The sequence below is a fragment of the Sciurus carolinensis genome, chromosome X (genome assembly GCF_902686445.1).
Source record: "Sciurus carolinensis chromosome X, mSciCar1.2, whole genome shotgun sequence".
NCBI classification, from domain to species: Eukaryota; Metazoa; Chordata; class Mammalia; order Rodentia; family Sciuridae; genus Sciurus; species Sciurus carolinensis.
Window position 1 is genome coordinate 41,570,968 of NC_062232.1, and position 72,089 is coordinate 41,643,056.

The 72,089-nt window shown below is 36.7% G+C and overlaps 1 protein-coding gene across 3 annotated transcripts; it reads right to left on the bottom strand.

Annotated features, from left to right (window-relative positions):
• Window positions 1-645: 645 nt before the first annotated feature.
• On the bottom strand, window positions 646-31,201 carry Rragb (Ras related GTP binding B). 3 transcript variants are annotated; one of them, XM_047535686.1, is made up of 11 exons: window positions 31,014-31,200; window positions 29,673-29,706; window positions 27,143-27,242; window positions 22,926-23,009; window positions 21,015-21,081; window positions 19,751-19,973; window positions 11,059-11,154; window positions 8,776-8,898; window positions 6,090-6,181; window positions 4,960-5,075; window positions 646-2,041 (listed from the first exon to the last, which is right to left on the bottom strand). In XM_047535686.1, the coding sequence occupies exons 2-11, from the start codon at window positions 29,682-29,684 to the stop codon at window positions 1,944-1,946; spliced, it is 1,011 nt and encodes a 336-aa protein (XP_047391642.1). In that variant the 5' UTR covers window positions 29,685-29,706; window positions 31,014-31,200; the 3' UTR covers window positions 646-1,943. The 3 variants fall into 3 exon arrangements, with proteins under 3 accessions (XP_047391642.1, XP_047391639.1, XP_047391640.1); XM_047535683.1 differs by having other exon boundaries at window positions 647-2,041; window positions 30,545-31,201; XM_047535684.1 differs by lacking the exon at window positions 22,926-23,009 and having other exon boundaries at window positions 648-2,041; window positions 30,545-31,199.
• Between the last annotated feature and the right edge of the window lie 40,888 nt (window positions 31,202-72,089).

A 72,089-nucleotide genomic window follows, 5' to 3' on the forward strand; every position in this document is an offset into this window, starting at 1 on the left:
GCATTTCTTTAGTGGTAGTAATGTCTTTAAGGACTGCAACTTCCTTAGCCTCAGTTTTACTCCCACCTATCAAGTCTAAGTTTTTAAATATTTTCTGTTCTGCTTTCTGCTCCTGAATATCACAATAAATTTGCCTAAAAGCTACCAGTAATATCCATGCCACCACCTAAATGCTAAGCTGTCTAGATATTTCTTCCACCAGATTAATAAGTCCATCACTTTTAAAATCAGTCTCACAAGTCTCAGAATATGGGCAAAATGCAGACAACTTCTCGGTCAGAACATAACATGAATGGCCTCTAGTCCAATTACCAACTACCAACTACCAATAGTGTTCTCCTTTTCCTCTAAACCCTCTTGAGCCCTGTCTTCACTGTCCACATACTATTGGCATTCTGATCATCTAAGTTCCCACCAGAATTAAGCTCTGCTTACAACAATCTAAAGCATTCCCAGCTTGCACTACTAAACATCTCAAAATTTCTCCCACCAATTCCAAAAAGTGCAAAAATCTTGTGAAACACATGGTCAGGTTAGTCACAGCACCAACCCCACTTCTCGGTACCAATTTCTGTATTAGTCAGCTTTTTTATGGTTGTGACTAATACCTGACCAGCACAATTATAGAGTAGGAAAAGTTTATTTGGGGGCTCCTAGTTTCAGAGGTCTCAGTCCACAGACAGCAGGTTCAATTTCTTGGGGCTGAAGGTAAGGCAGGATACCATGGTGAGAGTGTTGTGGAGGAAAGCAGCTCACATGATGATCAGAAAGCAGAGAGACTCTATTCACAAGATACAAATATATACCCCAAAGTCACACCCCCAATACCCAGTCATACGCCAGCTTTCAGATACTGCTCAATTAATTCCATCAGGTTATTAATTCACTGATTGGGTTAAGACTCTCATAACTCAATCATTTCTTCTCTGATCTTCTTCCATTGTCTCACATGCGAGCTTTTGGGGGACAACTCATCAAACTCCCAGCTTATAAAAGGTTTTCATAGAGTTCTACTAGAATAATGAAGTTACATCCCAAGAAGTGCTATGGAATATATAAAATTAACTGTTGCTGGACCTTGAAGAAAGATTTCATCTCATAAATCCTCATACATTTCCCATCCACTTATTATTTATTCCTTCTTGAGTTGTATCCTGCAACAGACCTTCAATCCAGATGCTTTGGACATGGATTATTAGCAGCTTCCCCAACTGCTGTCAGTCCACGTAGCCATGGCAAATTTTCTTTCCAAATTGCTTTCACATAATTCTCGTGCTCAATTGTTCACAATGCTTTCCTAGTTCTGACTGCATTTAGATACTGTATGTCTAAACTCTTCTGTCTAGCTTTAAGGCTATAATTTGGCTCCATTCTTCCATCCAACATTGTCTCCTTCACTAGGATAATTGTGCAATTCTGTCACTCTTTCTTAGGGCAGAGATGAAGAAACAAGGGGAAAAAAAACAGACACTGAAATCCCTAACAGCAAAAGTTTATTTACAGTTGAAGTTAAGGAATATTTTAATGCATGCTGAGAAAACAGTAATATTCAAACTTATAGGTTACTATCTACTGAGGAATACAAGAGGATGCTGGGAAAGGCTTTGGCATACACAACTACTGAAACCAAGTTATCAGAACACTTAAACACTATTAGAACCAGATTATCACAACATTTAAACACTATTAGAACCAGATTATCAGAACACTTACATATATCACCTACTTTTATGTTACACCAACTTTAAGGACAGTTCACCTAACTCCTCACTGGCTATTTGAGTAAATAGCATTCAAAGTTAAACATTAAGACTAGGGACTAGAGAAGAAACACAGAAGTGGTAAGCATCAGAACATTTCAGGGCCTACACATATAAATACGACATTAAGATTAATTAATAAACAGTGTTTTAATTTTTGTGTGAAATAGTATTAAGCAATGTTTAGCGCATGAGAAGACACTGCTTTGGTCCGTCCACTCTTTCCAGCTTTTCAAAATGTTTCCTGGCATTGCGGATGTTGATCAGAGTAGCTGCAGAAGCTGAGGGTAGGAGTGGGGAAATACACAGCAGAATAAATATGGGGAGCCAAAGGAATGTTTAACTAGTAAAACAAATACACAAAAGAGAGCCAAATCCTTCAGTGTATGTCACAGAGAACATATACGAAAAGGCACTTCCAAGCTATCAAAGTTTAATCTTTCTGAAGGACATCTGCTCATATTCTAAACACAAAATTTAGGTTTGGGACTAACAGAATAAAATCCATTACCTTATGTTATGCTTTAATATTAGCCTAGTATAGGAAAAGTCAGTAAATGATAGAAAATTTAAACTTCTAGAAATAGTGCAAAAAGTTTTATCTCAATGTTTGTAGTACATATGGCTATTATACTTCCCTTAATGCACATAACAGAAAGATGGGAATGTGTGGCACACAGGATTATGCAATGACATAAAACTGGCATTTAAAAGTTCAGAGGTTATATAGACCATCCTTTGAAAAATCTTTAACACAACCCTAAAGACTTTAAAGAGAAACTGAAGAAGACCTTAGAATATGGAAGGACTTCCCATGTTCTTGGATAGGCAGAATTGATATCGTCAAAATGGCCATACTACCAAAAGCACTATACAGATTCAATCCAACTACCATTAAAATTTCAATGACATTCTTCAAGGAAATAGAAAAAGCAGTCATGAAATTCTTTTGGAAAAATAAGAGGCCCAGAATAGCCATGGCAATCCTTAGTGAGAAAAACTAAGTAGGAGGCATCACAATACCAGACCTAAAATTATACTAAACAACTATAATAACAAAACTAACAAGGTATTGGTACCAAAATGGGCATGAAGACCAATGGAACAGAATAGAAGATGCAGGAACAACCCCCACCCCCAAATTCAATTACCTCATACTAGATAGAGGTACCAAAACCTACATTGGAGAAAAAATAGCCTCTTCAACAAATGGTGCTAGGAAAACTGGAAATCCATATGTAGTAAAATGAAATTTAACCCCTCTCTCTTACCCTATACAAAACTCAACTCAAAGTATATCAAAGACCTAGGTATTAGACCAGAAACCCTGCACATACTAGAAGAAAATATAGGCCCAACAGTCCAACATATATGCTTAGGATCTGACTTCCTTAACAAGACTTCTAAAGCACAAGAAGTAAAGTCAATAATCTATAAATGGGAGCTGGGGTTGTGGCTCAGTAGTAGAGTTCTTACCTGGCATGTGTGAGGCACTGAGTTCGATTCTTGACACCATATGTAAATAAATAAAAAAAGGTCGATTGACAACTAAAAAATGTTTTTTAAAAATCCATAAATGGGATGGCATCAAACTAAAAAGCTTCTTTTTAGCAAAGGAAATAATTGAGAGCCTACAGAATAGGAGAAAATCTTTTCCACCTGCACCTCAGACAGAATATTCATTTCCAGGATATAAAAGAACTCAAAAAACTTAATATCAAAAAAAATCCCAAAAAACAAAAGAACAAAAAACAAAACCCCAATCAGTAAATGGGCAAAGGAATTGAACAGACACTTTACAGAAGAAATATGAATGGTCAACAAATATATGAAAAAATGTGCAACATCTCCAGCAATTAGAGAAATGTAAATTAAAACTCCAGTGAGATTTCATCTTACTCCAGTCAGAATGGCAATTATTCAGAATACAAGTAAAAATAACTGTTGGTGAGGATGTGGAGAAAATGGCTCATTTATACATTGCTGATAAGACTGCAAATTGGTGCAACCACTCTGCAAAGCAGTATGGAGATTCCTCACAAAACTTGGAATGACCCAATTATCCTACTCCTTGGTATATACCCAAAGTACTTAAAAACCAGCATACTATAGTGATGTAGCCACATCAATATTTATAGCAGTTCAATTCACAATAGCTAAGCTATGGAGCCAACCTAGGTGCCCTTCAACAGATAAATGAATAAAGAAAATGTGGAATACTACTCAGTCATAAAGAAGAATGATTTTATGACATTTGCCTGAAAATGGATGAATGTGGAGACCTTCATGCTAAATTAAATTAGCCAGTTCCAAAAAGCCAAAGGTCAAATGTTTTCTCTGATATATGGAAGCCACCCACAATAAGGGGGAGAGGAGAAGGAAAGAATAGAAGTTCAGTAGATTAGACAATGGAGAATGAAGGGAAGGGAGAGGGGATAGGGAAAGGAAATGAATGAATCTGACATAACTTCCCCATGTACATGAATGCCACCATCATGTACATCCCTAAGAATGGGATCCTAACTAGAATAAGATATATTCCATGCTTGTATAATTATATCAAAATGGATTCTGCTGTCATGTATAACTAAAAAGATCCAATAAGCATAAATCATGGTTGGCTTCTCTTTTCTTTAAAATTCCTAGTTTTAGTCACTTGCTTTCTGAAGTTCCCATGAAGAAAAACACCAGACCCTAGAGGTAAAATTATTTTTCAGCTTCAAAATGTGTCTACTAAACAAAAACCCCTATTCACCACTGTTACTAATTTTTTTATTATAGTAAAATTTACATATAATTTACCATGCTAACCTTTTTTTTGGGCGGGGGGAGTACCAAGGATTAAACTCAGGGGCACTAGATCACTGAGCCACATCTCCAGCCCAGCCCTATTTTGTATTTTATTTAGAGACAGGGTCTCACTGAGTTGCTTAGCACCTTGCCTTTGTTGAGTCTGGCTTTGAACTTGTGATCCTGCCTCAGCCTCCCAAGTTGCTAGGATTAACAGGCATGTACCACTGTGCCCAGCCATGTTAACCATTTTCAAGTGTATGATTGAGTATGATTAAGTATTTTCATATTGTTGTATAACCATCCCCAATGTAAAATAGTTTTTAAATATCTAGTAAAGTACTACCTCTAGGGCAGGTGCTTAAAGAATATGTGGCTTTGAATATATGTCATGTAAATTTAAACTTACGAATGGATGGATCAGACATCACAACCATCACATAAGTGTTAGATGTAAAGATGTCAATGAAAGCAGCAAAGTTAGAGTTCCTGACTTCCATACTCTGGAAAGAGGCAGCCAACTTGCTATAGAAGAAAGGAATAAAGTGGTTAAAGAAAATAAAATAGTAACAATATAAGAAGCTCTTATCTTTTAAGTTAAACATTTTAATAATATTATTATACCTTAATTTATCATGTGAAAGTTTACAAGGGAAGTCTAAAATTGAATTTAACATGTTTTAGAGTGTGACTGGAATGGAAAGTAGGCTAGGATGTGATATTGACTAAGAAATGAAAATAGGCTTAGATCTAGATCTATGTTGTAAAATCATGTGAAAAATGACTTCTCTAATATTTAAGAAGCATCCTTCTTTGGATTTTCTCTATCTTGGTGATTAATACTTATATCTGTTTGATGTTACATTTATATTCAAGAAATTGCCCCATTTCTTTGAAAATGAACAAGGCAATTATATTTGTTTGTTATTTGCTATTTCTTCTTGAAAAATGTTAGCATAAACACTCCAGAAAGTCTCAAAGTATACTAAGGTGTAAAGCAGGTAAACTTATCCCTACTCTAGGCATCAAGGTTTTATCAGGTAAGAATTTGATTTTAAATCTTTGCTTAATTATGATGTTCAGCCATTCGTTCTCCCTCTATTTGTAATATTGAAGCTCAAGTTTTCTTTAATCAAAGCAGATACACACCATAATTAGACATTTCTAAACTCTCTTCTGTATCATTTCTGAATCAGTATCTCGCTACTTCAATTACTATAGTTTTATAAGTCAATTTTGGTATTTCGTAGGGCAAAGTCTCTTTCTTTTCAAAACTCTTTGATTATTCTGTTTATTTCTTTCCAAATAATACTAAACACGTTTCATATTTCTCAAATGCTTCTGTATTAGTTGAGTTTGCATGAAAGAACAATGATCTGTATTTCAGTCAACTGCAGGCTCCCCTTGGAGTTCAATTTTCTTTTTGATTTATACAATCATTATGAACATAGAAGTTCAGTCAACAACTATAGTTATTTGAACTTCTCAAAAATGATTTTTTTCCAGAAATTAATATATCATACCTATAAGATCTCTTACCTGCAGCTTAGCTTGAATTGCTTAATAATGTTGCTGATTTTCTCAAATCTATGGGCATCACGCTGCTCTTTACACTGATAATGAGAAATCACCTGTGAAAAGGAACATTGTTCTTTGAATCCAGGCAAAATACTCATATAACCCTCTGCTGTTACTCAAAGCAGATATTTGTTAGTTTCTTGATCACCTGGCTTACCATCTTCTCTCTGTCTCATATCTTTTTTAAGATTGTATGTGATTTCAAAATCCATCCAGATGACCTATTCAGTATTGTTTGGTTATAACATTATTAGATCATTTAAGTATTCTACATATTGTCTTTGACTTATGATCGTTCAATTTTTGACTTTATAATTGTGTGAAAGTGATAGGAATTCAGTACAAACCATATTTTAAATTTTCCCATGCTAGGGATATATGATACTGATAATCTCTTCTGATGCTGGGCAGCAGCAGTGAGCCATAACTCCCAGATAGCCACAAGATTATAAGTGTAAACAACAGATACATTTCAGTGTACTTGTGTTGCTAAGCTATAATGTTTGGTACATTAGGTCCATTAAATGCATTTTCAACTCACAGTGGGTTTATCAGGACACAAACCCATCCTGAGTCAAGGAGTAGCTGTATTTTGATTCACTGATGTTCATTCTCAATTTTTAATTTAATTTTTAATTCTCAACATTTAATCATTAGATGTTCACCTTATTTCAATATTTCACAGGATGATCTTTGATTTTAAAAACACAGGAAACAAGGAAAATAAATTAAAATCTCTAACCATTCTTTTTTTTTTGGGGGGGGGGGGGAGTACTAGGGACTGAACTCAGGGGCACTCAACCACTGAGCCACATCCCCAGCCCTATTTTGTATTTTATTTAGAGACAGGGTCTCACTGAGTTTCTTTAGCACCTCACTTTTGCTGAGGATGGCTTTGAACTCATGATCCTCCTGCCTCAGTCTCCTGAGCCACTGGGATTACAGGCAAGTGCCACTGCACCCAGCCCTATCCATTCTCGAAGTGTTATTAATGTATTTAACTTTAATGAAGTGTATAACCAAGTAGCTTTGGGAATTATATTTAAGAAGCCTAACTAGATGATTTCAACCCTTGAGAACTGACTATCCTTAAATGAATCTACTCAGGGTAAATACCCACACCAGTTAAAAACCTGAAAATACTTTCCTTAACACTTTCAGATTTTAGTAAAATCATATAAGTACCCTAAAGGTCAAATGCAATATTTCTAGTAGAAAGCAAAAATGAGTCAATTGCCAAAAGAAAATTCACAGGGAAATACCCTGAGATAACATGAAACCTTCAACTTATAATTTGCATAACAAAGAGAAGGACAGATCCACCTTGCTTGACTTATCCCCCTCAGTAAAAATTGTCAATCACATTAAAGCTTGGTCATCAAGAGAAACAAAAGCTACCTGTTATTGTCATTGAGTAATAGAGTTCATGTTAGGTTATCCTCTATGACCATGTGTAGATGTGGCAGGGGAATACAGCAGAAGCAGAGTCCTGTTGTGTCATGCATATTGAGACAGATGGAATAGTTTACTTGCTTGCTGTCACTCACACTAGCAGGAAAAAATGGGTTTGGAGTAGTAATTTCAAGAAAGTAATCCATGCCACTGGACTGAGGCAGAAATTCACTCTAGTTAGGACTCCTTACCTCAGTTACATCAGCTAGCAGGCAGGATGGCTCCACAGTGCTGCTACGACTATAAGTAATATTTCTACAAAGGAACAGAGGAATTGTACTTTATAATCTCTACCCTCTGTTGTTATAGTATCAAAGGGAACCAACATTTAATAGTTCACCAATTCTACATCAAAGCTTATGATATGTGCTTAACTTTACCATATCCCATTTTAATCTACATGATAAACCTATGATACAGATAAGTTTTATCCCCATTTTAAAAAAGGGGAAACAAGCTCAGAGAAACTAAGAAATGCATCTAAAATTACCAAGTAGTGGTAGAATTCAGAAACAAATTATTTACTGGGAGCTGCTCTTAGAGTTACATTTCCTAAGCTAGTTAACAATTACTTATTTATCCATTGTGTTGTAACATCTCAAATTATTTTCTATCACTGCTATTAAAAATTATTCATAAAGATAATACTAGCTTTTGCATCTTCTATTCAGGGCTGTACAAAACAGTGTGGTCTTATACAGTTTCTAAGTTCAATTTATACAAAAGTAAAAGTACCAACATGCATCTTTTCCCCTTAAATTCTCCATCTGCTCTTAGCTACATCACTGAGTTGACCATTACTTCTCTTCCATGTTAAAAAGTTTTCACCTCAGTCTTTTGGAGAAAAGAGAGGGAAAATAATTATCTCAAAAGGACAATACCCTAAATTTAATAATAAAAGTCAGGAGGAAATAGGAATCCTTCATCACAAATAAATGGTTATTAGCAGAAATAATCTAAACCCTCTAATACAGTCTACCTGCAAAAATCTATGGTTTACTAGTTGCCAAAGAGCTAAACACCAAAGGACTTCTTTCAGATCACTTGTCAACAATATTACTTTATAAATAGGGCTGAGTATGCTGAAGTAATGACACAAGGGAAAAAGTTTCTTCTTAAAACAGAAACGTGCTATTCTCTGTTCCTGAATAGAAGGTACAGTGTGAAATATATCTTTAAAACAAAAAGTTCTTACTAGAAAAGTAGCTCTCTCAAACAGAAGTACTTCATCAGCCTCAATAATTTCAGCAAAATTCCTTAGATTCATTTCCAGCTGCTGAACATTGGGAATCAGCTGATAAACAATGCTGGACCAAGCCTAACAGAACAGAAGCACAATGCAGTATTAGTAACAGGCAGCAAGTCCCAGACCTTTGAAATGAGTAAATACACTACCACATACAAACAGCAAAATATGATGACAATTGAATCCCAAATACTGACATTAAATATAACACAAATGAAATGAGAAAATGAAGCTAATATTTGATTTTTATTTTTGAATTGAATATTTTTAAGTTGATACACTTTTTTGAAATGCTGGAGAAACTTCTTTCCATTGATAATTAAAAGTAAACAAATGATTTAATGCCATTATGTTGCCTTAGGAAAAAAGTAGCAAAATATGATCTACTGTGTTAAAAAGCTTTTAATCTGGACCTTTGACAAACATTTAAATCCAACAGTGCAAATTTCTTTAAAGATCAGAACCTAATAATGCTATATGAAACATACCCACAAATCAATTTTGTGAAAATATCAGAGCCACGTGGACAAATGGCTCCTCCCTTCAATGGTGTAATATACCATTCCAAGAGAAACTAGTGGCATTATCATTCCCAAAAGTTCGTTGTCATGTGGAAAAATTATTGATCCAACTGAATTTTAAAATCCATTGTGTGTTTGCCTAAAACTGACTTCATCCAGAGGAGTATGGCTAATGTAAGCAGTTGAAATTATCCACACCCTCCCTCTATTCTCTTAAGACCCTTTTATTTGTATTTCCATTATAATACTTTCTTCACTTTCATTCCAACTTGACTGGTTAGGTGTACTTTCTTCTTCTCTCCCCTACTAGACAGCAGGAACCTGATCTTAGTCAGCTGGGTATGCAAGAGCATCAAGCAGATAGGCAATGAGTGCTTGTTGAATAAAACTTAATATAAAAATTTAAGTCAGTTCTATGCAACATTGATGTAAGGAATAGTAGTGCCATGTCTCTGTTCCAATTAGTTTTATTACTTAGGCATAGGGGTTCAGGTTCCAAGTTCCCAGGTCGGTGTTAATGTCACTGCTGAATTTACCTTGGAGAAGGCACCAAAGCTAACCACAGCAGAGACATTGTCACTCACAGCAGTGTTGTGATTAGCCAATTGTCTTTGGTCGTGTTATGTATTGCCATCCTTCACACCGCAGTTGGTTCTTATCAGTGCGTCATGTCCATCCTTATTCACGGTTACCTGTTCTATGGGAATAAGGCTTTGAGAAATTCGGCCCATATTAATCTAGAACAGTACTTCCTAGACAGGTATCTCAAAATGATGTTATTAGAGTGAGGCTGGGTCAACATAATATTGGGGAAAAAAGTGAATGAGTTTAAAAAATGGCTATTTTTAAAGTCCAATGGCTTTTCTCCTTGGCAAGTCAGGTTTCTGTGCTTCTGGTTGTAGACACTTGTCAGATGCAGTTGATACTGAGGCTCTAGCTATCAATGACAGAGAAGGATCCTTTGCCACCCAGAGTCAGACTTGTCAATGGATACCAGAAGCAGTCTGAAGGAAAGGTCTGACCACAGGAGGATCCAAAAGGAGACAGTCCTTAAATCACTAGATCAGTAGGAAAAAGGGAAGAAGCAGGAGCTTATGTGCCAATAGGTAATTTCAGCTTCATCCATACAGAATTATCGTTATAACCTCTACAATTACTTCAAGCAGTGTGGTATCCATTCCAGCAAGGGGAACAATCCTGGTTGAAAGAATGCTGGTCTCCATTCTGGCATGAAAGTTGAAGCTACTGTACACTAGGCATAACATGTCTCATTCTAAGATTCCCTTCTCCAGTCTCTCCACTAAGTATTTTTCAAACTTAGGTAGGCTAGCTTATATCATTATCATGTAGAGGTACCTGTATACAAGATACAACTCAAATCAGCATTGAGACCACAACAGGTCAAAATGGATGATGGCCAGTGAGTAAAATTTCTCTTTCACAAAGCTCAGTATCAAATTAATCATACCCAAACTGGCTAGTTCAGTGTGAATTGGTAACAATGTCGACCCAATGTAAGATCAAAACCAAAATCTGTTAATGTTAAGTTTGGTACTCTTCAAACAATTTGTTGCAGATTATTTCATTTTTTAGTACAACATATCAAGATGGATATGAAATTGTTTAAATTTCAATTTCTTTCAATTTTGTTAATATTCTTCTAGCTCTTTTTCATGCTCTTAAAATGAAAGAACTTAGGAAACATACACACCTTATAGAGAGTTTCATCCCAGATAGATGTTCGGAAACAAGAACATTCCAATGGGCGAGACAAACGCCTCAGGTCTTCTTCTCGCTCTTTAAAAATCTGAATTAAATGGTCCAACATACTGATCAGCATAACAGCTCTCCTCTTTGACTGCAAAATCTATGATGTAACTATTTCAACATATTTTAATCAGGAGCTTTTGTTCCTTAAGAAGAATTTGGAGTATGTACCTTATTTCACAAACTGGAATGACAGAAATTATTTCAGGACACATCTAAAAGTGCTAATGGTTACTAGAATTCTTCAGGATTATACTGTGCGTGCTCTATACACATTGGAAGCACTATAATGGAAAATAAAATTTATCATACAGAGGAATCTTAAAATATCTAACACTCCAAATCATTAAATCTGGGTAATTGTAAGAGTCATACCCATATCGAGATTTTGTAAATCAAAATTTAATTTAATCTTTTAATATACATTTCTCCCAAATATGTCTATTCATATATATTATTTACATATGCACTGTACATATTTCAACATATAGATATAGCTCCCCCACATACATGCAAATATCTACCAATCTTGGATATGTTTCTATGTACATATGCTCATATGTACATGGGGAAAACCTTTATAGAGGTGTATATACACAGCTATTTTTCCATGAGTGAATGGATTGGGAGCATGTGCATGATGGTTAATTTTTGTGACAATGTGACTAGGCCAGAGAACCCAGGCATTTGGTCAAACATCAATCCAGATGTTGCTGTGATGATATTTTTGAAGAGGTTAACTTTTAAAGAAGCTGACTTTGAGTAAAGCAGATTACTTTCTTTAATGGGGGTGGGACTCATCCTCTCAGTTGAAGGTCTTAAGAGAAAGTTCCACTACTGAGAAAAATGGAGCTCTACCTACAGACTGCCTTCAAACTCTAACCGTAATATCAACTTTTTCACAGGTCTCTAGTCTGTTGGCCTGCCCTGCAGATTTCAGACTTGCAGTCTCTATAATAAAGAGAGCTAATTCCATAAAATTAATAACTCTTCTTTCTTCCCTCTTTCAGTCTCTCTCTCCATTTCTGCATACCCATACACACACATTCTATTAGTCCTATTACTCTGGAGAAACCTAGTACAGATGTTAGCACTGATTGTGGGTTCTAGAGGAGAATTTTAAGGATGAGTCTTCTCAATTGGTTTTTGGGGTTTCTGGGATCATTTCTCTAATTTGATTAGAGTTAAAGGTGCTAATAAATTCTATTTCTGGTAGTAAAGAGAGCACAGTGATGTGGCAGAAGAGATACATAAAATACTACCACTGAATATTCCTAATCAAATACTTGTAAGAGCCAAGGTTCTAGGTGAGCATGTATATAACTAAATATTTTTGTCAAAACGATGAGTATGTAATGAAATTGGCTGGCTGATCCTAACTATGCTGGACCAAGTCAGGAAAGAAAAAGACAAGGTCAGAAGTTTCAATCCCCAGTTTAAGCACCATATAAATAATTCCATATTTTCTCTACGTGCCCTAAAAGAAACACATAACCCCCTTAGCTGCAGAACTAAGACTGCTGAAAACTAAACTTGGATTCTCGTCCTGTAAGTGGATAAATCACAATGCAAATTTAATTCCTAACCAAGCAGAGTATTTTCTGTTAGGGTGCTGACTGAAAGAATGGGATTCTGGAAATTGGAATGAGGGTCATATGGGAAGATCTTGATGAAGATTAGGACACTGAACTCCTAAATTCTCATGAGTGTTTGCAAACAAAAGCAGTCACTCCATTGCTATTTAAAATTAAGGCTACTTTGCCTAAGGAAAATGTAACAATTTTCCCTGAGGTAGCTGCCTCACAATAGATCTGATTTACCCTCACCATCTCTCTTTGCTTTATACTTATAGCTAGACTCAATTCCCAAAAGACTCCTAAAGGTGAGGTATAAAGTGTCAGTCATGAGGAAGTATCCCACGCTCCAAAACAACTACAAATTTTTTCCAACTTACACAGATGGAAATTCAAGGAATATGTTTGGGAATGGATATTAAGAGTGTGGGATAAGGAAAGGAACATGAAGTTGGATCAGGGCAAACATACCAATATGAGTTCATTTAACAGAGGGTCTGCATTTAATGTTGCAGCTCAAGGGGTAAGACATAGTTCTAACAGTTTGGTTGCTTGGTTAAAAAATGAACCAAAAAGTGGACTACACTAAATGAAGTTGAAATACCTGATCTGCATTAGTACGTAAGGGAAGGAAGCCAAAAGCTTAGGGAGACTGGAATGTTCAAATGTATTTGTCATTTAAGACCTACTTACCACTCTTGGGAGGTTCCAGAAGAGATCTTTCACCATGACTGTGAGAAATAAATTTGTGAGAGGAGCCCAGCTTCCTTCCCTGCACTCTGATCACTCTGTAGGCCAAAACTGACACTGGGAACTGCTGCCACTGAATTGGAAAACGTAAATGCAGTGGTGGTAGTTGGATCATGGAGTAGGAGCAAGGTGGAGACACTCACCAAATGCAAGGTAGGTGTGGTTGTCTTAATGTACACCAGAGTGAAAACAGCAATTAGAGTAATCTGACTCAGAGACCTATGGTTTTAGGTAGTTGATCATGGTGGTACTTAGAAGTGAAATAAATGGGAAGTCTACTAAATTCTCACTTGATCTATATAAGTTTAAGAGTCTAAGTCAAGTGGTCCAAAATCTAACTTGAACCATAAGAACAGAGTCATGGCCCCTCAATAGATACTCAGGCTTGTACCAGTTTACAGACCTAGAGCATCTTGAATGAAAAGGAGGCTGGGTCCAGGTAAGGAAGGACACCACTATACTGCCCAAAATTTATACTATTAATTTTCCTCTCTGCTTCCTCCAAAAGAACCTAAGACCTTTTACCAGGGTGACTGTGCACTGGGAAAAAGGAAAGGATCTGACGTTTGGGAGGACGAGTGGGCAATGGCTCTGAACTGACACTAACTCCAGGAGACACAAAATGTTACTGCAGTCCACCAGAGTAGGAAAGTTGGTGGTCAATAAAGTTTTAGTTCAGGTTTGTCTCACAGCAGGACCAGTGGGTCCCCCAAACCATACTGTGGTTATATCCCAATTCCAGAGTGCATATTTGGAATAGACATACTTGGCAACTGACTGAATCCCCACATTGATTCCCTTATCTGTAACGTGAGGGCTATTATGGCAGGAAAAGCCAAATGAAAACCATTAGACCTGCCTCTGCCTAGGAAAACAGTAAACCAAAAGCAATAATGAACTCCTGAAGGGATTGTGCAGATTACTGCCACCATCAAAGACTTAAAAGATATAGGGTTATCAATTCCCACCGCATTCCAATTCAGTTTGCCTCTTCAGGCTCTATAGAAGGCAGCTCTTGGACATGGATTTACATAAAATTACTCAGGTGGTGACTACAGTTGCAAATGCTGTTATCAGATGTGGTCCAATTCCTTGAGCAAACTAACATATCCCCTGGTACCTATATGCACATATTTTTCTGACAAATGCCTTTTTCTCCATACTTGCCTATAAAATCCACCAGAAGCAGTTTGCTTTTAGGTAGCAAGACCAGCAAAACACCTTCACTGACCTACTCAGGGAGATACCAACTCTCTAGTCCTATGTTATAATTTAGTTTTATAGGGCTCTTGATCACCTTTCACTTTTACAAGATATTGCACTGGTTCATCACACTGATGACATTATGCTGATTGAACCCAGTGAGCAAGAAGTAGTTACACTAGACTTACTGGAAAGACATTCTAATGTCAGAAGGCTGGAAATAATTGTGACTAAAAATTCAGGGGTATGCTACCTCAACTTTTTAGGAACCTAAAAGAGATGCATATCATCTAGTAGGCCTATGTGGATTGTGAAAGCAGAGTATTACTCTGGATGTATTACTCTAGCTTGTTTACTGAGTGACCCAATAAGCTGCTACTTTTCAGTAGGGCCCAGTACAGAAGGCGGCTCTGCAACAGGTTCAGGCAGCTGTGCAAGCTGCTTTTGGCCCATACTGTCTAGCAAATACAATGATGCTCTAAGTGTCAGCAGCAAATAGGGAAGCTTCTTGGAGCCTCTGACCTCTATTGGTGAACTGCAATGCACACATTTAGGATACTGCATCAAAGCCCTACCATTCTCTACAGATAATGACTTTCCTTTTGAGAAACAGCTCTTGGTCCACTACTGGGCCTTAGTACATACAAACTGAACATGTACCCACAGGCCACCAAGCTACCATGGGAACTGTGCTGTGCATCACAAACTGGCTGTTATTTAATCTACCGAGCCGTAAAGTCAGATATGTACAGCAGCATTCCACCACCAAATTAAAGTCATATATGCGAGACTGGGTCCAAGAAGGCCTTGAGGACACAAATAAGTTACATTTTAAGAAGTGTCCCAAATACCTGTGGTCCCCCATTCCTACTACATTGCCTTTTCTTGCAGTATGCACCTAAGACCTCATGAAGAGTTTCCTATAATCAGTTCACTGAGGAAGAGAAGACTAAGGCTTGATCTACAGATGGTTCTGCAAGATATATGGGCACCACCTAGAAGTGGACAGCTGTAGGTCTGCAGCCCATTTCTGGTACATCCCTAAAGGAAATCCTCCCAGTGAAAAGAACCTTGAGCACCTGTTTGTTCACTTTGCTTGGAAGAAGAAATGACCAGATATACAGCTATGACTCATGAGCTACAGAAACTGGTTTGCAGGATAACCAGGGACTTAGAAGGAATGTAACTGGAAAACTGGTGACAAGGTCTGTGGAAAAGGTATATAGATAAATCTTTTAATATATAAAAAATGTGAAGATATCTGTATCTCAAGTGAATGCCCATCAAAGGGTAACCTCAACAAAAGAGGATTTAAATAATCAAGTGGCTAGGATGACCTGTTCTGTGGATACCAGTCAGTATCTTTACCCACCTCAGTGGGTTCAGGAAACTAAATGGACATGGTGACAGGGCTGGAAATAATATGTGGGCTCAGCAACAAGGACTTTCACTCACCAAGGTTGTCCTGGCTCTGGCCACAGATGGGTGCCCAATCTGCCATCAACAGAGACTAACACCAAATCCATAAAATGGCACCAGTCCTTATGTGATGATGACTTGATTACAATGGTCTGCTTCCATCATGCAAGAGGCAGCATTCTATACTTATTGGAATAGACACTTATTCAGGATATTGATTCACCTTCCCTTTATACAATACTTCTGCCAAGACTACCATCTGTGGATTTACATACTGCTTCATCTACTATCATGGTATGGCACATGACATTGCTTCTAATCAAGGAAATCATTTCACAGCAAATAAAATAAAGCAATGGGTCTAGGCTTTATTGTTCTTATCATATTCCCAACCATCCTGAAGTGCTGGCTTGACAGAATGATAGAGTGGGCTTTTGAAAGCTCAGCTGCAGTGCCAGTTAGTTGGCAAAAATTTGCAGGGCTGGGGCAAGACAGGCTAGGAAACTGTATATGCTTTCAGTCAGCATCCAATGTTTCATGTTTTTTCTAACACACTGAGGATTCATGACTCTAGGATTCAAAGGGTAGTAATGGGAGTGACACCATTACCCTTAGTAATCCACTAACCATCACTAAGGGTAAAGGACAAAATTTTTGTTTTTTGTCTCTATGACTTTACACTCTGTGGTCTAGAGGTCTCAATTCCAATGGCAGGAATGAGTCCACCAGGAAAAATAACAATAATTCAACTGAACTAGAGATTAAAACTACCACTCAGCCACTATGGGCTCCTTATGACTTTGAATGAAATGGCAAAAAATGGAGTTGCTGGGCTGAATGGGGTGACTAATCCTAAATATCATAGCAGAAACTGGATTACTACTTCACAATGGAGGTAGGGAAAGGTATGCCAAGAATAAAAGAGATCCTTCAAGGAATCCCTTAACAATATCATACCCTGTAATTAAAGTAATGAAAACTGATGACTACCCAATTCAGGCAGTTCTACTAATGGCCTAGACCATTAGGTCTACTAATGGTTTTAGGGTCACCCTACCAATAAAGAAATACAACCAGCTGAGGTGCTTGCTGTGTACAAAGGTAATCCAGAATTGAACAAGGCAATTACAAATACAAGCTGTGGCCACATGAGTAGTTGTAACTGAGAATTATAACTTAAAATTCTCCTTGATATATATCTTCTATGATTTTGTTATGAATAAGTGGATATATACTAAGTATGTCTTTCTCTTTTATCCATTTATGATGAACATATGATGTATAGACTTTATATCAGTATTATATTTAAGTACTGTTTACATTGTAATATTTAAATTATAGGATAGAGAGAAGAATAAACATTACCCAAGTGTACTTCTAGTTGTATGCAACAAAGTTATATCAAGTTAAGTGGAAGTATATTCATGTTATTATATTTATTTGGAAGTTAATTCCAGTTAATACACATCTTTCAGAAGATGTGTATGAGTGCCTAGTTGAAAAGGGGTGAACTATAATGGTTAATTTTATGTGTTAACATGATAAGGCCATAGTACTTGACATTTGGTAAAACGGCAGCCTAGATGTCAGTGTAAAAGTACTTTTTTAGATGATATTATCATTTAATTCGGTAGACTGGGCAAAACAGATTGCCCTCCATAATGTGGGTAGGTTTTATCTAAGAGATATTAAGAGAAAAAGATTGATGTTCTAAGGAAGAGGGGATTCTGCCCTCACATTTCCTTCTGCTTTGAGCCACAACACTGAATCTTTTTTCTGGGTTTCTAGTCTGACCACCCGCTCTCAAGATTTCAGAACTGCCAGCCTCCACATTCAGTGGAGCCTATTCCTTAATACTCCTCCCATCTCTTTCTGTCTCTCTATACACAAACGTATTTCGTTTGCTCTATTTTTCTGGAAAACCACCAAATACATGCACATGCAGGGAAATAAATCTTAACTGAACTTTGTATTTTGGAAAGTACTGTAACTATTTATAATTGAAAACATCCAACTTTAAATCTTTAATGAAATTAAAGATATTAAGCTTAAAATTAAAATCCCTTAAAGAATATTAATACATCTTTGGGAGATGGTCATATGAAACTTAGAAAATAAGATGATAATTCAAAATTATAAGTGATTAAAACATTCATAAGGAGCTCGTTTATTGAAAAGTCCTAGATTTTTTTTTTTTTTTTTTTTTTTTTTTTTTGCGGTGCTAGGAATTGAACCCAGGGCCTCAGTGCTTGAGAGGCAAGCACTCTACCAACTTAGCTATATCCCCAGCCCTAGATTTTTAAATTGTAATTTTGGCTAAAGATTGAAGTTATTTTTAAAGCTTCACAAACTCAGGACCCACAGTTATTTTTTAAAAAATTTGTTTTGGTACTAGGGATTTAACCCAGGGTTGCTTGACCACTAAGTCACATTCTCAGCCCTTTTTATTTTTTAATTTTGAGACAGGGTATCACTAAGTTGCATAGGGTCTCACTATGTTATTGAGGCTGGCATCAAACTTGCAATCCTCCTAACCCCAGCCTCCAGAGTTGCTGGGATTACAGGTGTGTGCCACTGTGCCTGGCAGGACCCACCCTTATATATAGTTTTCTGGGAGACAGAGGGGGAAAGAACAAAAAAGACTACTGGATATTCAAAAGTAGAGTTCTGAGTCAAATGCAGAACACTGTCAAATGGTTTTTGAAAGCCTGCAAACTAATCTAGAAACACCAAAACACTGAACAGTACAGGCAATCCTGTAACTAGTCATGGAAAAAAGTATTCTTTACCATAGCTATTACCAAAACTCCTTTAGTCTAATAATATCCTTAAACCCTAACATTACAACCAAAGGAAGAAATGTATTTTTCTATATGATCATTATATTCTAAAACTGCTTTCCTGAGTTATATCCTAAGAAATAGAGGGAGAATCTTCTCTTTTACCTCAGACCTTAAATCTAATTCTCCTATATTAAGTGAACTAGAACTAGACTAAGTTTTTGATTTCTCAGCCCTGGAGTCTCAAAGCTATGTAGGCTTTTATGCCTTCTACTCCATTTTTTTCTCTGATGGGTCCTTGAGCCCTCTCTGGGCTATACTAGTTTACAGGTAGTTACCTATATTTATTTTTTTAATAGAGGTGATGAAGGCTAATATTTCCTACTATTCCATCTTGGTGACTTCACCTCCTACTGTCTTCTCTAGTGCTAATCCATTTATGCTAGAAAACAAGAGAAACATACTACATCAGTGCAGTTATGAGAAACCTGGCATACAGCTTAACATAGTGTAGTTGGCACTTGAACTGATGCCTACCAGTTTCTAACTCAACCCAGTGACAGCAACAACCTTTCTTCCTTTCAATCCTGATGGGGCTTTTATACTTGACAGTAAAACATGGAGCAATAAATATATTTTAAAAATAAATAAAGGATGCTTTGTGATGTCACATGGTCAGATTCCTTACCTAATTCTAAAAATTATTTGTTAAATGAATATTGTATTTCTCTTACAATGAAAAATGTGTTTAAGAATTTTTATTTTAAACAAATGATATGATTTCAATTTGAAAGCTTATTCTGAGACATTTTCTGCTAAAAAGAGAATGGTACAAATTTACCCAAATATCTGCAAAAGGAATATGCAAAGCATGTCAACCATTTTGTGCAGCACCTTTTCCATTTCTTACCAGGTCCCGCTGATCCTCCTGTACCAGATCCATTTTGTGAACCAAGCAGAAAATTTTGGCATCTGGGGAGTTCTGCAGAATGGCTTCCAGGCATGACTGATAGTAGTGCATGTCCTTTTCAAGTTCACGGCTCTCCACATCAAAGACATAAATCAGAACCTCCACGTTTCGGAAGATGTTGTCCCGTTGACTAGTGAAATAATTTTCCATGAAAGTATCTTGTCTGGTAGGAAAATATATAGTAAGCAAGCCCTCAGTTCAAGCTCCATCAAAGCAAAAGATAATCTTAAGGCTTCAATTTACAGGGCAAACAACAGCAAACAGGTCTGGTCTTACCTTAACTCTTTTTTTTTTTTTCTCCCCTGCTGGGGATTGAACCCAGGGCCTTGTGCTTGACAGGCAAGCAGTCTACCAACTGAGCTCTCCCCAGCCCTTTACCTTAACTCTTGAGACACAATTTACACCATCCTCTGCTCCTCTCTTGGTATGTATTTATTTATTTATTTGTATATATATATGTATCATCTCACTTAATTATCAAAATAACTCTGAGTTGGTGCCATTACTATTCATTTTGTACAAGAAACTGTGGCTCAGAGTTTAAATGATTTACCCAAGATAACAGAGCTAACAAAGCTGAGATATAAACCCCAACCCAACTCAAGTACTTATATTCCTAACCACTGTGCACTACACATTGCTGCTTCAGATCAGAGGTATAAATAGCCAAAGAGTAGCAGTCAACATTAGCATAGAAACACAGTGAGTGTGTGCATTTATCATGGGATATTTTTTTGGTGAGTACCTTGTTCGTGAGTACAGTTGTCTCCTACTCTTCCAACAGTGGGTAACTCAGCCAGATTATATATGCTTAGAGTCTGATCTATAGTGCTGAGACTTCCTGGAGATTGAAACTACTAAGAATAGCTAGAAAGCTTGGCACTAGTGTCAAATCACCTAATTTATGCCATTGCAAAAGAAAGCCAATTTATGCCCCTGCAAAAGAGGGAATGATTACCCTATACTACACATATCTAGGTGAAGTTTGTGTTAGAGTTATTTAAACATATCACATACAGAAGGCATTTCCACAATTAATAAAAATCAGAGATCTTTAATCAAGTGCCAAGTACAAAATAATTGTATGCAATGTGTCTATTATAAATGACAGTTACTCTAGGTATATTTGTCATACTTGATTATACTAGAAGCCATGGTTATTGCCATTGGTTTTACAAACAAGTAAGTAGACGATGGTACTTACCCACCACAATCCCACAGGTTCAATACCAGGTTTCCCAGAAATCGAACATGAGAATGTTCTACATCAACTGGAAGACAAGTATGACAAATCTAGTAATTGCAACATGCAAGGTGAAATTCAAAATAAGCAAAGCGCTAACCCATGGAATTTAGAAGGACCAAAGTGGAGTGAAATGCTCAAAGCCACAACAAGAAGGTGATTTTTCAGCTTAGTAATGTGGTTTAGTGGCAAGGTGGGCACCTAAACTACCCTGAGCTATGGAACTGGCTCTTATGTAAGTCATTTTACTTTTTAGTAGTTTAGTACTCAGAGTAGAAACAATCTCCAATTATAAAACCAATGTTAAATTTCCACAGGTTAGACAGTGACATATACCATTTAATAGATCTTCCCTGTCCCACCTGCCCTCACCAGCATCCCCCATGAAAAAGTAAACAACAATAACGAAAACCGAACACAAAACAAATATAAAACATAACCAAACTAACTCCTGTATTGATTCCTTTTCAGTTAACGACTTTAGTTCTCCCCCAATTATGTCTCCTCTGTCCATATTCAATTCATTGCTAGTCCTTTGTAATAGCTCTCAATTCCATTATCATCTCATGCATACACTGCTACAAGAGATCCATAACTGACCTCACTACCAGAAAAACCTTACCCACTTTACATCATCCTATAGGCTACTGCCAGGCTCATCTTCTTAACACTACTTTGAACATGTCACTCCCCATTCAAATACTTTCAATGGCTCCTCCGTCCCTAAAGGGGGACATTCAAGGTCCTTCACAATTTGGCTTCCAATCTACCTATACATTCCCCAATAATTCACATTAATAAAACCTTTCATTCCAGCCCAATTTTGCTTATTCACAGTCCTCCCAAACCCCACTACATCCCCAACCCCAACATACATCAGGGGTCGCAAACTTGCTAATATGGGCCAGGCCAGTAAATATATACCATGAAAGTTGGCCACATATAGAAGATAAACATCCACCCAGTAGAATGGGTAGCAGTTACTCAGCTCTTACAGGAATGTTGGCTCAGGTTTGCCAAATCTTTCAATTTTTCAATAGTCGCAGGAAATTCAGATTTTTATGAAAATTTTGACATGTGATACCTAATTCCAATTTTTCTAAAACACTGGACAGGCCACACAAAACACATCTACAGGCCTTATCCAGCACACAGGCTGCCTGTTTGCGACCTCTGCCTTACACTTCCCTCCCCGCTATCCTTCACCTACTCTGTCCTTTGGCCTGGAAAGCCCACCCCATCTTTCTTTCAAAATTATATTCATCTTTCAAGACCCAAACTAAATCCCACCTCCTCTGAAAGCCCTACCTAGCTAACCCCACTTACCGTCATTTCTCCCTCTAAATTCATTCAAACATTTATTAAGCATCTACTCTCTGCCAGGCACTAAAAATCCCAAGGTGGAATAATGAAAATATTTGTCCTGAAAATTACTCTAAGTCTAGAAATTATCATCTATATAATTTATATGATAGTCAAATGTTATTATAGCATTTCTTCTTTGATTATCTATCTCAAAGCTATTGCTTAAATTAACTGCTGTCTAACTTTTGGGCAATTTTACATTCTCAGAAACTAGATCATAGATAGTAAAGCATTAAAAAGTAAAGCATATAGGCTTTGCAGTCAAACAGATCTGAGTTCAAGTACCAGCTCCACAACTCTGTGACTTTGGGAAAGTCACTTAGGTTCTGAGTATTAGTTTCCATTTCTATTTAAAAAGAAAAAAAGGGGCATAGAACTGACCTCACAGGATAGCTGTGAGGATTCAACGAGTTATCATATATAAAGTGCCTGGCACATAGTAAGTGCTCAAACTACTTCCCTTCTCCCCTTTACTTCCCCCTCCTTGGAAAAGGAATCATATCTTACATGTCTTTGTATTTCCAACAGAGTCTACGAGAGAGTAGGTGCTCAAACTGCTATTAATTTGAAGACTATGTATACGGTCTAGTACTAAAAAAAAATGGAAAGAAGTGCTACTGAGAAAGGGAAAGACAATAACAAAAGAAGTGACAGGATTCAGTGACTTTTAAGATATGGGGCAAATGGGAAAGAAATCTAGTTTCTATTCCCATATGATAGAAATTGCTCTCATCAAGTGACCAATAGCCCCATTACCAAATCCAGTGGACTTTTTAGTCCTTGTCTTACTTTCTGCAGCATGACACTGTTGACTACTCTCTTCTTCTCAAAAAAATCTCTTTTCTTGGTCTCTGATTTACCTACAAACTCTCTGGAAGATCCTCCCTCAAAGGCTCCTATTCTTCTTTCTGTCCCTTAAATGTTGGAGTTCTTCAGGTCTCCATTCTTGGCCACCTTCTCATCTATGTATTCTTCCCCAAAGCAAGATAATATATTCATATTATTTTATTTACTATTTGGATATTGATAATTCACAAATAACGCAGCTCCAGTACAGATTTCTCTCCTACCTTTCTGACTCACATGGTACATTTCCATTTGAATAAACCATAAGTATCCCAAACTCAACATAACCAAATATAACTCATCTCCCATCTTCCCCCTCAAATTGACTCTTCTTTCAGTCTTTTCTATCTCAGTCAATTCAACCAGTTGTCTACAATAAAACTTTAGTTTCATCCTTCAGATCACTTGTTCCCTCACCATTCTCCCCAAATCTACCAGCAAGTTGTTGACTCCACCTCTTAAATATATCCCAAATCCATTAGTTTCTTAACATAACCCACTACCAACACCCTAAATCAAATCAAGCAGTCATCTCTTACCTAGTTTGCTATAGTTTCCTAACTAGACAATTTGTTTCTATCCTTGCCTCCCTCTGATCTATATTCCATATTACAAATAGAGCAGTCTCTCCAAAAGGCATATTTTTATTACATTCTTTTAAAAGAAAGAGAATATGTCTCTCTGAATATGCATAATTGCATACACCCAGATAAAAATGGGTCAGAGGATAACCTCAGAATGATCTAACCCACATTCTCTATTTCCCTCTTACACTCTTGGCCCTTTGGTTCTTCTAATCTTCCTGCCCTGATGTTATGAGAAACCGAAAAGAAGCAAAAACAGAGCTTTGGGGAATTGCATACACTTATGGGGCAGAAAGAAGAAAATATTATGATAAAGATTATCTTTTTTAAAAGCAGGGAGGAATGGTTAAAGATAAAAGAAGAAAACCAGGGTAATAAAGCATTAAATAAAAGCCCAGAGAAAAGAGAATTTTGAGAAGGTAGGAAATCTTGGAGCTGTCAACAGTGTTTGAGACTAAAATACTTCATAATCATATTTTTATTGACAAATTTACTATTCTAACACATTTTAATATCCCCCTAATAAATTAATAACATCATCATTCTGTATCCTTACTTCAAATTTCCAAACACAGTAGTCTCTAAGTTTAACAAAATAAAACTGGATTTTTTCAAGAAATGACAAACTAGGAAAACACTAAAACATTAAAGGCAATGTAAATTTTAAAAGAAGTACTCTTTTGCAACTTTTAAAGAAAATTAGCAACTGCATAAAAGGAATATCAAGTAAAAAGCAATGCACCATAGGTATTTTGAGCTAGTCTATATATTTAGCAATAAAACAGACCTTTCTTCAGCAATGACAAACTAGCTAATGATGATATGCTAAAGCATTAAGGTCAACATAATATTTTTAAGTTTACCTTTATCACCTCTAAGGAGACACAGTAATTGCTAAAAAGTATTATTAATAAAGCTTCCACTTGAGATACTCTTAAGGACAAGAGCCCATTCACAGTGCCTAGCACATAGGGAAGGTCCATAAAATTACCCATTTAATAAATGGCCTACTTTAGTGAATAGGATCCATATAACTTGCAACATTCTGTTCATAATGATGCTGTTAAGATTATGTCAAAACTATTTTAAGCAGTTTGAATAGTTCTGAAATTTTGGTTGTTGAGTCTTTTCAGTGGATTCAGTAATAAACCAACTCTGCTGCTCAGCTAAAATCAGAAACATCACTATAACTAGAAAAGGGTTCTTCAACAAAGTATACAGAATTTTAAACACAAAGAAAAAGAAGTCTATCAGGAATTGTTAAGAATAGTGTAAGCAAGATAGATTGTGATGTAATAAACAGAAGTTGAGCAAAGATTGATATTCTAGCTCTTACGTTTACCAGCTAAGTAAAATTAATTTCTAAGTTGTACTTTCATTATCTATTAGAATAAAGTCAATATGAGGACTAACATAAATAAAACAGAATACAAAAGCCTGGAAAATGACAGCTGTTCAATAAATATTTGCTTCCCTTTATGTACTGAAATCATACAGGTTCTAGGTCTAGATATTTAACTTGGAAGAAAAGAAAAATTTCAAAATGTATCAAATCAAGACAGAAATATGGAAGAACAGATTTTCTAGAAGTCAGATGTCAACTCTACAGGCACTAAAGGCCATTAAACACTATCTTGACCAAAATTTTTGACCAATACCAAAACCAAATGAGATACTTATCAAATGTACAAACTGCATAGGGCTGGAAGGGCAGATACTATATAAGATGAGAGAATAAGTAGTAACAATGAACATAGGATCCAAATCCTTTACTGTAGATAAGAAAACTGAGGCCCAGAGAGGCAGTGACTTGTTTTGAATTTTAGAGTTAATATATACAGAGTACAGAAACATATCACAGGATGAAACAAAATTTAGTAAAAATAAGCATTTACACTTAGGTTCAAAATATTAACTGTACAAGAATCAGGAGGATATGTTTTAAGAACAATATATCTGAAGAGGAATTGGGACTTTTCAGTATGACTCAGTGTAATGAAAGTCACTCCACAAAAGAAGGTGGGAGTTACTCTGCACTAATAGCAATGTAATATCCAGAATAAGAGATGTAATAAGCCTATTCTGCCCTAATCAGGCTACAACCACATAAGAAAAATATAAACAAGTTTGAATAAGTCCTTAAAAATATTTCCAAATTATGTCAAATGAGGACTAGATGGAGGAACTGGAGATGCTTAACTTAAGAAAGACAAGATTTGGGAGGCAGGGGATGACTAGGATAAATTGAGACACTGAACAACCTCAAGTATTTGTAGAGACTTATGAGAACACAGAGAAAACAAGCTAATGGAAATAAAGGAAAATAGATTTGGGTCTCTACTTAAGAGATAGCTTTGTAGTCATCAAACCTGTCCCAATTATGTAAGTGAATACTACACTCCTATCCCTCTAAGAACAGAAATAAGGTTTTCTTCTCCTTTGTATCTCAGAGTCTGGAGAATAATGTGTTTAAAAGATGTTTATTGTTCTTGAAATCACAGTGAGACGCTATTCTTAATGGTTGACTTATTTCTAAAAAGCATTCAAGATGCTAGAAACCCAGATCAGGAATATTTAAAGGCCAGGCCTTCTTCATTTGGAAGTCAAAGGCCAAGGCAGAATCCAGAAATGCTTGGATGCCACAGAATGAAATGACATGCAGCTCACAGACAGAAGGGCTCTCCTAGAATCCTAGATTCACTGACCTGACAGCCATAGCAACCCAGTAAATCTATGCCAACATTTAAACCATGAAGAGCAATAAGGTATTTCCCATGTCAGAGTAGAAAACTCCAATGAGAATATCTATGTGTACCTAGGAAGAGAAGCAGCAGAGTACTTCTCAGGTTAACTTTCCTTCTTCCCACCCCTATAGTTTACCTTTGAATGAGGACAAAGACTAACTACAGCTTCAAAAAATTTTATTGTATGCTAGATTTTACTGTATGCTTCTTAATACCTAGTAATTTCCCTTTGTATAATTAACAATTACAAACAAACACTCTACCCCCAAAACAAACAAAAGGGTACCTATGCTGGTTAAGAAATAGCAGGATAAACAAGAAGTTGGAAGAGGGCATCCCACTTTGTAAGCAAACTAGAAAGGAAAGAAGCCCTCCAGGAGTGAGCAGTTAAGAATCAGAATTAGGCCACACCTCTCTGAGGTGAAACACAAAATGAGGAACATGCTCCAAAAATCCTTCAACCTCTGCATTCCCAAGCTATGCAACCAAGTGTGTTATGCAGATTAATAGTTAAGATCACCTCACTTTACAATAAGATAAAACATCTTACTTGTTGCACCAAGCCGACGTGTGTCTCTGGCAATATAATTTGCAAAGATAATAGACCTCATGCTGGTCTTACCAGACCCACTTTTACCCATCAACAGCACCTAAAAAAGAAAGAAAAATGTTAATAATCTAGAGTAAATCTTATGTAACAGGACCTATTTCTCTCCTGTATTTGGCAATTTAGTGAAATGACAGTATCAACAATCTGATGTAGATAGATACTTGTAACTAACTAAACTGTTCCCCAACCAATGGTGAATGCACATATACCTAGCATTCCAGGAGCCAGGCACTTACCTGTCACAGGTCACACATCCTTTTGGCTACAGAACTACAGTGGCTTTATATTTTTTGTTTGTTTGTTTTGTAGTAATGGGGATTGAACCCAAGGGTTCTTTACCACTGAGCTACATTCCTGTCCCTTTTCTAAATTTATTTTTATTTTAAGACAGGGTCTCATTAAGTTGCCCAGGCTGGCTTCAAACTTGTGATCCTTTTGCCTCAGCCATCCAAGTCACTAGGATTACAGGTATGGGCCAAAGCACCCAGCTGAATTTATGTTATTAATATGCAGTATTAATATACTTAGAACTAGGTTAGAAAAATACCATCTTGAGAGGAAATTAAACCCTATTCTCCTATAACCTAATGTTTTATGCACTGAACTACTTAGCAGGGGGTTTGCCATAATTGAAATTTCTTCCTCTTCCTGCTCAAGGTCAACTTTTCTACCTTTCTGGAGCGCTTGAAGTTTTCCCTTCCACTTCCCCCTATGATTTTGTTTCCTTAATTACTCTGTCTCTCCTTTTTACAAGTTTCTCATGATCTACAGGATTGAGCCTTTAAACTATAAATAAGATCTAGCCTATCTACTACACAATCTTCATCTCCTGCCCCTCCAGAGCTAGAACTTTAAGCAACCAGCCACACTGAACTGAGAACAGCTTATAGTCTCTGTTCCCAGCACGCTAGGGAGTCCTGCTTCTAAGTCTGTTTTATATCATACTCTCTCCCAGAAATGTTCCATTGTTTGTTTTTCTTTCAATTAAATGTTACTTATCATTCAAGACTTGGTTTTGTAATCATCTCAAGAAGCTTCCCTGACCCCAACACCCTAGGCTGACTTAGGCGTCTTATCTCAGTCTCCCAAGGGCACTGTTTTATCATTGCAAAGGACATAATGCATCGCAGTTACTCATTTTTCAGCCTGACTCTCACAAGCCTCTAAGTTCCCAAAGAGCAGGGAAAGTCCCCTTTGTATCTCCAGTGCCTAACATATAATAAATGCTCAAACTATGTTCTTCAAAGAATAAATAAGCTATCAAAACAAAGATACAAAAGAGAGTTTCTAACAATGGAGAAGTGTCCAGTGGAAAGCATGACCTTATGAAGGTAAACAGCTTTCTTGTCGATGTTAGCATTTAACACAGAGAAAAATACCTGTCAAAGATGCTGTATATTCTTGCACTTGAAGGGAATTGGATAAAATTACTTAAAGAGTCCTTTCAAATATAAAATTTATGACATACAGTTTCCAATTACCTTGCTTTTCAAATGAAATGGATATATATTTTGTTTTCAATCCCAGATATTTTATTAAAATGTCTGATTACAAATGTAAGGAATATTAATGAAAATGTACTGCACTCAGGCTTGACTCAATCTAATAATTTCTCTGTGCAATGTTACCTCATTAAGAAAATGTCACTACTGAGCCAGCCAAAAATTGATACAAAAAAGTGTTTTTCTGTTACTTAAAAAATATTTTAACTGAGCAACAGTTAACTATATATTTCCTGGGTACAATGTGATATTTTGCTACATTTATACACTGTGCAATGATTAAGCCAAATTTTGTTCTTAATCATGTAAAAATTTCTGGTATTTTTAGGCATCCTTGTTTTAGAAAGGAACATCAAAAACACTTCCTTAGCAAACTGGAGTCAGAACTGAATTACTAGATGAAATTAAGGTTAAGCACATTTCTTTATTTAATAAAAAGGTCTTACCTCAATTGCTTATGACTTACCAAGGTCAATCATGTTACACTCTAAGTGCTCTGCAGGCATTTTACTCATTTAAATTTCACAATCGCCTATGAGATGGGTGATCTGTAAAATCACCATTTCAAAAATAAGAACACTGAAGCCTCAAAGTTTAAAAAATTTGCTCCAGAGTTGCACTCTTAGGGATTCTACCTAAAACCCAACGTGGGGCATAGAACCACAAAAATATAAAAGAAAGAGTGGACAATTCTAGCTGGAGAACTAATATAAGATCTTATAGTGCAACATTTTGATTTGGGTTGAAAATAAATGTGCCAGCAGACTCCTATGTAGTGGGTATATATGTGGATTCACCCAATCAGATTTACATAATCTTAGAAAAATTAAACCTAACATCAAAGTGAGTGAGAATCAGGAAGGTTCCTGCAATAGTACAGGAAAGATGGTATATCTCCACTACATTTTTCCTGAATGGTAATTTCTTACCTTTACCACCATGTTTCTGATGTACCTAACACATCTTACCTTTTTCTTCATGGCTGTATTTGGTAGCACCCACCTGTAGATATAAACCAAAAAACAAGAGTTCCCATGATCCAATTGCCTTAGAAATTGAAATTAAAGAAATATAAATAAATGTGGAGGTGCAAAAGAACATGTTTAATACAACAGCTGAATACAGCTGTGTAGGGAACCTCAGTTGAGTAAAAGTCCTCATTTTCTTAAATTATAAAACTGGGTTCATGCTCCTGGTCCCTAAGTACAAGCTCAGGAGACCGCTCCTAGAAGGCTATATTCAAGAATATAAATGAGGTATTAAAATCCAAGATTTGACTTTTCCTTATCTTAAAAAATTAATCAACAACATATTGAGGTCTATAAGTCAAAGGACATTTTCATGTTTAAATATTATATATTTTTTAAATTCAACTTTCTATTTTAAAATCTGGAAGTATCCTTGGACCTTGGCAGTTCTTCAAAGCTGTATGACATTCATTAATATTAGGTACAAAATACACATAACACAAGTCTCAAATTCAGGTACAAATCGGCAGAAAACACTCTAAGGTCACTAGTCTCTGACTGGGAAATGCTAGTCCTTTTATTCCCCCACATGGTGAGATCTAATCTCCTTTACTGATAATTCAAAGCACCGTAGACCTGTCTCATTTACAACAACCACACACACCGTGAATATCAGCCCCATCCCAAAGGCTGTGTCTGCCCAGTTAGCACCAGGTACTTTTTCAGTTTATTATGTTGTCAAAAGTATGATATCAATCAACCATACTGGCAAACCGAAGCAATTTATCATGGGGGTGGGGGTGTTCTTATCCACAATACTCTTCAGTTCAAACACCCTCCCTTCCAGGTTTGACACAATACCCTTCACCCACCCAAGCGAGCCTTCCGGTTCCCCTAGTGGAGGATCCATTCGCGGCCCCAGATTCTCTTTCTCCATCTTTTTCTCAGAGTCAGATTCTTCCATCGTGCAACAAGTCCTTTCCAGTCCCTTCTAAATCCGCAGTACTCTTTTTTTTTTTTCCTCGTTCACCCCCTCAGCTGCCTATTCTCATGGCCTGCGGCCCTCAGGCCTGCTCTATTCTGCCTCCGCCTTTGTCCACTGGGGGGCCGCTTTCCCCACCGTTACCTTTACCGCCCAGAACTTGGCCTCAAGGCACGACCGCGCAGGCCAGCTCGAAAACCAAGTGATTCAGTGGTGCAAAGGAAGAGATGGAGGAAAAGAGGTAAACTGGGGAGTCGCCCCGATTTGGGGCCTCACACCGCAAGGTCTCGAAACCCAAAAGTGATTTCGCCCTCAAAAAGGTGGGGACCGCGAAGGCGGAGGTCGCAGAAAGAGCTGACCCGATGCCGTAGGCACTGTGCGGTGAACTCCTCAGCCGCCAGGTTGCTCCCGCGCTTGGCTGCCGGGTTTAGTCAGCCAGCGGCGGCGGCGATAACGACCTAACCGCCCGCCCTTCAGGAGCCCAGGTACCTCACCGCAGCCACCCGACTGCAGGCCAGGATCACGTGGGCACCTGCCGTAAACCCGGAGCCTGCCACGTGACTGCCGAGGCCCAAGGGGAGGGTGGGCAGAGAAGAATACCATAGAGACTACTCCCGGAAAGCCAGAGTGTAGCTTGTCGCCATCACGTGGCGTTAGCTCTACCGTCCGCACCACCAGCCCCGCAGGGCTCTGTGAGCCTGCAGGCTCTTTAAGAGTGGGCCGACCCGCTGCCCCCGCCCCCAACACGCTGAGGAGAATTAAAAGCGAAGATTGCATTTCCATGCCTCCAGGCTAGCCATTTTTACTGCTGGTTACCCTTAAAGGCTCTTGGCAGGGAAGGCCCAGCGTTTTTTGGCTTCCTGCCTTTTGTTGTTAGTCTCAGTAACCGAGCTTGCAATTAAGTGAATTAATATATCTGAAGTGCTTAAAACTGTGACGTTCTCATAGAGAGCTCTCAATGTTACTATTGTTGGGATCAGGGATTCATGTGGAGTTTTAGTATTCACATTCTTCTCTCCACTTTAAAAAAATGTTTTGGCAATTTTTTTGATTAACATGTAATATTTGTACGTGTTTATGGGGTACTGTGGGAAATACGTTCTCATCCGCTATAGTAAGAAGTTAATAAAGCCTAAAACTGATAACTGAAGACTGACTGGTATGCATATGCATACATTGGATATGGAGATTTCTAGGAAGCACACCTCCAAAGAATTCAAAAGCCATGTCTCTGGAGAGCAGGGCAGGGAATAGATGGGTTAGTGAATTCCTTCTTTCCCTCTTAAGACCTTCTGTACAATATATTAATCATATATAAATGTTACATACGTTTATATATGATGTATTACCCTGTGAATATATTACTTTGATAAGAAAATGAAGGAAGAGAAACAGCACGCAAAAATTTGCTCCCATATTTCCCACTAGAAATCCTATATGATTCCTTGTCCCCAAAACTGGCATGCCACAAGAAAAAAAATATTTTTTTCTGAAAACCCCTTTCTTAGCCTTGTCACTTGCTAATCTGTTGTCTCCTTCCACCAGCTATCTCGCACACATTCCTACTCTAGCTTTTCCTGTCTGGTGAAAGAGCTTGTATACAACACCATGATGTCACTTTAAATTCACTGCCCACCATGCAAGTCATTCAGAGCAAGTCATTTTTAGTTGGATTTCTACAATGTTTATACACCTCCCTAGTCTTACTTCTGCTGTCATAAACTCTAGCCTGAATCACTGAAAGTCTCCTAAGTGGTTTTCCTACAGTGGCAACTCTAAATGGGTTGGAGGTGGGTGAAATAATTTTTATCAAGTCATCTCACACACCCCCAACATATAATGAATATGTGCTTATTTTGTAAAATCAGCTTTCATATGTCTTTCAACCCCTACAACTCCCAGGTTTCATCAGCTAAATTGCTCCTTTAAACTACTGTTCATAGAAATTTAATGTCTTCCTACTAATACTGTTTTCCAATTCCTCCTCTCCCAAACCATCCATTCTTTCTACTGGCTGCTTGAGTGATTTTTTTGAAGTTCCAACAAGTGAAGGCTATTTCTCTGCTTTAAAACTCTTGTATAACTTAGGGAAAAAGTGTGTCAACACAGGGAACTTCAAGATCCAGTTTATAGCAACTTTACCAGCTGCATTTCTCCACCACCTCCACCTCCCTTAAGCTTCATAAGGAATTGCTAATATTTTCTCAATGTACCAAGAGGCAAGAAAAAAAGAAGAGGAAACAACAAAGAAGGGAAGAGAATGTATGAAGTAAAAAAGGGAGAGAAGTGGTGAGATAAAAAGAGGTAAGGAAGAGAGGGAAAAGGAGAAGAGGATGGAGGAGAAATAGGGATTAGAGAAAGGGAATGGAAAAAGCTTTTGGAATGAAATACATTAAGGGTTGATCCCAAAGAATGGTGAATAAGTCTATTGGTATAATGCATTCCTGTATTGTCTAGCTGTTAAGATACTGGTTTCCACCTAGGTGCCTTTGACTGTTTAATTTTTACACTTTCATTAAGGAACTTTTCATTAATAGGAGACGAAGTTCACTTTTTATTATTGTCAATTTTTTAAATTTTTCTTAGATTATTTTCAGAAAGTGTTGATTAAGCTCTTTACAAATTTTTTCAACAAGCACTTATGGAACAACCATTCATTGCTAGGAACTTTGATGGATGATAGGGATACAAACATCACTCTATTTAGAACCCAATACCTGTCAAGTGTTTTGGTCTTAACACCACAGCTCTACTCTGTACACACACAGATACACACACATACAAACACATCAGCCTTCTCTTTGTCCCAACCCCAATATGGAATTTTTTTCAGCCATTCATCTCAGGTAGAAAAAGTACTAAGACCTTTAACAAAGATTCCACAAGATCTCAGTTTCCATATAATCTCTAAATTCAATCTAGTTACTTTTATCTTTAAACCCACTCTTAGGTCTCCAGTATTCAAATTGCCATTCATAAGTTGCCTACCATTTTCCTTCTCTACCCTACTCTTCTTCCTTTTCTGTAGTTCCCTATTACTTCCCAGAGTCTCACAATTTCATTCCTACACCCTACTGGCAGCTTTTCCCTTCATATTCCCATCCCTTGGCTTGAAATATAAGATGTTTCTCAGGTTAGACTTAAAGCTTTGATGAATGAAGACCTGGTGGAGGAATTTTTGGTTTCCAGTTCCACATGTAAAGAACTTTAAACTCACCTCTTCATGCTAACAGTAAGTTAAAAGCTGAACAAGTCGAAAATCAACAATTCTTAGATTCTTCAGAGAAGGAAAGGCACAGGACAAAAAAGCTGCCTGGCCCCAAATGGGAGAGTCACATAAGCAGATATAAAGAATGAGAGATTTTCAGAGTAGAAGCCCGCAAGCACAAACCTTTAGTGGAAAAAAAATAGACAACATTTAATGGAAAAGATGGATGATATAAACAGGGATATGAAGTTCTAAAAAAGAATTTAAACCACAGGCAGTGGCACACGTCTGTAATCAAAGCAGCTCGGGGCGGGGCTGAGACAGGAGGATCTCGAGCTCAAAACCAGCCTCAGCAAAAAGGCAAGGTGCTAAACAATGCAGTGAAACCCTGTCTCTAAATAAAATACAAAAGAGGGTGCTGGGTTCAATCCCCAGCTCCGGGGGAAAAAAAAATACAAAAGAGGGCTGGGAATGTGGCTCAGTGGTTGAGTGTCCCTGAGTTCAATCCCCAGTACCCCCCACCAAAAAAAAGAATTTAAAAGGCTATAGATCAAAAACAGTAAGATAGCTGGGTGCACTGGTCCAGAACTATAATCCCAGTGGCTCAGGAGGCTGAAGCAAGAAGATTGCTAGTTCAAAGCCAGGCTCAGCAAATTAGTGAAACCCTAAGCAACTTAGTGAGACCCTCTCTCAAAATAAGAAATATCAGCCCTTTTTATTTTATTTTGAGGCAGGTTCTCACTAAATTGCTTGGGGCCTCGCTAAATTGCTGAGGCTGGCTTTGAATTTGTGATCCTCTTGCATCGATTTCCCTAACCACTGGACAAGAAATAGATAAAAGTAACAAATTTGGTATGTATCACTCCAACTTTATTTATTTATTTATTTATTTATTTATTGCATTGTCGGGAATCAAACCCAGGGCCTCACATATTAGGAAAGCACTCTACCACAGACCCCAAATCCTCTTAGTAATCACTTTAAATGTCGATGGTCTAAATAAAAGAAATTAGCAGAGAAGATTTTAAAAAACAGATCCAACTACTTATTACAATAAACTCACTTTAAATACAAAGATATATGGATTAATAGTAAAGGAATAGGGGAAGATTTGTCATGTAAGCACTAATCAAAACGATGTGGACTTGCTATATTAATTTCAGCAGTGTAGATTTTTAGAGCAAGGAAATATATCAGGGATAAAGAGAAAAATTACATAACGATAAAAGGATCAGTCCTCAAAGATGACATTATAATCTTTTATGTCTCAATCTAAGAATAGAGTGTCAAAATATCTGGCGTAAAAAATTGATAACACTGCAAAAAGAAATAGACAAACCTATTATAGGTGAGACATTAATACATCTCCATCATGAAAGAGACAGACATCATTACCCTATGTACTTGTATGATTACATGAATGGTATGAATCTACATTGTGTACAATAGAAACTAAATGATGTACCCCATTTGTGTACAATGAATCAAAATGCAGTTTGTAAAAAATTAAAAGCTAAATAAAAAAGTAATAATAATAAAAAAATAAAAATTAAAAAAAATAAATGGAGAGATTCAACAAGTACTGAAATTCCTAGCAAGAGCAATTAGGCAAAACACACACATACACACACACAACATAACAGGTCTCCAAATTGTAATGGAAGAAGTAAAATTTGGTTTCCAGATGACATGATTTTTTTATGTAAGAAAACACAAAAGATTCCATGAAGAAAAAAACTGTTAGAATTAATAAATTCAGAAATATTGAAAGACACAAAATTGGCATTTAAAAATCAGTTCCATACCCTAAGATTTCATCTCACTCCAATTAGAAAGCGTATTATCAAGAACACAAACAATAATAGGTTTTGGCATGGATGTGGGGAAAAAGGCACACTTGTACGTTGCTGGTGGAGTTGCAAATTGGTGCAGCCATTCTGGAAAGCAGTATGGAGATTGCTCAGAAAACTTGGAATGGACTCACGTTTTGACCCAGTTATCCCACTCCTCGGTTTATACCCAAAGGACTTAAAATCAGCTTACTAGAGTGATGCAGCCACATTAATGTTTATAGTAACTCAATTCACAATAGCTAGACTGTGGAACTGACCTATATACCCTTCAATAGATGAATGGGTAAAGAAACTGTTGTATATACACATAACGGAATATTAGCCATAAAGAAGAATGAAATTATGGCATTTGCAAGTAAATGGATGAAGTTGGAGAATATTATGCTAAGTGAAATAGGCCAATCCCAAAAAACCAGGCTGAATGTTTTCTCTGATAAGTGGATACTGATACATAACAGGGGGACAGGGTAAGAGAAGAATAGAGGAATGTTGGATTGTGTAGAGGGAAATGAGGGGAGGGGAGGGAGCAGGAGAAGGAAAGATGGTGAAATTACTCTATGTACATGTATGATAACACAAATGGTGTGACTCTACATCAAGTACAACCAGAGAAATAAAAAGTTGTACACAAATGGAGTACAAATGAATCAAAATGCATTCTGTCGTCATGTATAACTAAATAGAACAAACAATAAAAATAAATAAAAATAAAAATCAGTTCTATTTTATATACTAAGAATGAATTTTCCAAAAATGAAATTATGAAAATAATTCCATGTATAACTAATTAGAACAAATAAAAAGTTAAAAAGGAAAATAATCCCAGTTACAGTAGCATTAAAAAAATAAAATACTAAGGACTACATTTAACAAAGGAAATGACAACTGGTACACTGAAAATTGTAAAATGCTGGTGAAAGAAATTAGCAGACACCAACAAATGGAAAGATATCAGGGTTTCAAAGATTGAAAGAATTATTACTGATCCAGTCTACGAACTACCCAAGGTAATGTGCAAATTTATGGCAATCCCTGTCAAGTCTGAATGATTTATGTTTTCCTTTCTATCAAAGTTAATCCTGTAATGCAACACGAAAATATTTACTCTACTTTAAATTTCACATATGTAATGGAGGCATCTTAAGTCAGGAAACCATGTGGTCAGAGTGGAACCATTTTAAATTTCCCAGTTATTCAATCACAACTGTAGCACTTTTCCATGCCCTATCCAATTTTAAATTAGCTAATTTTATAGATCATGCCCCTGAACTCTTCCTATCAGTGCAAGGGTCAGTGCTTCATTATGGATAAAAGCAGGCAGACTGGGTGTACTTGCTCACCAGACTCCCTCTGGGGACACACCCTTCTTCAGAAAAATAAATGTTTTTGCCTTGCCAACCCATTTCTTGCAGCACCTTGGTATTTCTAAAAAAAATCCAAGTGGCATTTTATGGAAATAGAAAAAAATGCCAAAATTTTTATGGAACCACAAATACACAAAATAATTTTAAGCAAAGAGAACGAACCTAGAGACTTCACACTTCCTGATTTGAAATATAATGCAAAGCTGCAGTACTCAAAACTACATGGTAGTTGCATAAAAAGAGACATATTGACCAATGAAACAGAATAGAGAGTCCAGAAATAAATTTATGCATATATGATCAACTTATCTTCACCAAGAGTACCAAGAATACACTTCAGAGAGAAAGAGTCTCTTCAGTAAATGGTATTGGGTGAACCGAATATCCACATACAAAAGAAGGAAATTGGATCCTTATCTCACAACATACACAAACTTCATCTGAAAATGGATTAAAGACTTAATTGTAAAATTTGAAACCATGAAACTCCTAGAAGAAAACTTTAAGTCAGTTTTTCATCACTGTGACAAAACACCTGAAAAATAACAACTTAAGGGAGGAAACATTTGTTTTGGCTCTTGGTTCCAGAGGTTTCAGTCAATGGTTACCTGGCTTCATTGCTCTTGACCCAAATAAGGCAGAACATCATGGCACGGAGCATGTAGTGGAACAATGTGTCTTTACCTCATTATGGACAGGAAATAAAAAGAGAGAGAAAGCCCAGGACTCAAAATAAAGTATACCCTTCAAAGGCATTCCCCAGTGACATACCGTTCCCAATTAAGCCCCACTTCCCAAAGTTCTTCCACCTCCTAATAGCACCATAAGGTATGGAACAAGCATTCAATACATGAGCTTTTGGGGACATTTCAGATCCAATTACAATAAAAACACATGGAAAAAACTTCTCAACACTGATTGATTATGACTAGTGGGATATGTCAGCAAAGAGCACAGAAAACAAAACTAAAAATAGAAAAGTGGGTTTACATAAAACTAAAAAGTTTCTGCATAGCACAGAGACAATCAACAATATGAAAAGGCAGCTAACATAATGGTAGAGAATATTTGCAAATCATGTCTAATAAAATGTGGATGTTAACTCAATGTTATAACTAAACAGCAAAACAAATAAAAACCAATTTTAAAATTGCAAAGTACTTGAATAGATATTCTCCAAAGACAACATGCTAATGGACAACAGGTATGTTAAAAGGTGCCTGCCATCACTAGTCACTAGAGACATGCAAATCAAAACCACAATGAGGTATTACTATACCTCTTAAAATGGCTGTCATCATAAAAAAAAGAGATAACTGTTAGCAAGGATGTAGAGAAAATGGAAATCTGTACATCATTGATGGGAATGGAAATTGATGCTGCCTTTATAGAAAACAGTATGTATGTCCCCACCCAAAATTAAAAATAGAATGACCATATGATCCAGCAGTCCCACTTCTGGGTTTATCCAAAGGAGTTGAAATCAGGATTTCAAGGAATTGTCTGCACTTCCATGTTCATTGCAGCATTATTCACAATAGCCAAGGCATGAAAGTCACATAAATGTTCATTCATGGGTGAATACATTTTTAAAATAATATTCCATACAATGGAATATTATTCAGACTTTGAAGAAAATACTGTCATTTTGTGACAATATGGATGAATCTGGAAGATAGTATTATGAAATAAACCAGAAAAAGGCAAATACTACATGATATAAATAATATGATGAATCTAAAATAGTCAAACACATAAAAACAAAGTAGAATGATGGTTACCAGGAGATGGGAAGAAGGGGAATATCAAGTTTTTGTTATTAAAGATGAATAAGTCTGAGAGATCTACTATACAGCACAATATAGTTAACAACCTGTTTTGAAGACATAATTTTCCCAAGACAGTAGACCTTAGGTTAAGTATTCTTGTCACAAAATAATGACAATAAACAAGAAAGTCAAGGTTTCATCTCATTTGTGGAAGCTAGACCAAAATTAGGGAAAAAAGCAGGGGAGGCAGGAATCCCACAAAAATAGAAGGGAGATCAATGGAGCAGAGGAAGAGGATTGAATAGGAAGGGAGAGGAAGGGATAGGAAAAGAGAGGAATGGTGGAATGAAATTGACCAAGCTATGCTATATACATATATGAATATACCACAGTGAATTTCAACTTGTTGTATATCAATAAAGCGCTAATTTTAAAAAAAACTGTAAATAAAAAGAAGGAAGACCAATAGAGTTGAGGAACAGGGGGAGGGAGGTGGGAATTGAAAGGGGAAATACTGGGGACTGAGTTGAAACAAATTATATTTCATGCTTGTATGATTATGTGAAAATTAACCCCAAAATTATGCATAACTGAACTACACAAATAAAATACAAAATTACTGACACAAAAAAGGTTGAGAGGAAACTTAGTGAAGTGATAGTCATGTTTATGGAACAGATTGTGGTCATGATTCTAATGGTGCATGTTTGTCTCCAAACTCATCAAATTTATACAGCAAATATTCACAGCTTTTTGTTTGTTTATTATACATCACTAATATTTTCTTTTAAAAATTGGAAGGAGTCAATAGGTAGCAAATCAGTAAAGATGTAGTTGAATTCAACTAAGCCATCAATTAACTGAACGTAATTTATATCCGTAGACTACTTCATCTAACACAATAGATTACAAAAGCTTGTAAAACTCACATAGAACATTCACCAAGATAGAACATATTTGGCCCCCAAAGCATATTTAACAAATGTAAAAAATAGTAATTATACAATGTATGCTCTCAAACTGCAACAAATTAAAGTGGAGATCAATAATAGAAAGATAGCTGGCAAATTCCAAAATGTGTGGAGATTAAACAGCACATGAGTTTAAGAAGAAATTCAAGGGAAATTTTAAAATATTTTGAACAGAATGAAAAAAAAATACAACTTAAAAAGTTGAGATATGTAGCAAAATTACTGTGTGGGAGAAAATTGATAGCATTGAATGCATATGCTAGTAAAAGAGAATAATCTAAAACAAGAACAGTTTAAAATTTAGCAGAAGCAAAAACATAATTTAGCACAGAAATAAATGTAATTGAAAACAGGAAATTAATAGAAGATATCAATGAAATGAAAGTAGGTTTTTCAAAATATCAGTGAAAATCAAGTAAACTCTAGTCAGTCTAAGAAAAAAAAGAGTAGACAAAATTCTATTATGAAATTCTAGTATGAAATGAAAGGGGACATAATCTTCAATAATAGTATGACTAATATGAACAGCTCTATACTCACAATATTTTATCTCATCTTTTTAGATATACATGACAGTAGAGTATATTTTGACATATTTATACAAACATGGACTACATCTTATTCTAATTGGGATCCCAGTCTTGTGATTGTACATGATGTGGAGATTCACTGTGGTGTATTCATATATGTACATAGAAAAGTTAAGTCAGATTCATTCCACTGTCTTTCCTATTTCTGTCCTCCTCCCTTCCCTTCATTCCACTTTTGTCTAATCTACTGGACTTCTTCCCCTCCCCCCCCACCTTGTTGTGTTAGCATTCACGTATCAGAGAGAATAGCTGACCTTTGATTTTGGGGGATTGGCCTATTTTGCTTAGCATAACAGTTTCCAGATCCATCCATTTACTGGCAAAAGTCATTAAGTCATTCTTTTTTATGGCTGAGTAATATTCCATTGTGCATAAATACTACATTTTCTCTTTTCATTTGTCTTTCAAAAGGCATGTAGGTTTTATATCCACAAATTTGATATGTGAAATGAACTAATTCCTTGGCAGATATATTCTACCAAAACTCCCAGAATAAGCAATAGGCAATCTGACTAATATTGTATCTATTGAAGAAATTAAATTACTAACCTTCCAAAAAAAAGCATCAATCTCAAATGGGTTCATTGGTCAATTCTACCAACCATTTAAAAAAGAAATCATACCATTGTTCTACAATCTGTTACAGAAGACTGAAGTAAAAGGGATACTTACTAACTTACTGTAGTGGCAAAACCAAAGACATTATAAGAAAAGAAAGCTACAGATCATCATCTCTCAATAACATAGATACAATACAAAAATCCTCAAAAATACTAGCAAATCAAATCTATAAATGTATGAAAGGAATTACATACAACAACTAAGTGGGAATTATCCCAGGTATGCAAAGGTGGATCAATATTTGAAAATCAATTAATATAATTCATCTCATTAAAAAACTAAAGAAGAAAAATCACATAATTATATCAATAAGATGAAATCCAACATGCATGCATGATGAAAGTTCTAAGCAAATTGGGAATAGCAGGAAACTTCCTCATTTCAAGTAAGAATGCCTACAAACAAAAACAAAAACAAACTTCAGTTAATATCATGCTAAATAGGGAGAAACTAAAAGTTCTCCCACTAAGATCAGGAACAAGGCAAGGATGTTCCCTCCTACCACTGCTTTTCAACATTATACTAGAATTTCTAAGACAACAAGATAAGGAAATGTATAAATTGTTTATGGATGGGGAAAGGAAGAAATAAGACTTTTTTTTTCACAGATAGGATATTCCCAATGTAAAAAATTTGAGAAAAATTCAACAAAAAAGTTCCTAAAACTAATAAATTATTATAAAAAAAATTGCAGGATACAAGATTAATCTATAAAAGTCAATTACTTTGTTATATTCCCGCAATCAGGAAGTGGAAATTGAAAATAAAAAACACATTGCCAAGTACATTACTATCCCCCAAAATAAAATTCTTAGGTATTAATTTACGAAGTTATGTGTAAGATCTATATGATTAACTATAAAACTCTGATAAAAGATATCAAAGAAGAATTAAATGGAGATCTATTCCATGTTCATAGATAAAAGACTCAATATTTCAGGATGTTTTTCCCAAATTGATCTGTAGATTCACTGCAATCCCAATCCAAATCCCAACAAAATATTTTGTGGATACTGAACAAATTATTGTAAAGTGTATATGGAAATGAAAAATTCCCTGAACAGTTAACTTGCTATTGAAGGATAAGAACAATGTTGGAGAACTGACACTACTCAACTTCAAGACTAACTATAATGCTACATTCACTAAGACAATGTACTACTGGTGAAAAGGGAGACAATTAATGGAACAGGACAGGGAACCCAGAAAGACTCTGATAAATACAGTCAACTGAAATCTCACAAAGGAGCAAAGGAGGCACAATGGTCTTTTCAGTAAATGGTGCTGGAACAGCTGGATATCTACATTCAATCAATCAATCAATCAGTCGTATCTAGACAAAAATCTTAGACCCGTCACTAAAAGTAGCTCAAAATGGATTATAAACCTAAATATAAAATGCAAAACTATAAAACTCCTAGAAAATAACAGAAGAGAAAACCTAGAAAATCTTCCTTACATCTGATGTTACCTTTTTGATACAACAAAAATGCACAACCTACCAAAGAAATAATTGATAATCTGGACTTCATTAAAAATAAAAACTTCTGAGAGGATGTGGAGAAAAAAGAACACTTTTGCATTGCTGGTGAATTGTAAGTTAATACAACCACTATGGAAATCAGTATGTAGTTTCCTCAAAGACTAGGAATGGAAAAACCATAGGACCCAGCTGTACTACTCTTTGCTATTTATCCTAAAGAATTAAGTCATCATACTATGGTAATACATGCATACCTATGTTTATAGCAACACATTCACAGTTAGCCAAACTATAAAACCATTCTAGGTATACATCAATGAATGAATGGATAAAGAAAATGTAGTATACATGCAAAATGGAGTTTTATTCAGTTATAAATAAAAATGAAATTATGTCATTTGTAAGAAAATCAATGAAACTTGAGAACATTTTATTAAGTGAATTAAGCCAAACTCAGAAGGTTTCCTCTTGCATGTGGAAGTTAAGAGAAAGGGAAAGAAATGTTGGTTGGGGATATCTCATGAAAATCAAAGGGAGATCAAGAGAATAGAGGAAAGGGATCAGTGTGAGGAAGGAAGGGAGAGAAAGGGAAATACTGCAGAATGATATTTACCAAATTATATTGTTATATTTGTGTATGTATGAATATTTAACAACAATCCCACCATTATGTTCAACAGAGATGCACCAATAAAAATATGGAAAAATAAAATTAAATCATTTTTGCCAAGAAAAATAAAATAATAAAAATTTGCTCTAAGAAAGACACTGTCAAGTGAATGAAGACGACACAGACTGTGATAAAATATTTGCAAAAGACACATCTGTCAAAAACTGATATCTAAAACAAAATATATATCTTACAGCTTAACAATAAGAAAACAAACACCTGATTAAAAGATGGGCAAAACACTTAAATAGACACCTCACCAAAGATGATATATAGAATGGCAAGTAAGCATATGAAAATTTGTTCAACACCATATGTATTTAGGGAATCGAAAATGAAAAAAACTATAAGGTACCACTTTCCAACTATCAGAATGGACAAAATCTAATACCCTGACAATCTGAAATGATTATGAGAATGTTCAGCAATGGGAAATCTCATTCATTTCTGATGGGCATGCCACATGACACAGTCACATTTTTGGACAGTTTGCCAGTTACATTTGAAATTTACTCTCTTAGAAATTTGGAAATGTACAAAACTTTACTGTTTACTATAATCACTTTATTTTGCAATATATATCTTAATTTTTTTTAAAAAAGCACTCCTCCTGTCTCCTCAAGACTTTGTACCCTTGATTATAATCTCCTCATCCACCATCATACTCACTCCCAGCCTCTGACAGTTTCTTGCAAAACTGAACATACTTTTACCATATGATCCAGCAATTACACTCCTTGGTTTTTATCCAAATGAGTTGAAAACTATTTCTGCAGAAAACCTTTTACATAGATGTTTATAGCAGCTTTGTTCATAATTACCAAACTTGGAAGCAACCAAGATGTCCTTCAGTCAGTGCATGGATAAATAAACTGTCATGTATGCAGACACTGGAATTTTTTCAATGATAAAAAGAAACAAGCTAACAGACTATGATATGAAGAATCTTAAATTCACATTACAAAATGAAAATACCCAACCTGAAAAGACTTCACACCACATAACTCCAATTATACGACATGCTGGAGAAGTCAAAATTATGGAGTCAGTAAAAAGTTCAGTGATTGTCAAGTAGGGAGGGACGAATAGCAGAACACTGAAGATTTTGGGGGTTATAAATTATTTTGTATGATACAATGATGGTGGATACATATCATTATATTGGTCAAGAGCCATAATATGTTTAACTCCAAGAGCAAACTGTAAGGTAAAATATGAACTTTGGGTAATAATGATATGTCATTATGTTCATTGATATGTCATATGTTCATTGATTTTTAGCAACTGTACTACAATGATGGGGGATATGAATAGTGGAGGAAGTTGTCCATGTGTGGAAACTGAGGGTATCATAGAACTTTTTGTATTTTCTGCTCAATTTTGCTATGAACCTAAAACTGCTCTAAAAATAGTTTATTAATGATAATATTAAGACCTAGTATAGGGAAGACCACACTGCCAAATTCAAATAAACCCCTAATAAAGAACTTTAAATGTTTATAGCAGCTCAATTCACAATAGCTAAACTATGGAACCAAACTGGGTGCTCTCCAACAGATGAATGGATAAAAAAATGTGATATATATATATATATATATATATATATATATATACACAATGGCATATAAAAATGTGGTATATATATATATACACAATGGAGTATTACTCAACCTTAAAAAAGAATGAAATTATGGCATTTGCCAGTAAATGGATGGAGCAGGATAATATGCTAAGCAAAATAAGCCAATCCAAAAAAAAACAAAACCCAATTGAAAACATCAGAGAAAATCTGATATGTGAAAGCCAATTCACAATGGGAGGGCTAGGGAAGAATAGAGTTACTTCAGATTAGGGAGAGGGGGTTGAAGGGAGTGGAGAGGGCATGGGGGTAGGAAGGACTGTATAATAAATCAGACATTATTACCCTGTGAATATATATGACTATATGACCAGCAGCATTCTACATCGTGTATAACCAGAAGAATGAGAAATTGTACTCCATTATATACGATGTATCAAAGTGCATTCTATTGTCATGTGTAACTAATTAAAACAAATTTAAATTTTTTTTAGAATGTCAAAAAAAAAACTATAAATAAAGCTACACCTTATATTTCCTGGGTGACACATTCTGTTCAGATCCAAGAATATTACTAAATTGTTACCCATGAGTTATAGTGTCATTTAAAAAATAACTTACGTAGCAAGTCATGGTGACACACACCTGTAATCCCAGCTACTCAGAAGGCGGAAGCAGGAGGATTACAAATTCCAGGCTGACCTCAGCAACTTAATGAGGCCCTGTCCCAAAATAAAAACTCAAAATGGGTTGGGGAATGTAGATCAGTGGTAATTCCCACTAAATAATAACACCACCACCACCAGCTCATGTAAGTACTACCCCTTTATCATATATGCAATTTGCAAATATTTTCTCCAAGTCTGTAATTTGTTTTTTCATTCTCTGCAGATGGGATTTCAGATAGCAAAAATGTTTTGTTTTGTGTTTTAAATTTCAATGAGGTTCAATTGCAATATTTCCTTTTTTGGCTCTTGTTTTTGGTATCAAATCTAAGGACTTTTTGCCTAGTCCTAGCCAGCCTGCCTTCTCTCTACCTTTCAGAGTCTTGTCATTTGTTTTATAGAGTACAGGGTTTGTAGTTATATTTAGTGAGATCAATGGGGGAAAATACAGCTACCGGGTTGAGTAAACACCACTAAAATTTATGTCCATTTGGAACCTCAGAATGTGACCTTGTCTGGAAAGAGTGTCTTTGTAATTAGGATGATATTGTACAGAATTAAGGTGAATCTTAAATCCAATATAATTGGTGACATATAGAAAGAGAAGGAAACATAGACACACATAGATACATTGAAGAAGACTTAGTGATGATGGAGGTAGAGATTGGAATCCTGCTGCCAGAAGCCTAAAGGACTACTTGGGGCCACCAGAAGCTAGGAAGAAACAAGGACGGATTCTTTCCTACAAACTTCAGAAAGAGATTTGTCCTACCAACAACTTTATTTCAGACTTTTAGTTTCCAGATCTTTGAGAGAATAAATTTCTATTGTTTTAAGCCAGCAACATTGTGATACTTTAATAGAATAGCCTTAGAATATTGATAATGCACATCTATTCCACTTTTCTGAAGTCTCTGATGCAACTTGTATCTAAAAATAAATTTAAATGCTTTGTCCAATTTACAAAGTCAAGTATACTAAATTCTATCAAGAGTGTGATTAAGAATTTGTTAAATGAAGAAATTAATTCATACAAGGTTTCTTGGAGCTGAAGAGAAACTTAAGTCTTTTATTTGTATATTTAATGGAGGAGGAAGTGAAAAAGAAAAAGGAGTGTCAAAACAAGGTTACAAACTTTTGGCATATTTTAAATGTTCAATATCGATTCATTTATTTCTGTATCTGTAACAATAGATCTTTGTAGATCATGTTGAATGTCTAAATTTGAAGCCCTTTATGAATAAGAAATTTGGGCCAAATATCCTTTGTACTAAATGGAAGGGTAAAATGTTATGGGGTCCAGTTATCAACGCATAGTGAGATCACCAGAAACTAAAGTAGGAAAAAAATTTATTTTGGGGAAAGAGAAAAAAAGGAAAACACACATCAGGACCACTACTCAAAGTGGGACAATAGTAGTAGTGAGTGATTTCAGCAAGCTGGTTTTTCTTTTTCCTTTTTTTTTTTTTTTTTTTGCAGTGCTGGGAATTCGAACCCAGGGCCTTGTGCTTGCAAGGCAAGTTCGCTACCAACTGAGCTATCTCCCCAGCCCAGTGAGCTGGGTTTTAAAGTGAAAACCATAAAAAAATCCTGGCACACTTACAATAGGGATCTTTTTCCTTTTTTTTCCCCCGTCAAGGAATGCAAGCAGCCAGCTCCAGCTTATCTATTTCAGGCTGCACCTGGTGGGTTAGCAGGGTGAGCTAGGTGGGGGGAGCCAGACTACCCATGTCTGAAACCGGCAGCTTCTTGGGCCTCTGAAGGGATGGTTTGCTTCACAGAAGTGGTCACGATGTCCTTAACTCACGGTCACATTATTTTATCTCGGGTAATGTCCTTGTATTTACCACAGTCGGCACAACTCAATGATTTCATTCACGCCCATTTTGGTTTGGTTGATCTTAACTATATATACTTGTTTTATATCAGAGGGTCTCTACCTTTTTCTTTTTATAAGGGGCTCTCTACTTTTTCACATTCCCCCCTTTCTCTAGAATATTAGTCAAATAATTGACTTATTCTAGCTTGGGGTGAGAGAGGTATAATGGGACTGAAGGACTATTAGCTTTACTGAATAAGTTCTTGGGCTTTGAGGTCCTTTCCGTCAAGGTCTATGGACAGTGCCTAAAAAGATTTTGCTTTGGAGGAGATAATGCCTCCTAGAGACTGTTTTCTTTTGAGGATGATAAAACATATCCTCTTTGCCTGCACCAGCATCTGGAAAACATTCATCTTGGGAGATGGAAGCTGTCAATGTATGGCCTTTGTTTTTACTCACTTTGTTTTTAGACCTCTTATTTTGGGAATTTCTTATTTTCCATATCTATTATTCCAGACTTTGAAAGGAAAGGGGAAATCCCGCAACGACTCTCTGGCTTCTTCGAGCTGGGAGTGGGTGAAGTAGGGGAAAGGGCTTCCCTTCAGAGTTCTGGAAGTGAACATAGGGGCATGTGAGGGAAGTCCTGAGGTCATCCAAACGATGTTAACTCTCTTTATGTTGATCCAGGAGTTCAGGTGGTGAGCGGTGGGAAGAGGGATGTTCTGGGATGTTTTCTGGCAGTTGCAACTGAGCTGACCTCCTTATTAAAAAATGGTAAAACTAAATACAGGGAGAAGAAAAACATTATGGTTGAGGCCCAATCAGATTTGGGGTGCTTCTCCCATGAGTTCATGGGCTCAGTTCCTTTGGAGCATAGCAAACATGATTAATCTTGGGACCATACTTTCCTGATGGTTCAGTTGTTTCCATCCTGCTTGACGTATTACATAAAATAAGACCAGAGACACAATTAACAGTATTGTTAAGGCTAGTAACCCAGCTATATGTGTGGAAAGGTACTTAAAAGGGTTAAGGGAAGATACTCCTTCAGCTAAACTGCTCCAAATTCCTTATTATCAAAAGTAGGTGGTTGGGCATTAGTCATGGCCAGAACCTGAGATCGTGATTTTAACACATCCAAAGAGGCATTATTCAGGGCTGGGGATATAGCTCAGTTGGTAGAGTGCTTGCCTCATATGCATGAGGCCCTGAATTCAATCCCCAGTACCAAAAAAAAAAAAAGAAAAAAAAAGATTCAACCGATTACGTACATTTTGTCATTGAATCTTAGTGTCATTGCATGGAACCCTAGTAAGGCAAAAGTGAATACTGAAATGAGATTAATACAAAATAAATGTTGTATTATCTGGAACATGTCAATGAATATCATGAAAATGACTGAAGTCAATATCTCTCACCAGGAGGTGGAAGAACTGAGAAGTTTTCCCATAACAATGCCTAACAAAGGCTGGAGAGGACAAGGCCTGTATTTGGGAACTTTAACATTGTCAGAGTTATCAGGAATGTAAACACAACATTTAATTTTTAATGTCATTGATGTCCCCAGAAAATATAGTTAAGCCACTTAATGTTATCTGATTTTTGTAAAATATCCTTTTATTGATATAACATTTGTTTAGTAGAGATCTCTTTTTTTTGTTACTTAGGGCTAGATAATCATACTAGTAAACGTAAATTAAGCCTACCTGTGTAGTTTAGGAAGATCTGTAGGCCTTAAACTGACTAAAAATTTCTGACTCTGGCAGTTTCTCTTGATAGTTATCAGGCACATCTGTCTAAGAATCTGTCTTTTGTAGCTTCCAATCTTTACTATTCTAGGGGGTTGACACAAGTGTATATCTTAATTTACACTTAACTGTTTTTTTTAAATGTTCAAGAATGGCTGTATTTTGGTTTTAACTGTTTTGCTAAGTGTTCAAGACCAAACTGGTCAAATTGTCCTGCTCCTGTCAAAGAGTCAGTTGAGTTCCCACAGGGGTCACTAATGGGGAACTTGAGAGCAACTTCTTAGCTCCTTTAGTGCCTGCCATTTGCTAGGTAGGGTCTCCTTGATGAGGTGGCTCCCTTTGGAAGCATCAGGGACGTTTCCCTTTTTTCAATGATCCTCCTCTGCAGCAGGTGTACTGATTGACTTTTCATCCTCCAGTGGTCTCATCAATCTCCCTGATTGGGAGGTCGTGTGACCCAGAGTTGCAAAGCTTCTTAGAGAAGTTCTCTTGTTCTCTGGATTCAGGCTGACTCTGAGGGCAAGAGCCAAATACTTTTTTTCTTGGCCTGTTTATTTTAATCTCAATCTCTAAGTTTGATCTTAAATATCCAGCAAGTCAGTCTCACCAGTCATAAAATAAAAGTACTTAACTTTAACTTTAATGTTTATGACTTTACAGCCATTTACCCCCTTTTATTTAATTGGGGTTTATATTATTTTATCTGTCCTATAGGTGATGACTTATTATCTCTAATTTAGGTTGTTTATTCTTGAAGTAGTACTTCTGAAAAACATCAATCAGGCAACAGAGTTTACAAGGAAAATACAAAATGGAATTAACGACAGTAAAAACGTTTAGTTTGTATAATAGCTATCTTGAATTTTGGCTGAGCTCCACATTATATCCCCTGTTTGAGATCACAGTAACTTTACAACAAAAAAACCAATCTTTGAATATAACTCTAAATAAACTGAAATCTGGCTTATTTTGGAGCCATTCTGACATTAGTAAGGTGGGAGGCAGAGCCTTATCTCAGGTGAGGCAGGGTTCTTTATAAATCTTAGGTAAAGTGTTCTAGTTCTGAAGCTGATCTTTGCCTCTTTTGCCATGACCAGCATGACCAAACTCTCAGTCCAGTGAGGGGCAAAGGAGGATTGGAAAATAAAGATTTATAAACACAGATTTTGAAGATTAAGCTGGGATCAGATGGAGCTCTATTCTGTATTGGAGATGCAGATCTAAAGAGTTATACCCGCAATCTTTATTTATATATGTCTCACTATCAGGTTAAAGACTATGTAAGCATTATTCTTTGTATTCAGTAAAGTTACAGAAACTAGGACATCTATGTAGCTTTTTCGCAATTGCAAAGTGTAATGTTAGGAGATTTGTGTAGCTCTCAAGAAAGTCCATTGTTTAAAGTTACTATAAAGTGGGCAGGAACTGTAGAAGGGCGCTGGTGAAACATTGTTGTCTAGCAAAATAATTCCTTTCTGCCCAGGAGCCGTGTGCCCAAAATCAAGTTCAGAGTTGATAGGACTCTTGCACAGAGCCTCCTCATGTAGGGCATTGCCATAGCCATGAGGTCATCAGAGACCCTCAATCTCAGTCACTCTGTCCCATCCTCTGTTATTGCTCTCCACACTCTTTCTTAAATGTCATCTTACAAAGTTTGCATATATTGCTTCCAGAGTCTATATAAACATTAGTTAACATAATAATATAACATTATATTTAAAACACAAATTAAAGAAAGGTTGAGAGAGCTTTTAACTTTCCTTTTGTGTAGAAAACTGGCAAAACATTTTTATGTTTCACAATACTAACCTTTAAATAGATCAGGCTCTCATCTTTCTTTAAAAATATATTTTAAATTTTTACCTCAGTGTAAAAAGTAATATAGAATTTTATATATACCTTATTGATAACAGGTCCTGTTATAGAACATTAAATGATATAAGTAAATCTTCAATAAAATTTGCTCTTTTTATAAGTTTAGAATCACCATTACCATTTAGTTTGGAGAACAACAGCTTGATAAAAACATTCTTTCAAATTTTCTGCTTAAAAGACTTGTATACCTGGAAAATATGAACACATTTAGTATACAAAGAAGAGTAATCATACCACAATTACATTAATGTTTTATATTAACCAAGTTTAGTTTCTAAAGGAAAACTCAGACTCCAACATAGTATAATACTTTAACATTTGTTGTTTAACCATCATTGTACAAGTCCCAATTTCTTTAAGACTAATTGCTCTAAAGGATAAAATTTAACAGATACAATGTTAAGAGCAAATCAGTGTTCCAAAGAAATCCTCGTCAGTTTAACATATAGATTAAACCTTAGTTTTATATCAGTACATTAGTATTTGACCTCAGGAAAAAAACTTAAATAGCTTTAACTGATTGTCTCACATACATATAACCAACTTAGTTACACACAAGCTTGTTGAAATTTGTCCTTTACTTACACACAGACTTTCTTAGCACTTACTTAGACCCTCATGTATTTCATCACATAAAGACTTTCTTACCCAGAAACATTTTTTCTACTAAATACATTTCCATATGTAGAACCTCCCATTTTTTTCCTGTTGACCTTATTTTTTTTGTTCACATTCTGCAACAACCCTTATGAAATTTCTGAACTTAGATAAATTACTCCATTTTAATAAGATGAAATACTTTGTTATTTACAGTACTCTAATTGAAACAGTTGAAACTTGAAAACTGTCATACATAGAATTACATCAGTATGTTTACCAATTTGTGAAAACACAAACAACGTTTCAGTACATCATCCCATGGAATTCAAGAAGTCAGGAGTACTTGATGCTATATTAACCATTGGTATTTTAACTTTGTCAATTAACCAGATGTTTCTAACAAACACAGTCATGATTAATCCCATATATGTTAAATCTAATTTGCTCATTTTTCCTATAAGAACCAAGATATCAGACAACTGTATTGAACAGCATTTGTTCTCTCCTCCTTGTTGAAGAAAAGTCCTAGGAACAATGGATATTAGACATTTTTTAATAAACATTAGTTTTACCACCTAGAGAGACTTGTGAGTTAAGTAATTTTAAGACATTCTACTTTTATTTGTTTACCCAATTTAAATTGAACTTTTAAATCACGTGAATTAAAGGTATTTGAATCCATATTTTGAATTTTAGTTCATGAGTACTCATTATCTAGGTATCAACTTTGACATCATGTACATGATAAATGGACACATGGACATATATAGACAAACAACCTGATATACACACAACACAAAAGCAAAGGCCTTGAAGTTTTCTGTAGATGAATCTCCATTGCAATGTTATAGATATTTAAAACACTCTATAGTTGAATAAAAATAGGGCTGATCAGAAAAACATTAACCTAGGTATTTAGGATCAAGATTATGAGCTCGAAAAATAGAGAATCAAAGAAAAAATGAGAGTCCTAGAAAAAATAACACAGCCATTAATTATTTCTGTAAAGCAGTATGAGAGAGAGAGAGAGAAAGTCTTAAAACCATTTTTCTGTGTTGTAACACAGGAGTTTAAAAGGGACACTTTCTTTCTTCAGTCTCAGGTTAGTCCCTAGCTGAGTTTCCTGGCACATTCCAGCGCAGACTTTAGTAAGGCCAAGTCAGGGAATTTGCTGCCTAGGGCTTTTTAGCCCGCCCCTCCCCCTTTATTTTTTACCACCGGTTGGTCTCAGATTAGGTTAGGATGCAGAAAATTATGAAACATCATCATGTTCCTTACTGAGACATGCCATTGGCTGCTGGATTGGTCAGTTTTAAGGGAGGCTATTTGCCAGTTAGTTATGCCCTTAAAATCTCTTCAGAAGGGGAATATTTGCCTGCTTCTTGGCCCTGCACCATCCCTGTAACTTGGGGTTCCTCGGAGGCATTAGGGGACTTGGAAAGGTGGTTGAACTGAGGGGAGGGGCATTTATCCCTGGATGATTTTCTTTATCCTTTCCCAGTTGACTTGGGTGTGGGAATATTTCAGAGGGCTAGCCCACGCCAAAAGTGGGCCACTCCAGTGAACAAAGAGTGTTCAGTTTGCTGGGGCAGATTTATCTTTGGATGAAGCTCATTTAGTTTTGGGGGGGTTGTTAGTTTAGATTGAGATTGTCCCATTTCAAGATAAAGAAGGACAGAAAAGACTATAAGAGATCACAGAACACAAAAGTGCAACAATATGAAAGCGGCTGCATGGTGAAAGAATTGAAAGTACAGAGATATCAGATCTTCATTTGGTCACTCCGAATGGAGCTACAGAGAAACCAAAATCCCCCTCAGCCACCTTGAGTGAGACCAAAGGGAGCCCAGAGCATCCTCATGGCTCCCCTGACTCAGAGAGTAATGTTGCATCCAGATTCTCATGAGTCTACTGAAAAGTGTGCACAACAGAATACTAACTGACCTCCGGAGGATTGCAGAGATCTTTGCAGGGGACCAAATGGCACCAGGGACAAGGAGGGTTTAAACCATGCAGACAACACTCCAAATCTAAGCAGCTGCTGTAGTAGTCCGGGGCTGGGGTCTTCACACGGTCAATCCCAGATGAGTCCCCCAAGATGTTGTGGAGTCTGGTTATCGACGCATAGTGAGACCACCAGAAACTAAAGTAGGAAAAAAATTTATTTTGGGGAAAGAGAGAAAAAGGAAAACAGACTGACGCGTCAGAATCACTACTCAAAGTGGGACAGTAGTAGTAGTGAGTGACTTCAGGCAAGCAGACTTTTAAAGTGAAAACCATAAAAAGAATCCTGGCACACTTACAATAGGGGCCTTTTTCCTTCTTTTTCCCCCTCAAGGAATGCAAGCAGCCAGCTCCAGCTTATCTATTTCAGGCTGCACCTGGTGGGTTAGCAGGGCGAGCTAGGTGGGGGGAGCCAGACTACCCATGTCTGAAACCGGCAGCTTCTTGGGCCTCTGAAGGGATGGTTTGCTTCACAGAAGTGGTCACGATGTCCTTAACTCATGGCCACATTATTTTATCTCGGGTAATGTCCTTGTATTTACCACAGTCAGCACAACTCAATGATTTCATTCACACCCATTTTGGTTTGGTTGATCTTAACTATATATACTTGTTTTATATCAGAGGGTCTCTACCTTTTTCTTTTTATAAGGGGTTCTCTACTCTTTCATAATATTCAAAGGCATACTTCATTTGTCTTCCCCACTTTGATAAAACGAGTATAAATGTATTCATTTATATTCTTATACTTCTACATATACCTCTACATATACTTCAAGGCCTGCTGTAGTCTGATCCTGAAACTCAAATCAGTCAAGGCTTGTTTCTCCCCCACTTTTTCTTTCCTAGTATGAAAACTTACTGGTGTTAATTCCTCACCGTTTCATGCTATACTTCCTATAGTCTAGGTTCTTCACTTAAAGAGTCTGAGGACACCTAGAATTCTACAGACATACACTTGGGTCCCAAGGAGTTCTATGAGAAGTTTTTAATTTTGTGGTTTCATTTTGATGATAACCACTCTTTTTAGTCAGGTGCCCACCTTTCCTAGTGCTCCTACAGCCTTGAAATTACATGGCACTTTGTATTTTAATCATCTATTTACCTGTTTGTGTCCCTTTCTGGATTAATTATATGCTCCTTGAAAGATCATTCATTCATTTATAAATCTTAGAGTGCTGAATGCAAAGTCTAGAACATAGTAGATGCTCACTTCTACTTGAAGAATGAGTGCCATTTGGGATATAATGGACGAATCTTATAGGACACACGTGGCTTGTTTTCAAATGACTATGCTGCCTTTCTAATCCTCAGTTTCAATATCCATAAAATAGAATAAATAGTAACTTCTTTGTGTACAAAATAAATATGTATGTATATTAAGTGTGTATATGTACATTTACATGAAAACATTTATGTATATATAGTTGATGCTTAAATTAATTTAGCAAAAATGCTAATTTAAAAAAAATTTCCAAATTATTTTTAGTGTAGATAGACATTTATAAAAAATTATTTTTAGTGTAGATAGACATTTATGTATAAACATTTATACATAAATTATAAACATTTATGTAAAATTTTTACAAAATTCAAAATTCCAAGTTAATTAGTTTATTTCCTCATTTACCTTTTAGCCATAACACTAAATGTGGTTTTAAACAAATATGTTCACATTACTGACATAGTCAGTAATAGCTGCTGGTTTATTTTCAAGTAATATTAACCAAACCAATCAGATGCTAGTATACAGTCCTAATTTTCTCTATATAAATGCATATACATTTTCTTTCTTTTTTTAAACTTCATTTTATTTGTTTATTTTTTATGTGGTGCTGAGGAATTGACCCACTGCCTCACCCATGCTAGGCAAGCACTCTACCCCTGAGTCACAACCCTATCCTACATTTTCTTTCTTTTTCTTTTTCTGATGCTGTGGGGGTTGAACTTAGGGCCTCATGCATACTAGACAAACACTCTACCACTGAGTTACAACCTCAGCCCCAAATTACCATATGAAAGACTAATTTTATAGTAACCACTGCAGTGCTTTATTTATTTTGTTGATGCATATTAACTGTCACCAGACAGGGATCTGAGAGGTCCTTCCAAGGGGCAGTCTACCTCAGCTTGGTCCTGGTGGATTCTTGACTTATGTTGCTGAAAAGAATTTAAAAGTTGAAAGCAAGACAAAAGCAAAGATTTATTAAAAGACAGCAAAGTAAAGGTATACACACACCAAAGGCACCTCTCAGAGAAAAGAGAGAAGAGAAGAGAAGAGAAGAGAAGAGAAAAGAAGAGAAGAGAAAAAAAGGGATGCATCCAGGATTGAGTTCTCTGACTATATAAAAATCCTATAGAAAAATCCTATAGGATTTTTCTGGGAAGAAAAGTGTAGGTTCCCAGGCAAGTTTTTTTAAAAAAATATAATCCTATTTTAATCATTTGCTATTTGGTATTCAGAATGTTTCTCCTTGGTTAAGTAGTGTAGCCATAAATAAGTTGAGGGCACATTTTGTAGATCTTTGAATTTGGTGATATTTAAATTGATTATGGGTGTGCAGGTGGGAAAGATGGTGGAAGGAGACAGACATTATTACCCTATGTACAGGTATGTTTGCACAAATGGTGTGACTGCATCATGTACAACCAGAGAGATGAAATGTTGTGTTCCATTTGTGTACAATGAGTTGAAATGCGTTCTGCTGTCATGTATAACTAATTAGAACAAAAAAATTGATTACATTTTTTTCTAGTTGATCTGGTACAAGCATATGCTGGAGGTTTTGTTCATTTTAACTAAAGAGACAAGCATGGCTGTTGTACATAGATTTTGTTCTGCATGTAGTTAGGGTCTCTTTTTCTCTCCCCAAGAGACCACCTATTTCAGAATGTAATGGGTTTCATTATGGCATATCCATACATGCATAAAACAATTTGATCAGTCTCACTCCCTGATACCTCTCCTTTCCTCCTCTAAAACCTGATTCCCTTCTTCTACACTAAAGGTTTCCTTTATGTATTCATAGCATCCATTTTTCTCCCCCTAGTATGCATGAGAGAAACATTACTTGTCTTTCTGAGTCTGGATTATTTTGCTTAACATGGTGATCTCCAGTTCTATCCATTTTCCTACAAGTGACATAATTGTGTTCCTTCTCATGGATGAATAATACAGCTTTATAATGTTTAGGTAAGTTTCTTCTTTCCTTCATTTCTCGAGTGTTTTTACCATTAATGGGTGCTGGTTTTTCTTCAAGGCTTTTTCTGTATCTATTGAAATGATTAAATGCTTCTTATTCTTAATTCTATTGAGTGTTGAATTGTATTTTTTGATTTGTGGATGTTGAACCACATCCCTGGGATGAAGCCCACTCTGTTGTGGTGTATTATCTTCTTAATGTTTTAGAATACTGTTTGCTAATAGTTTATTGAGGATTTTTGCTATGGACCCAGGATGAGGCAGAGCATTATGGAAGATGTGTGCAGAGCAGGAAAGTAGCTCAAGGACATGGTGATCAGTAAACCCCACTCAGTTAATCCATTCAAGTGGATTAATGTATTGATTAGGTTAAGCTTTCATAACACAACCATTCACCATCTCTAAACTTTCTTGCATTGTCTCACACATGAGTTTTTTGGGGGACACCTCATAGCTAAACTATAACATGGGGTTGGAGAGGAAAAATAGGGAAGGTAATATGAGAAACAAAGGTTACCTGGAATTTCTGGTCTGCCATTCAGGAAGTCCAAGTAGTCTTTTTAAGCGGTCTTGGCTTCTCCCCTTTAACTGTCTCCTCTGGGATTTGCTGGGGCTTTCTCCCACACCAATTCAGCCTGCTTTTTCTGAGCTTATTTTCTGCTCAGATTGTGACCATGATGGACAGAGGCATTTGCTTTTCTTAAACTTGATGGGAGAATTTCTTTTGTCTCATTGAAGGGGCGTTCCCTTTCACCACTGAGCTACCACTTGCTGGATAATGCTGTCATCTGATATTTTTATTTATGCTCTTTCTATTCTAGAAACAGCAGAACTACTGTTTCAATTCACAATCATGGAGTAGCTATGATATTGTGGTTTCTTCTCATTTACCATATTTGATTTCCTCTAGGAGTCATTTTAATACTGATTCAATCTCATTATTTGTTTTGGTCTATTCAGATTTTTTTTATGTTTTTAGGATTCAATATTGGCAGGTCATATTTGTCTAGAAATTTGTCCATTTCTTCCAGGTTTTCCTTTTTTTAACTTTTATTTATTTATTTTCATTAACTTTGACAGTGATAAATTTTTTTTTTTTTTTTTGGGGTGCTGGGGATCGAACTCAGGGCCTTGTGCTTACAAGGCAAGCACTCTACCAACTGAGCTATCTCCCCAGCCCCCGATAAATATTTTTTTTAAAAATTCTTTTCATACATGTATATAGGGTAATGTCTGTCTCACCCTCTACCATCTTTCCCTTCCCCACCGACCCCATCTTCCAGGTTTTCCAGTGTGTTAGCATATATTTATTTTTTTCATATTAATCCCAAATGATCCTTTGTATTTCTGTGGTTTTGGTTGTAAGGTTCCTTTTTTAACCTTTGATTTTATTTATTTGGTTCTTCTTTCTCTCTCTTTTTAAGGTAGGCTAGTTAAAGTTTTGTTGATTTTTTTATCTTTTAAAAAATCCAATTTCTAGTTTCATTGTCCTTTTATACTTTTTAATGTCTATTTTGGTCATTTATGCTTTGACCATTATTTCTTCTAGTTTGGGCTTTGGTTTGTTCTTATTTTTGTAAGTTTTTGAGATACATCAAAATTTTATTTGAAATTTTTCTACTTTTTAATGTACACATGTATTACTATAAACTTCCTGCTTGGTACTGCTTTAGCTGTATCTCATAAGCTTTGGTATGCTTTTTTTCCCATTGTGACCCATAGTTCATGCAAACATGTTTTTGTTTTATCTCCATGTATTTGTATAATTTCTAAAATGTATTTTGTTGTCAATTTCGAGTTTGATTACATTTTGATCATAAAATGCAGGATATGATTTCAATTTTTTAACATTTTTATTACTTTTTATAGCCTCATATATTAAATTAATACATGATTTATTCTAGAGGAAATTATATGTCCTGATGAATAGAGTATTATGGTACAATTGTTGTATGTTCTGTAAATATCTGTTAGGTTAATTTGATCTATAGTAGAGCTTAACACTTGTTGCTTTTTTGATTGTCTGTATAACGTACACATTGATGACAATGGTAGTGTTGAAGTCCACCACTACTATTGTATTAGAACCAATCTTTCCTCTTAGGTCAAATGGTGTTTTTTTTTTAATATAAAGTTAAGCGCTCTGACATTAGGTGCATATAGATTTACAGGTGTTACATCTTTTTTTTTCAGGTGTTACATCTTTTGATGAATTGATTTCTTGATCATTACACAGTGACCTTCTTTGTCTCCTCTTAAAGTCTATGTTCCCAAATATAAGTATGGTTTCTCTTGTTGTCTTTAGTTTTCCATTTACTTAGATTATCATTTTCCATTCTTTCACTTTCAGTCTGTGTATCTTTATTGGTGGTGTTTCTTGTAGGCAGCATATTATTGGGTCTTGTTTTCTTTCTTTTTAAAAATTCATTTAGCCAGTCTCTTTAATTGGAGAATCTCTTCCATATATGTTCAGTTTTATTATTGAAAAATATGGACTTGTTCTTGTCATTTTGTTGATTTTCTTCTAGTGGCTTTGAATATTCTTTGTTCTTTTCTTTCTGTTCATTTTTGTGTTTTGATGGTTTACTGTATTTACAGTATTTGATCCTTTTCTATTTCTCTTTTGTGTATCTTCTCTTCTATGGGACTTATACTTTAACAAACTTCTATGATGGTAGCTATCATTTTTCATTTCTGAATCTAGGATTCTCTTATGCATCCTTTGTAAGGCTGGTCTGTTTGTCTTGAGATTCCTCAGTTTTTGCTTATCTCAGAAGGATTTTATTTCTCTTTCATTTCTGAAGGGTTGCTATATTTGATACAGTATTCTTGGTTGAAAGTTATTTTCTTTCAGGACCTAGAATATGTAATTTCATTCCATCCTAGCCTATAGGAATTCTTACAAGAAATCTTCTGTCAGTCTAAAGGGGATAGCCTTAAGTGTAACTTGGCAACTTTCTCTTTCAAAATTTGTAATTCTTCACCTTGCAATTTTGACAGTTTGACCATAATATGCCATAGTGAATATCTATCCTGGTCACGTCTAGAGGTTCTGTAAGTCTCCTATACTTGGATGTCCATGTCTTTCCCAAGAAAAAGGAAGTTTACTGCTATTATTTCATTAAATAATTTATCTATGTCCTTTTCAGGTATGGGACAGCACCCAGTGTGGGTTGAAGTTCCTCTGTCTCCTTTGGCTATTCTCACTTGGAAGTGGGACAAATACTGGAGCCACAGCCTTTTTTCCCCATCTAGTTCAGGCTGCAGCACATACCTCGCAGCAGGACTGGAGCTGGAACCAGGCAAAGTTCCTCTCATCCTTCTTTAGCCATGTGCCCCTGGTGGCAGGCTGATGGCTGGAGCCATGGGTTTGATAAGGCCCCCTCACTATGTCCTATGGATAAAGCAGCAATAGAAATTATGGTGTTCCATCCCCAGCCTGTCAATAACGAACACCTGAATATAGCATAGGTGGAAGGAGTGGTGAGAACTGCATGGGCATCTGCCTTTGGTCCTGGCACATGCACAAGTCTGCACATGGCTGGCCATAACCTTTGGTGTCATAGGAAAAGCTCCCTGATCAGCTGGTTGGTAGAGTGGCACCCTCCAACCCCTTACTCCCCATATCATTTTGCTCATCCCCCACAGTGCAGAATATCTAGTAGGTAGGAATGGTTCACAATCACTCTTCTGGGTTATTGTGTTCAAAAGACAATTACACAGTCAGTGCAGTGGAATGTCTATGGGATCTAGATATGGGAATATGAAAGGCTTTATGGCCTGGAGAGAAGTCCAAATTCAGATAATAGCTCCCTTCTGAAGATGGCTGCTGGCTACAGTACCGTGGAAGTTTGTTGGAAAATACTGTGAGAACTTTTTCCAAAGCATGGCTACTGTAATTTTCAGGTTACTTATCTTAGTAAGACTTTGAAACTTCCCAGTAGTTAGGATTGTCAGCATCCATGCTGGTCATTTGCCAGGACTCTCTCTTTCACCCATACTTCTGCTGTGGAGTTGTGGTGGTAGATGGCTCTCTTTCTATGCTTTTGTCCTAGGTCTCTGAATCTTACAAACTTAACAGTTTTGATGGAGATAACAGACCTAATTATAAAATGAAATAATAAGATTATGATGAAGAACCAATGCCTGGAGAAAGGGTTAATTTTCCTATATTTGGTAACTGTCTGAACTCTGTAGGAATGTAGCTACTTTATTTAACTGCTAGTGTTAATTGTAGGTTACTATGCCAATTAACTGCTATCCAAAAAATAACCTTGTTGGCTTAGTTCTTAGAAATGTAGTTTTTAGGGAGATAAATTCAAGTTATCCTGAGTTACTGCTGTCTGTGGTGAAAGCCACTTCACACTAACACTTGCAGGTGTTTTACTGTCTTTGTTCTACACCTGTGAACTACTTATTCCCAGTGCATGGTCTTTGGTCATGTACGCCAAGAATTCAAATCCACCAATGTTTCCATTGTTAAGAAATGATGTCGAATTTCCTATAAAAGTCCCATGTAACATCAGTTTGGTGCCCAGAACTTCAGAGCACTAGGCTCACCTGGATCTACCAGGATAAATAAACCTGAGTTCTACAAACCTCCCTCTTGCTGAGCATAATTGCCATAACACAGTCACTATCTTACTATTTCCAGTGTTCTCCCATGAACACTCACCTCAAAATGCTGCTTATACAACCTGATATTGCGATTCTTCTTTGTGGAGGAAGAGATTTGTACTAGATAACTCTATTTGGGTATCTTCAGTTTCAAAATTAAACATTATTAAATTATATTTTTCTCCTTGCCTGATTCCTCCAAAATTTGGAAATTCTTATTGAGTATGCTTATTTTCATGGTGTTATAACTATTTGCATAACAAGATTCAGTAAGAGTTTATTTTCTTGTTAACAGGACAATTCTGGAATTAAAGGTTATATAACTAAGGTTTAGACTGGAATGTCATATTTAAGAATGATTCTCACTTAATTACATATGACAAAACACTTTTAGCGATCTAAGGTTGCCTTTATGGAAATATTGCTTACAAAGCTCTTTTGAGAAAACCAGCCTGCCTTCTGGATTACAGGGTCCCCAACCTTTCAAATATGTAAGGAAGGTCACTCCCAGACAGGCCCAGGCAACTGATGATAATTGGGAGAGTTTAAGAAGAATTTACCCTAACTTATGGACACTATAAGGAAAATCTGGTAGGGAGTCATTGATTTCGTTGTCCTTCTAGCCTTAAGAAACCTTTCCTATAAAAACTTCCAGGAAGGGAGAGTTTCAAGATGGCGGCCGAGAGGGCGGCTGCATTTCATGTTGCTCCAGGACACAGGATTCAAAAGAGGAGATAGTGAGAGACTTGGGACCAACTCAAAGCTGCCGGGTGAGTCTCTCCCGTTGGGGAGGCATCCCGGATGGGGCGGTAGCCCCGGAACGCAGGGAATTTGTGAAGTGGAGTTGCTCGGCGAGACGCCCCTTCCCCTGCTGGAGCGGTAAACACGGACAACTGGGATCATCGTAGAGGAGGCGGCTCAGCACAGCGCTTGGACTCGGAGCAACCACTGGGGCTCCGGGCGGCTGCCTGAGGAGGAGCTGCGTGGTGAGCTGTTTAGACTCAGAGTAATCGCTTCTGAACACCGGGGGGTTGCCCGGAGGAAGAGGAGAAGCGCAGCGGGTCGCTTGGTCTAGGAGTGACTGCATCAGAGCCACAGGCGATTGCCAGAGGAGGAGCTGCGTCGCGAGCTGTTTGGACTCAGAACGACCGCTTCCGAACACCGGGGGGTTGTCTGGAGGAGAGGAGAAGCGCAGCGGGTCGCTTGGTCTGGGAGTGACTGCATCAGAGCCACAGGCGGTAGCCAGAGGAGGAGGTGAGTGGTGAGTTGATTGCACTCAAAGCGACCGCTCCTGAACACCGGTGGCCTACCTGGAGGAGGAGCACGGTGGGTCACATGGTCTCGGAGCCACCGCCCCTGAACACCCAGGGGGCTACCCCGAGGAGGAGGAGGAGGAATAGGGTGGGTCACTTGGGCTTGGAGTGACTGCCTAGGGCTACGGGTGGTTGGCGGGAGGAGGAGACGCGAAGTGAGTTGCTTGGACTCCTAGTGACTGCGTCGGAAACCGGGCGGCTGTCCGGTGGAGGAGATGTGTGGCGGGTCTCTGGGTATTGGAGCTATTGTACAGGGCTCCAGGTGGCGGCTCAGAGGAGGGGCCGCATAGCCAGGTGATTAGGTGCAGAGTAGGGTCCCAGGAGCTAGGTGGCTTCTTGCTGGAAGAGCCGCACAGAGACGCGCCTAGGGGCGGAGCGAAGTTTCCAGGACTGCGGGCAGATTATCTGGGAGAGGCAGCCTAAGGAGACTCGCCTGCGGAGGGTGAGGCTCCCAGGCCCAGGAGGTAGGTCCAGGCCCCTGGGAACATTGCAGAGGAAGACAGCCCAGCCCAGGCGGTAGTTGTAGATTGAGGTGAACCTCTAGGAGAGGAACTGACCAGCGAGACGTTCCCACTGAGTGAGTCTTCCCTACCGGGAGAGGTTTTCCCACAGGGACGGTAAAACCAGAGACACAGGCACAAACAGGACTTGCCTCAGCCCACAGCCTAGTTCCCCATTGGATGACCATTGGTCAACAAGTGGAGACACCTCTGACTACTAGCAGGGAATATACGCCACCTGAGGGTCACCACCCTAGAGAGGCAGCTTCTTCGTGGAGCTCCACATTATCAACTTCCTCCAAGATTTCAGGCTACTGAAGGATAAGAGGGGATATACTAGCAATCTTCAGGGACATTATAAGTCGATAGAGGAAATCTGCAATATCTTAATGACCCTCTGATTCCTGAACAATATGAGAAAACAACAGAAGAAAATGCCCCAAACAAATCTAGATGTTACATCAATAGAATCCAACGACAGCATGGCAGAAGAAATGACAGAAAGGGAGTTCAGAATGTACATAATTAAAATGATTAGGGAAGCAAACGATGAGATGAAAGAGCAAATGCAGGCATTGAATGATGAGATGAAAAAGCAAATGCAGGCATTGAATGATCACACCAATCGACAGTTAACAGAGCAAATTCAGGAAGCAAAAGAGCATTTCAATAAAGAGTTAGAGATATTGAAAAAAAACCAAACAGAAATCCTTGAAATGAAGGAAACAATAAACCAAATTAAGAACTCCATAGAAAGCATAACCAATAGGATAGAACAGCTGGAAGACAGAACTTCAGATATTGAAGACAAAATATTTAACCTTGAAAACAAAGTTGAACAAACAGAGAAGATGGTAAGAAATCATGAACAGAATCTCCAAGAACTATGGGATATCATGAAAAGGTCAAATTTGAGAATTATTGGGATTGAGGAAGGCTGAGAGAAACAAACCAAAGGAATGAACAATCTATTCAATGAAATAATATCAGAAAATTTCCCAAATATGAAGAATGAAATGGAAAATCAAGTTCAAGAGGCTTATAGGACTCCAAATACACAAAATTACAATAGACCCACACCAAGGCACATTATAATGAAAATACCTAACATACAAAATAAAGACAGAATTTTAAAGGCTGTGAGAGAAAAGAACCAAATTACATTCAGGGGGAAACCAATACGGATATCAGCAGATTTTTCAATCCAGACCCTAAAAGCTAGAAGGACCTGGAACAACATTTTTCAAGCTCTGAAAGAAAATGGATGCCAACCAAGAATCTTATACCCAGCAAAGCTTACCTTCAAATTTGACGATGAAATAAAATCTTTCCATGATAAACAAAAGCTAAAAGAATTTACAAAAAGAAAGCCAGCATTACAGAATATTGTCGGCAAAATATTTCATGAGGAAGAGATAAAAAACAAAGAAGCAAATCAGCAAACGGAGGAATTATCCTAAAGGAACTGTCAAATAAAGGAGGAACCAAGATGTGTCAAAAAATAAATAAATAATAAATAAAATTTTAAATATGAACCAAATGACCGGGAATACAAATCATATCTCAATAATAACCCTGAATGTTAATGGCCTGAATTCATCAATCAAAAGACATAGACTGGCGGATTGGATTAAAAAGAAAGATCCAACAATATGTTGCCTGCAAGAGACTCACCTCATAGAAAGAGATACCCATAGACTAAACTTGAAAGGATGGGGAAAAACATACCATGCACATGGACTCAGCAAAAAAGCTGGAGTATCCATCCTCATTTCAGATAATGTGGACTTCAAGCCAATGTTAGTCAGAAGGGATGAGGAAGGACATTTCATACTGCTTAAGGGAAGCATAAATCAGCAAGACATAACAATCATATATATCTATGCCCCAAACAGTGGCTCATCCATGTATGTTAAACAAATCCTTCTCAATTTTAGAAACCAAATAGACCATAACACAATAATACTAGGTGATTTTGACACGCCTCTCTCACCACTGGACAGATCTTCCAAACAAAAATTTAACAAAGAAACCATAGATCTCGATAACACAATCAATAATTTAGACTTAACAGACATTTATAGAATATACCATCCAACCAAGAGCGAATACACTTTCTTCTCAGCAGCACATGGATCCTTCTCTAAAATAGACCATATATTATGCCACAAAGCTAATGTCAGCAAATACAAGAAGATAGAGACACTACCTTATATTCTATCAGATCATAATGGATTGAAGTTAGAAATAAATGAAAGAGTAAAAAACAGAAACTACTCCAACACCTGGAGATTAAACAATATGCTATTATATGAGGAATGGATAACAAAAGATATTAGGAAGAAAATTAAAAAATTCTTAGAGGTAAACAAGAACAAAGAAACATCATATCAAAATCTCTGGGACACTATGAAAGCGGTACTTAGAGGAAGATTTATTTCATGGAGCGCATTTAATAAAAGAAGTAAAACTCAAAAAATAAACGACCTAACACTACAGCTCAAAGCCCTAGAAAAAGAAGAACAGACCAACACCAAAAGTAGTAGAAGACAGGAAATAGTCAAACTCAGAGCTGAAATCAATGAAATTGAAACAAAAGAAACAATACAAAAATTGACAAAATAAATAGTTGGTTCTTCGAAAAAATAAACAAAATTGATAAACCTTTAGCCACACTAACAAAGAGAAGACGAGAGAAAACCCAAATCACTAAAATTCGGAATGAACAAGGAAATATCACAACAGACACGACTGAAATACAAAACATAATTAGAAGCTATTTTGAAAACCTATACTCCAACAAAATAGAAAATTTCGAAGACATCAACAGTTTTCTAGAGACATATGAATTGCCTAAACTGAACGAGGAGGACATACACAATTTAAATAGACCAATTTCAAGTAATGAAATAGAAGAAGTCATCAAAAGCCTACCAACAAAGAAAAGTCCAGTACCAGATGGGTTCTCAGCCGAGTTCTACAAAACCTTTAAAGAAGAGCTCATTCCAATACTTCTCAAAGTATTCCATAAAATAGAAGAGGAGGGAACCCTCCCAAACTCATTCTATGAAGCCAATATTACCCTGATACCTAAACCAGACAGAGACACATCGAGGAAAGAAAATTTCAGACCAATATCCTTAATGAACATCGACGCAAAATTTCTCAACAAAATTTTAGCAAATCGCATACAAAAACATATTAAAAAGATAGTGCACCATGATCAAGTGGGTTTCATCACAGGGATGCAAGGTTGGTTCAACATCAGGAAATCAATAAATGTCATTCACCATATCAACAGACTTAAAGTCAAGAATCACATGATTATTTCGATAGATGCAGAAAAAGCATTTGATAAAATACAGCATCCCTTTATGCTCAAAATACTAGAAAAAATAGGGATAGTGGGAACATTCCTTAACATTGTAAAGTCCATCTACGCTAAGCCCATGGCTAATATCATTCTAAATGGTGAAAAACTGAAAGCATTCCCTCTACAATCTGGAACAAGGCAGGGATGTCCTCTTTCACCACTTCTATTCAATATCATCCTTGCGACTCTAGCCAGAGCAATTAGACAGACCAAAGAAATTAAAGGGATACGCATAGGAAAAGAAGAACTCAAACTATCCCTATTTGCTGATGATATGATTGTATACTTAGAGGAACCAGGAAATTCCACCAGAAAACTGTTAGATCTCATAAGTGAATTCAGTAAAGTAGTGGGATATAAGATCAATGCACATAAATCTAAGGCATTTCTATACATAAGCGATGAATCTTCAGAAAGAGAAATTAGGAAAACTACCCCATTCACAATAGCTTTGAAAAAAATAAAATACTTGGGAATCAATCTCACAAAAGAGGTGAAAGACCTCTACAATGAGAACTACAGAACACTAAAGAAAGAAATTCAAGAAAACCTTAGAAGATGGAAAGATCTCCCATGTTCTTGGATAGGAAGAATTAATATTGTCAAAATGGCCATACTACCAAAAGTGCTATACAGATTCAATGCAATTCCAATTAAAATCCCAATGATGTACCTTACAGAAATAGAGCAAGAAATTATGAAATTCATCTGGAAGAATAAAAAACCCAGAATAGCTAAAGCAATCCTTGGCAGAAAGAGTGAAGCAGGGGGTATCGCAATACCAGATCTTCAACTCTACTACAAAGCAATAGTAACAAAAACGGCATGGTATTGGTACCAAAATAGAAAGGTGGATCAATGGTACAGAATAGAGGACACGGACACAAACCCAAATAAATACAATTTTCTCATACTAGACAAAGGGGCCAAAAATATGCAATGGAGAAAAGATAGCCTCTTCAACAAATGGTGCTGGGAGAATTGGAAATCCATATGCAACAGAATGAAACTAAACCCATAACTCTCACCATGCACGAAACTAAACTCAAAATGGATTAAGGATCTCGGAATCAGACCAGAGACCTTGCATCTTATAGAAGAAAAAGTAGGTCCAGAGCTTCAACATGTCGGCTTAGGACCAGACTTCCTCAACAGGACTCCCATAGCACAAGAAATAAAAGCAAGAATTTATAACTGGGATAGATTCAAACTAAAAAGCTTTCTCTCAGCAAAGGAAACTATCAGCAATGTGAAGAAAGAGACTACAGAGTGGGAGAAAATCTTTGCCAATCATACTTCAGATAGAGCACTAATCTCCAGAATCTATAAAGAACTCAAAAAAACTCTACACCAAGAATGCAAATAATCCAATCGACAAATGGGCTAAGGAAATGAATAGACACTTCACAGAAGAAGATCTACAAGCAATCAACAAACATGGAAAAATGTTCAACATCTCTAGTAATAAGAGAAATGCAAATCAAAACCACCCTAAGATTCCATCTCACCCCAATTAGAATGGCGATTATCAAGAATACAAGCAACAATAGGTGTTGGCGAGGATGTGGGGAGAAAGGTACACTCATACATTGCTGGTGGGGCTGCAAATTAGTGCAGCCACTCTGGAAAGCAGTATGGAGACTCCTTAGAAAACTTGGAATGGAACCACCATTTGACCCAGCTATCCCACTCCTTGGCCTATACCCAAAGGATTTAAAATCAGCATATTACAGAGATACAGCCACATCAATGTTCATGGCTGCTCAGTTCACAATAGCCAGATTGTGGAACCAACGTAGATGTCCTTCAAGTGATGAATGGATAAAGAAACTGTGGTATTTATATACAATGGAATATTAGTCTGCCATAAAGAATGATAAAATTATGGCATTTGCAGGCAAATGGATGAAACTGGAGAATATCATGCTAAGTGAGATAAGCCAATCTCAAAAAACCAAAGGAAGAATGATATTGCTAATAAGTGGATGAGGACACATAATGGGGGGTGGGAAGTGTTAGTGTTAGGGTTAGAGTTAGGTTTAGGGAGGGGGGCAAGAATGGAGGAAGGAAGGACTGTATAGAGGGAAAAGAGGGGTGGGAGGGGTGGGGGGGAAGGGAAAAAATAACAGAATGAATCAAACATTACCCTATGTAAATTTATGATTACACAAATGGTATGCCTTTACGCCATGTACTAATAGAGAAACGACATGTATCCCATTTGTGTACAATAATAAAAAAAATAAAGAAGAAAAAAAACAAAACAAAACAAAAAAAATAACTTCCAGGCAACCAAACTTAAGAAGGTCTTGAGGTAGCTATGTAAACAATTCGACTAAACCTAATGAGTTCAGTCTTATTGTTTTGTAAGCAAGAATAATCTTTCCTTGAGACCATTTTTGACCAAAGGTGTAGGGATTACTGAAGAGAAGTTTTGTATTTCTATGGAAAATTATTCATTGATTATAATAAGCCTTTGGGGTTTTCCAAATCTAGGACTGTTCTTTGTCTTCAAATTATTTTGAAAGTCTTGTTACATCCTTCAGGTTCAGTTATAACTTCCCCAGTTGGAAAACCACTTTTGCATCCTTCTGCAATTTAACTCAATATTCCCTTAATACCTATAAATCTTTGCTTCTCTTTTTCTTTGAATTGGTTGTAACATTTCAAGTTTCTTCATTGAGTGAGTAAAATATAATATTTAACAAATGTTCCTTTTTGTAATTGCATGAGTCATGATTTTACCTTTTTCTTAAAAATCACCTGTAACAGATTGAATAAATGATATTTTAGAAATTTACAATCAAAAGGGTTCATAACTAAATTTTCTCTATTAAGTTTTTTCATGTTGTTAGAAAGTTTGTGTGATATATACCTATTTAATGTTCAAATGACAGAATTCTAGAAGTGAAAAAGAAAAATCACCTGCTAAAATATTTGTTTGGTCTAATGGATGTAGCAAGGGGTTTTCTAGCTGTTTCAGAAAAATTGGGTCAATCTAATCTTTCTCTGTTTTATCCACTAACAGGCTAAACAAGGAGCATAGACATTTTTACTCCTAGTAAATTAAAGAGAAAAACCAGCAACTAGACATATTTGACCTCTAGTCAAGAGGATTTAAGTTTCTGTGTTGCAATTCTCCCAAATGGTGAGAAAGCAAAAATAAACATATAACACCTATTATATAGCAGGCACTTTCCACAAAACTTCTCCTTAATTTTCATAGCAATCCTTAAAGTAAATATTAGTTCATCTATCTTATAGATGAGAAGAAAGAGATTCTGGAATAACTTACTTATGGGTAGTAAAATAGTCCTTGGAGTTCATCAAGTCTAGGAAGTTTATTTGCTCCTCTTTTTGACAACAAGCTCTATTCCCTACCAAACTAATCTTTTGTAAGGGAGCAAACCCTGTCCCATTTCTTGCTCTTTGTTTTGGGGAATGATTTCTCCTTGATAAGCACCAGGCAATTCATTGTTAATTAGAATAAGAATGTTTCACCCAAAATAAATCCCTGCAGATTGGTTATGTGGAAAAAAATGGGAACAACTGTTTATTATGTTATTCATTTAGTATTTTTAGAGTTCCTACTTGCTGTCTTCATAATCACCAAGACTAGTGAAGACGAGTGGGAGGCAATATGGGGAGGGGGAGCTGATGAACTGAGTTCCAGGTTTTAAATGTGCATGTTACTTACCCTTAAAAAAAAACTAAAAACAAAAACCCTCTCTCATTAGGCAGATGTGATGGCATATGCCTGTAATCCCAGCTACTGAGGAGGCTGAGGCAGGAGGATCCCAAGTTCAAGGGCAGCCTCAGCAATTAATGAGACCCTGTCTCAAAATATAAAATAAAAAGGGATGGGGATGTAGCTTAGTGGTAAACACCCCTAGGTTCAATCCCCAGTACCAAAAAATTTTTTTTCTCTTACAGCAGCTATACAACAATGTTGCAATGCTATTGAGGGCAACCTGTTACTGCCAGTACCAGATTGGTGGACTAGAAATGTGAACAAAAATTGCCTCAGCGTCACTCTGGGTGTTGAGCACCAGACACTGAGGGCTGACATAGGCTGCTATAAAAGGGTGCAGGAGTGCGAAGGTGGAGTTAAGTCATGCCTCAGAAAATGCTTTCATTACCGTCCTCCACCTACCCCAGTCACAATACCTGGTTGGGTAGCCCCATCATCACCAAGGAAGAGGAACTCAAGTGTTTCACTGCTCAAACCCAGACCTGCCTGTCCTTCTCATCTTGAACAAACCTTTCTTGTCCCCTCCTCCCTTCTTGAAATCCACCCCGACCCTGCTGTTCGTCCTGAACCTTGCTCTGTTATCGCAGACCCCAAATCTGGTCCTATAGCCATTTGAGAACCCAACCCTATGGTCCCAGCACCTGTCAGCCCAGTGGTCCTATCACCTGATGTTGCCCTCTCTGCTGCCTCCTAGAGAAGTCATTATTAAAGAACCTGGAAAGTGAGCTCAAATCCACAGAAGGAATCTTGCTTTGGCAGGGGATCATAACAGTTACCTGTGTATGAGCAGCCAGAGGGCAAAGGTTTTTATTTTTAATTACTAAAAGGGACAAGGAAATTAGAGAAAAGAAGCTGCTTGATTTTAAACCTCCTTCAAACTCCCCCAAATACAAGATTTTGAAGTATACTTGGTAGCAGAGATAATGTTCAAAACCAATTTGCCTACTGATATAGAATTGTGGGATTCAGAAGAAATAAGAGGGAGATTTGATAAATAAGTTTAACAGAAATCCTCATGCTGTTACAGTGAAAGAGGATGAAATCTCTTAAGAGAAGAAAAGCAGAGAAAAGAGGCATGAAAATGTGTTACTTAACTGACTCTTATCCAAGGCAGTTCTCAAATTGATGTTACAAATGCAAACCCCAGTGTGGGATCAATGAATAATATTAGTATAGAACATAATTCTATGCCAAGAAGTATGTATTCTTTTTTTCATTCTGCTTAACCTTTTAAAAAGGCCTAAGTAAATACAGGATAAAAAAAACCCCCACAAATTCACTGACAAGAGGGCTAGTGTAAGCAAAAGACTATCAGCTATATGCCAGCCTGCCAATCTTCAAAGCAAATGTTGAGATTTACAGAGATTGTATTCATGTGGTGAGTGGTGAATATGTCCCCTTCCCCAGTCTGTTTTGAAGTTCCCAATGGAAAGATTAGTAATGCCAGAGCAAGCAATGCTGCCGTCATCAATGAACAAGGAAGAGCTATGGAAAACAGTGGTTTTGCAGTATCCTAGTGAGGATACAGGGAAGGCAGAAAAGCAGGAGCAAAAACTTCCTTTAAAGGAAGATCATCCTTCAGTTGAATCATCTCAGATGTAGAAGAAGTGATTCAGTGACTGCTTTTTCCAAGCAGAAGGAAGAATCAGGAAAAAAGAAAAAACTAAACAGAGGGATTTAATACTCAAAGTTGCAAGGTTGCAGCAGAAAAATTCAGGTTCACTTCTGAAAATGACAGTTTGGCCTGTTTGGAAAATTTAGAGTAGATATATTAGAAACACTGTTTGTTATAAAAACAGTTTCATCGATTTCAAAACAGTGTCTTTTAATTTTATTTGTTCTTTTTAGACTTTTTCTTGT

What these genes read in the sequence shown, in the direction of transcription:
- Rragb (XM_047535683.1), bottom strand. Translation starts at nt 30,636, where the DNA reads ATGGAAGAATCTGACTCTGAGAAAAAGATGGAGAAAGAGAATCTGGGG. An exon ending in ACGTCGGCTTGGTGCAACAA is followed by an intron (nt 23,010 to 27,142) that starts GTAAGATGTTTT and finishes ATTTTTTTTTAG; the next exon opens with TACTAGACCGTATACATAGT. An exon ending in AACCTGTGGGATTGTGGTGG is followed by an intron (nt 19,974 to 21,014) that starts GTAAGTACCATC and finishes TTTTCCTACCAG; the next exon opens with ACAAGATACTTTCATGGAAA.